Below are 72,089 nucleotides of genomic sequence, written 5' to 3'. Positions count from 1 at the left end.
ACAATCTTGATCAAAGACCTCAAAAATAGTTGGTTTCCCAATTCAGAGAAGCACTATGTAATTGCTGTTTAATGCTCAAGTTAATAAGATGAAAAGTGATTATTTTTCAGATGAAAATTGATGATTTTAGAGGTTTGACTTTGAGTTGACCTTTGACCTTAAAATAGCTGGTTTCCAAATTCAGTAAGGCAATATGCAAATGCTGTTAAATTTTCAAGTCAATCGGATGAAAATTAATGATTTTTCAGATGAAAATTGAAGATTTGGGAAGTTTGACCTTGAGTTAACCTTTGACCCTTTGACCTTAAAATAGTTGGTTTTCCAATTCAGTGATGCACGATGTAATCGCTGTTTAATCCTCGTTATTCTTCCAAAAGTCTTGCAATTCTTCCAAAGTAAATTGCTCTCTCTCATGCACAGATTTATCCCATCTCGTCTTCAGTTGTCATACCCTTCCTCCCGTCCATGGTACACGGAATCTTGTGGTGAGGCTGTTGCCCAGAAACAACTTGCCTTCGTCTCCTGGAAAGCAAATCCAATGGAAGGAAATCTCATTTCCTTTCACAAAGCCCGAAACAAGTGTGTGTCCACCCTCAGGAGAGCCAGGAAACAATATCTCTCCATTCTCAAGACCGAACTCTCTTATCTGTCCCCCTCTTCCAAATCCTGGTGGCGTCTGGTCAAATCTGTTTCTGGTGTTTGTTCCCCCTCCATCCCCTCCCTTACCTCAAACGGCTACACAGCTGACTCCGCACGTGAAAAAGCTGAATGCCTCAACTCTGTGTTTGCCTCTAAATCTTGTGTCCCAAACCCATCCCTCTCTGTACCCACCATACCCAGCTGCTCCTGGACTCCGTGTCCTTTCCTCCTGACAAGGTGGAAAAATTTCTGTCAACCCTCGACTTTGATTCTGCAACTGGACCCGACGGCATCAACCCACGGGTCCTAAAATCATGTTCTTCCGCTCTTTCACTCCCTCTCTCTGTTCTCTTCACCCTCTCTTTTGCTCAAGGTCAACTGCCATCTGCTTGGAAATCAGCCAACATCACCGCTTTGCACAAAAAAGGTGCAAAAACAGATCCTAGCAACTACAGACCAATCAGCCTTCTCCCAATTATCAGCAAAGTCATGGAATCCATCATTGCTTCGGATATGAAATCTTTCCTCTTCTCCAATGGCTTGATCTCTGATCATCAATTTGGTTTCAGACCAGGTCACTCTACTCTGGACATGCTGCTTCTGCTGTCAACAATGGATGGAGGTCCTCAATGCCAAACAGGAAATTAGAGCTGTCTCCCTCGACATATCACGTGCCTTCGATACGGTCTGGCACCCCGCTCTGCTCACCAAACTCTCCTCCTTTGGTATCCATGGAAATCTCCACCCATGGCTGGCGGACTTCCTCTCTAGTCGTCGTCAACGTGTGGCCCTGAATGGGTTTCTCTCATCTCCTCTTCCTGTTCAGGCTGGAGTTCCCCAAGGCAGTGTTCTGGGCCCTGTGCTTTTTCTGGTCTTCATCAATGATCTCTCTGACTCTCTTGAAAATCCTCTCTATCTCTTTGCTGATGACTCCACTCTCTGCCGCTCCATTCCTCATCCCTCAGATCGGCAGTCTGCAGCCTCCTCACTCTCTGCAGACCTGGACAAAATCACAGACTGGGCAAACAAGTGGAACATGTCTTTCAATCCTGACAAATCTCACACTCTTACGATGTCTCTCCGAAAAGACCGACTGGACAACCCTCCCATCTACTTTCTGAATAATCCTCTCCAAGAAGTTCTGTCACTCAAGCTTTTGGGTCTCACTATCTGCCATGATCTTTCCTGGGAAAACCACATTTCCAAGCTGGCCTCCAAAGCCAGTCGCCGACTGGGCATCCTCCGTCGTGCGAAGTCCTTCCTTGGCACACCTGAGCTCCTCACCACATACAAGACTTTCATCCGCAGCTCAATGGAGTACTGCTCTCCCCTCTGGGCTGGTGCTCCTGCCTCACACCTAGCTCGTCTTCACGCTGTTGAAACCAAAGCGTTCAGAATCATTGGAATCTCCCGCGATGACGCCATCTCCGAGGGCCTTTCACTTAATCACCGCAGGCAGGTTGATGGTCTTTCCGTCTTCTACCGACTCCTCTCTGGCCTTGCTCCCCCAGCTCTCTCTGGGCTCTGTCACCCAAATATTCCTGCAGGTCGCACAAGATCTGCCTGCAACCCTCTTATGGTTAAACAGCCAAAATCAAGACTCTCTGCTCACCTTCACTCCTTCATTCCTCTTTTCTCCTGCCTCTGGAACAAACTCCCTCACTCTCTTCAATCCCACTCCTCCCTCCAGGTCTTTAAAACGGCTGTTCACCACCATCTCTTATCTTCCCCAATCCAAAACCTTGATCTTTTCTACCCCCGCTAATTTCACCCCAAATCCACTTTTTTGAGGTGACTTTTGACTTCTTTCCTGGAAGTCCTTGGTGTCCTTGCGTTTTATACCTATCCTGCCTCCCCCCAGGCCCTCTCCCTCCAAAAACATCTCCCGATGTCCCTGCTCTCAAATGTTGTGTTTGTGTGCTTCCTCCCCTTCTCTCCCCATCTTGTCGACCGCTCCCCTTTTTATATACTTTGTTTGCTTGTTTGATTTGTTTGTTTGATAAATGTTAGCTCTTTCACGAGCCTCGACTCTGTATACAAAAAAAAAAAAAGTTAAGACGAAAAGTGATGATTTTTCAGATGAAAATTGATGATTTTGGAAGTTTGACCTCGAGTTAACATTTGACCTCAATAGTTGGTTTCCCTATTTAATGACTCAATATGCAAATACTGTTCAATTTTCAAGTCAATTGGATGAAAAATGGCGATTTTAGAAATTTTAACCTCCAGATGACCTTTGACCTCAAAATCAATAGGCTTCTCAATTTTGACGACCTCTACAACTTGGTGAAGTTTCACGACGATCAGACAAACAGAATAACAGTGACAAACAGACAGAATAACAAACTCAACTCGCCAATATACTTGAAAAATCTTCGATTTTGCAAGTATTAAGTTCCAAATAATAAGTTGTTCCGAATGAGAAATAAGTAAGAAAAATAAGTTCCGAATGTTAAACTGCATTAAAAAAAAAAGTTTAACAAAGTCTAATCAGGGAATGTGGAACAAGGTGTGAATTATGTGGAAGAATCGTTCATGCACATCATCGCTTTTGAGCCTCAACACAATAAAGGTTAATAAAGCGATTGGTGCAGTTTGCTGAAGTTGTGTCCTCGTGACGATGCAATGCTGGGTGTGGGGGCAAGAGGGTTAGAAACTTGTTTAATGCAGATGCTGTAGGTGTGTTGCTTTGTTTAAATATTGTTCTCCAACCCTCATCTCAGCTAGTTATCAATAAAATAGAATTCCAGTGTGCTAAAAAATTCAAAGTGCCATCAAATACTATTTTTAAAACTCATCAAAATAGTTTTTGGTAGGAGACCTTTTTGTTGTTGTTGTTGTTGTTGTTGTTGTATACAAGATCGAAGCTCGTGAAAGAGCTAACATTAATCACACAAAAAGTCAAACCGACACATCAAACACAAAAAATAAGGGGAGCGGTAGACAAGATGGGGAGAGAGGGGGAAGGACACAAACACAACATTTGAGAGCAGGGACATCGGGAGAAATGTGGGAGGGAGAGGGCTTGGAGGGAGGTGGGAGAGGTATAAAACATATGAACACTGCAAGGACTTCCAGGAAAGAAGTTGGAATTTCAAAAAAAAAAGTACATCTGGGGTGAATTAGCGGGGGTAGAAAAGATCAAGGTTTTGGATGGGGGAAGATAAGAGGTGGTGGTGAACAGCTGTTTTAAAGACCTGGAGGGAGGAGTGGGATTGAAAGGAGTGGGGGAGTTTGTTCGAGAGGCGGGAGAAAAGAGGAATGAAAGAGTGAAGGTGAGCAGAGAGCCTAGACTTTGGCAGTTTTACCATAAGAGGGTTGCAGGCAGATCTTGTGCGACCTGAAGGAATATTGGGGGGCAGAGCACAGAGAGAGCTGGGGGAGCAAGGCCGGAGAGGAGTCGGTAAAAGACAGAAAGACCACCAACCTGCCTGCGGTGAGTGAGTGAAAGGCCCTCGGAGTTAGCTTCATCGCAGGAGATTCCAATTATTCTGAAAGCTTTGGTTTCAACAGCGTGAAGCGTCTGAAGTGTCTGGAGTGTCTGGTTGATTTGTTTGTGAAGTTAATGTCAGCTCTTTCACGAGCCTCGATTCAGTATACAAAAAAAAAAAAAAAAAATTTCTGAGAAGAGATCCAAACATAACTAGCCTCGACATGTTGAATCACTGCACATGCCTCTCTGGTTTGTCAGGACTCAAATTCTGAAGTTGGCAAGATATCCATGAAATTTACAATCCCTTCTTTCTGTTGTGGCTTCATGGGCTTGCTCCCGAATTGAAGCATCTGATGCTGTGTTTAATCTTCCAACAATTGACAAATCCCCTCAAATCTCATCGTGTTGCAATGCCAGCATTATGGAGCACAATGAACTTTGAAGAGGGCACGACTCAAAATGTCTTACCTGAAATTGTGTAAAAGTTAAGTTCACCAATGGTATATTTAGTTAGAAGGCCTTCGTGTCCCTATAGGCCAAGCATAGAATAAACGTGGATGCCATAAACAGAGCTTTCAGCTTCCATGTCTAAAGTTTATTCCACATTACATCCTTGGATATGGTTGTGCTATATGAAATTTACTGGCCCTGCCAGATTTACAGGCTCATAGCAAGATTCGCTATTACATATTTTTTGAAGCACTTCTGGAGGCATGGGAGACAATACAAGATGATAATGGGCCATTGTCTCAAAGAACTGGAGGGACAGGTCCACAGTTAGAATTGAGGGATACAAATTAGGTACGCAGACATCTTGCACCTGAGGAGGATAAGAGAGAGTGGGTAAATGAATGCACAAGTGCACCAATTACACTACCGGTCAAAAGTTTTAGAACACCTCAATTTATCCAGTTTTTATTGAAATTTACGCAGTTTAATGTCTCAATGTACTCTGAATGAAGCAGAGAACAAATAAACAATGGGAGATAAAAAATAAATCATAGAATCATTTTGTTTAACAAAATTTAATTTAAATTTTTGACTAAGCAAAGTAGCCACCTTTTGCAGATATAACCGACGAACACACTCATGGCATTCTTTATACAATGGAAATCAAATATTGTTCGGGAAGTTCTTCCCAACACTGTTGCAGAAGTTCCCACAAACGTGTTGCACTTGTAGGTTGCTTTGCTTTCACCCTTCTGTCCAGTTCATCCCAAACCAGCTCGATGGGGTTTAAGTCTGGAGACTGTGCTGGCCATTCCATGATTTGAAGCCTACCGTCTTGTTCTTTTCCTCGAAGGTAGTTTTGACATAGCCTGGAGGTGTGTTTAGGGTCATTATCTTGCTGTAGGATGAACCCCTGACCAACTAGGCGTATACCAGAGGGTATTGCATGGCGTGGCAAAATGCTCTGGTAGCCCTTTTGGTTCAGGGTGCCAGTCACTCTGTGCAAGTCGCCGACTCTGGATCCAGCAAAAGAGCCCCAGACCATCACGCTTCCTCCTCCATGTTTGACAGTTGGTGTCACACACTGAGGAACCATCCTTTTGCCTACTCGACGGCATACAAAAACCCTGTGTGATGAAGCAAAGATTTCAAATTTTGATTCATCGGTCCATAAGACCTTCTTCCAGTCTTCAGTAGTCCACTGGCAGTGCTTCATGGCCCAGGCAAGCCTCTTTTTCTTATTTTGCCTTCTTAGTAATGGCTTTCTTACTGCCACTCGACCTGTCAAACCTGCAGCTCGAAGTCTTCTCTTCACAGTTGAAACTGAGACTTGCTTACTTCGACCAGTGTTAACCTGTACTTGAAGCTGTTGTCCTGTGAGCCACCTATCACGCAAGCTGTTAACTCTCAGAAACTTGTCTTCTGATTCTGTTGTGGCTGTGGGTCTGCCAGACCTCTTCCTGTCAGAGTTTCCTCCAGTTTCCAATATACTACTTCCTGCAGTGCAATATTGCCCAAATAATGCTTCGGAGGTTGTAATAAGTCTGTTCCAATACTGCTTTTATACAGACAGGGGGTTTGTAATCAAGTAATCAGCAGAGGTTGGAACACCTGTAGGAATTGTTTGCATCAACTTTCAAGGCTTAATTTACTTACATTGTTGCAAAACAGCTGTAAGTTGTTAACCCATTACTTGTTCCCTGAAGAAGGCCTTTTTTACAATATAACTGTGCAATTTACATTATTTTCTCGTTTTTTCTAACCTAAACTTTTTTTAAAACCTCGAGCAGTTTACTGCTTATCTTTGTACCATTTCAGGTTATTCACTGGACATTAAACTGCGTAAATTTTGATAAAAACTGGAAAAACTGAGGTGTTGTAAAACTTTTGACCGGTGGTGTATATAGGGTTTGGTTGGATGGGCGAGGAGTGGCGACAGGAGGGGAAAGACCAGAAGAAATTGACAGAAGACAGCTCGGCACTGCTTGTCGATAGCAATGGAAGAAAATGCCCTAACCTCCGGCCTAAAGGCAACGATGAGGCCGAGGACCTTGGATCCTACCTGCCCAATGATATAAAGTGAGCCACTGTTGATCAGCAGGTACATATTCCAACATAAACAATAAGGAGCAATCAGAGATTGCAGACCCTCGCCAGGACGTGTTTGTGTGGTGTATTTTGTGGGGTGTTTTTGTACATTCTTTCATTATTTTGTACAACCCCACTTTCATCAGACACACGTGACACATGACATCCTCTTTGTAAAACTGAATTCAGTGTTGAATTTTAAATATATATTTTTAATGAGGCTGTCCTCAGGGACTTTGAGTCCCCAGGGTTTTTTGCATCCTCGGAGTCTTTTTGGTTATCATGGTCCTATGGCTCTTTTGGGTCCTCGGAGTTTTTTGGGTCTTTTGAGTCACTTTGGTGTTTGAGTCCTTGGGGTCTTTTGGGTATTTTTGGGTCCTTCATTGTATTTAAGGATCTTCAGGGTATGTTGGGGTCTCGGTGACGTTAAGGGTCTTGAGGGGTCTTAAAGGTTCTTCAAAAGGTTCAATGGGTCTCAACAGTCCAAAGTGTCGAAAGGTACATTCCGATAGTAAATAATTAATAGACAGGATCCCGCTGACTTCAAATAGTACATAATTAATAGATAAATTGAAAACACACATGGCTGGAGAAGATGATATAGTAGAGTTTCTTCTTCTTCTTCAAACAATAACAACTTCTAGCTGCCAGACCGTAAGACCAATCATGTTGAATTTTTAAAAATGTGTTCCTCTTTATGACTACTCCATTCCTTTTAAGGTTCACATTGATCAATTAAGTGGTTCAAGAGATATAATTTTTCAAAGATTTTCGTTCAATCCAATATGGCCACCAAACCATGTGACGAATGAATTATTCAAGGACAGCATGGTATACCCAAGGTATGGGAAACGTGTGTGAAGTTTCCGTTCGATCTGTTCAGCCGTTCTGGAGGAGTGGCTTTTTAAAGTTTTATTCTTCAAAAAATCATAGCAGCCAAACCATGTGACCTATGATGTCATGGTCGCAGAACTTTTTGTTCATCATGGGTATGCGATCACGCATGTAATGTTTTGCCTCAATCTGTTTAGCCGTTTCGGAGAAAAAGGGTTTTTAGTGGTTTTAAAGACTTTTGTGTTAAAACAAAGTTGGAAAAAAAGAGGAATAGGTATCTGTACCACGTGACCTATGACGTCATAATTATCATCAAGAAAAAATGTACAGGAGGAGGAGCACCTATGGTGAAAATTTCCTGTCAATTGGACCAACGGTTGCAGAGAAAAGCATACTGACTCTGTGCAGACAAACAGACAGACAAAGACAGATAAACGGACTCAAATGCAATACCCTCTCCTCTGGCGAGGGTAAAGATCAAATAAATAAGCGTGATCATTGAAATAAAAGCCAACAATTGTTATTAAAAGCCACGTAGAAAAGTAAGTAGTGCTAGTCATTCACCAAGTGTTTATCAGGCCACCAGGTTAATGACCGATCACAAATTTATATACTGGTACAGCCACTGCCCCCTCAAATTACATGGTTCAAATTCCATGGGTCATGTCAAAACAACCGCGACAGCCAGTTAAGTCCACAGTCCTGAGCAGGTTTCCGGACCTGTGTGTCACATTACAATACTCGTTGGGACCATCCAATTAACCGGGTGATGCGATGATGGGCGAGTAACCATTGCCTTTCTAATCTGGCCAAGCAACCGGAATGAGGCCATCACAATGAGCAGAATCCAACCCCAAGACTAGGTATATTTATTTAAAAGTAAACGAAATGGGAGAAAGATTACATGAAGCAATCACATGAACCAGTATGTAATCAATAAACAAATTGAATCAGTAATATGAATCGGTAATAAAACCCGTTAACCCTCACCTTATCATTCCGCCCTCAAACAAACCAAGTGACGCAGATTTATTAATGATTCTTATCTTCAGGCCCGATCATTCATTCAACAAGAATACAGTACAGGGGAAAAAAACAATGCCGAGAGGTTGCTTCCAAACCTGGAGACAAGCCATGAGTCCTGGAGCAGAGTTTGGCGTGTCAACAGCTTTCTGAAGCATTCCGGCATAAAAGCTCCTCAAAGCTACTTTTCTGCCGATCTTCTCAAAGCCCTCTTTTCTCTCGGGATTAAACGCTCACACCTGCGGCGCACTCAGCTCTGCACACTCAAAGAGACTGAGATTTTGTGGTTTTTCTTCTGCTGATCTGCTGATCAATTCTGCTGACCTCAGGCATTCTCTTACTATTGTGCATGGCAGCTATTCTTCCAAAGATCTCCCTCTCATCTGGCGTAACTACCGCTCTCTGGTGTTAATGTCTCTCTGCGTGGGCAGTTGTTAACTGTAAATCCTAATGAGCAGCTGGTAAACCCTGTGCCATGCTGTGTGGGCTTCTGTGTTGAAGCTAAATGCTGTATTTCGCATTGCAGATTCATCACATTCTCCCGTGTCTATGAGGCCTCACACAGAGAAGCCAATTGCTGGCTTTCGCATTCCGTCCCTGCTGACAATCAGCTCCTGTGGTAAGGCAAATTGCCGACTTTCTCAATACACATTTCCCACACATTCTCCCATGGCTTTAGCTGCAAGTATCATGTGTGTGTGTGTGTGTGTGTGTGTGTGTGTGTGTGTGTGTGTGTGTGTGTGTGTGTGTGTGTGTTTTGGAAGGAGAACATTTAGACAGAGGAAAGAAACAGCCAGAGGTTCAACGTGGGGGATAAAACAGTAGGGTAGGGAAAACAAACATCTCACTCCACCCTATGGCGACGCATATCTAACCTCACAATTAATTACGTTATGCTTATACCTAAACAAATATCAAGGAGATAATGGAACTATACCAAACAGTTTTATTAACCCCTAAGTATCATACCTACAACAATACTATTGAACACAATCTTCTGAGCTATATACAGTATAAATCAACTGTACATCAATGACAAGTGAATCAATTTTGTCCAAAATACCCTAAACCTCGAAAGTAATTTTGTGGGCTGTCAGTTAATAGTAAACCCTGGACTCGCATGTTTAATATAAGAAATAAAAGCAAAGTCATCAGGGAGTTACCAACTCCTAAACAGGTTAAGCACGTATTAATAAATTCATTTTCAATCTCAACGACACTTGCACGAGCAAAAACAAAAGAAAAACAACAAAGAGCTGAGACTCTAGGTCCCCCGTCTTTTGGGTGCTATGAGGAATACATCTATATGATTATGAAAGCTAAATCTTAAACGGTTTTTCAAATATCACGTGCACACGCCAAGTTGTGTGTTTTGAGGTGCTCTCCCATTAAGCCAAGATGGTTGCCAGAGCAACATAGTTCAGCCTATCACAGCCATGATCTAATCAGGTTAAAATGATGTCATGAGGAATAGATACAGTGTCTTCAGAAAGGATTCACACCCCTTGACTTTTTTGCACATTTTGTTGTGTTACAGCATGAATTTATAATGGCATTATATTGAGATTTTTTTGTCACTGATTTACACATAATACCCCATAATTTCAAAGTGGATTTAAAATATATATAATTTTTTACAAAACAATTAAAAATGAAATAAAGAAATATATAATTACATAAGTACTCAACTACCTGAGTCAATACTTTGTCGAAGCGCCTTTGGCAGCGATTACGGCTTCAACTCCTCTTGGATATGTCTGCATCAGCTTTGCACATCTGGATTTGGGGAGTTTCTCCCATTCTTCCTTGCAGATTTGCTCAAGCTCGTTCAAGTTGGATGGGGCATGTCAGTGAACAGCAATCTTCAAGTCTTTCCACAGATTATAAATGGGATTCAAGTCTGGGCTACTTCAGGACTTTCACGTTCTTCGCCTGACGTGATATGCTTGGGGTAATTTCCTGTTGGAATGTAAATCTTCGCCAGTCTTAAGGTCTTTTGCACTCTGAAGCAGGTTCTCCTCAAGGATTTCCCTTTTTTTGGCTCCGTTCATTGTTCCCTCTATCTTTACAAGTCTCTCAGTCCCTGCTGCTGAAAAGCATCCCCATAGCATGATGCTGCTACCACCATGCTTCATGGTAGGGATTGTGTTAGAGGGTGATGAGCTGTGCTGAGTTTCTGCCAGATGTAGCGCTTTGCATTCAGGCCAAAGAGCTCAATTTTCGTCTCATCAGACCACATAATCTTTTGTCTCATGCTCTCAGTCTTTCATGTGCATTTTTCTAAGGAGTGGCTTCCGCCTGGCCTAGATTTGTGAAGTACTTGTGAAGTGATTTGTGAAGTACTTGTGATTTGTGAAGTATTTGTGAAGTACACTCCAATAAAGCCTAGATTTGTGAAGTGCTGCAAAGACTGTTGTCCTTCCGGCAAGTTCTCCCATCTCAGCCAAGGCACTCTAGTTCTGTCAGAGTGGTCATTGGGTAATTGGTCACCTCCCTGACCAATGTCCAAGGTCCCAGTTGCTAAGTTTAGGTGGACGGCCAGCTCTAGGAAGAGTCTGGGCAATTCCATATTCTTTCCAATTCCTAATGATGGAGCTCACTGTGCTCTTGGGAACTTTCAACACTCTAGAAATTGTTTTATACCCCTCCCCAGATCTATGCCTCCTCACAATTATATCTTGGAGTTCTACGGACAGTTCCTCGGACTTTATGGTGGAGTTTCTGGTCTGTCAACTGTGTGATTTTATATAGAAAGGTGTGTTTCTTTCTAAATCATGTCCAATCAATTGAATTGGCCACAGGTGGACTCCAGCCAAGTTGTCGAGACCTCTCAAGGATGATCAAGGAAAATTGGATGCACCTGACCTCAATTTGGAGTGTCATAGCAAAGGGGTTGAATACTTATTGACTCAAGACATTTCAGCTTTTCATTTATAATTATTTGGTAAAAATTTCTAAAAAATAAAAATTAATTGACATTATAGGGTGTTATGTGTAGATCAGTGACCAAAAAATCTCAATTCCATCAATTTTAAGTTCAGGCTGTAACACAACAAAATGTGAAAAAATTAAGGGGTGTGACTACTTTCTGAAGGAACTGTATCTGCAATATTAAAGCTAAACGGTTTTTAAAACGATCGGTACATGAATACGTACATAAAACAGATGATCGGTCATGGATGGACGATCGGTCAGTCGGATGGAGGTCATTTCAATATCCCTCATCTCCGACCTTGTTGGAAGGGCGGGGGACAAAAATACTTATAACTAGAATGGCACTCAGTTGAGTGCATACCTCCGCCATGCTGAACAATTTACATTTACAATCTCACTGATCGGCCGGATCTGCATACGGATCTTAACCAAAATCCAATCAGCTCGTTCTTGTCACTTACCCAACTCATCTACCAAGTTTTGTCCTAAACCACACACAATTTTTGAGATATCATGCTGTACATCGTTTTTAGCCCCATCTCTCAATGGTGAAGAATCACTGAAAAATTATAGTATCTGGATCGGGATGCGGATGTGGATCTTCACCAAAATTTAATCATTTCATCCTTGTCAAACACCCGGCATGTCCACCAAATTTCAGCTGAATATGTCCATAACCTTTTAAGATATCCTGCTCACAAACAGACAAACACACAGACAGGTGTGAAAACATAACCTCCATTCACCTTCAGTGACAGAGCTCCATAATATTATTCTGCAAAACATAAACACAGTATTTATGCAAGTTGTTTGGTATTAATATTCATTTGCACAGAGATGGGAAACACATGTCCTGACTACCATGCATGATGGGCCCACCATTATTTTGCACGTCCAACTCATCATTAATGTTTCCATCCCATATAACAACACCTAACTCATATTTATCTCTTTCCCTTATCAGTAGATGAACATGTAGACCATGATGGTCCCTTTGCAATCTGCACGTGTGGGATGTGGTCATGCATACACCGTCGTTTCACATGTATGATCAAATGTGTGATCAGAGATGTATTTTTTTTTATTAAAGATGCTCCAACAAAACTCAACTTGGTGTTACAAAATACTGTAAAAAAGTTGTTTAGGTTCTTAATTTGATATTAAAATGCATGATTCATCACACATGCTCATGCAGGCTTCAAGACGCAAGTTCCAGCTGGTCCAATGTTACAAATCATAGTGATAGTTTGACTATGGAGATGGCAAAGATGTTATCCGACGGGCAAAACACATTTACTGATAGTTGTATACATCTCTTGTATACATCTCCCATCTATCTTCCCCCATCCAAAATATTGACCTTTTCTACCCCCGCTAATTTCACCCCAGATCCACTTTTTTTTTTGGAAATACCAACTTCTTTCCTGGAAGTCCTTGCAGTGTCCTTGTGTTTTATACTTCTCCCACGCCTCCTCCCCCCAAGCCCTCTCCCTCCCACAGATCCCCCGATGTCCCTGCTTTCAAATGTTGTGATTGTGCTTCCCCTTCTCTCCCCATCTTGTCTCCCACTCCCCTTATTATATGTTTTGTGTGTCTGTTTGATTTTTTTGTGTGATAAATGTTAGCTCTTTCACGAGCCTCGATCCTGTATGTTTATTTAAAATAAAATAAAAATCCCCTTTAATAAATTGTATGTTGGTCGTCATACTTGCTGAAGGGAGCAATTGAGGTGATGGACGAGAATTATGCATCATCATCATCTACATCATCACCACCACCACCACTGCCACTACTAAATTCAGTGGTGTAGTAGGTAGAGCGATCGCTCTGAGTCTGCGAGGTCGGCAGTTCAAAGCCGACCCTGGCCAACTCATCCCAAGGCCTAAAAATGGTACGCGCTCTCTCCTTGCTTAAAGCTCAGCATTTTAAAAGGATAGAGCATGGAGAAACAACCATTACGCTCGGTTGGGGAGTATCATGGCCTCCTCCTGCATTGAAGTTCATTGTAGGGGAATTCAATTATTATCATTTTACAAACCACATCACGGGGACCCACATCACGGGGCTTGTTGTGAACACTACGATTGGGAATTTTCTCCAGACCAGTTTGTGGGACATTTTTTGCTAATAGACTTTATCACTCGACCATTTACTACCGCAATGAGTGAACCAAGTGTCAGAAAATATACCTTGGTGATACAAAATTGAATTATTAAAGAACCAAAAATACAAAGTAAGGCATGCACCCAAACTCAGGATCCATTATACACTACTGGTCAAAAGTTTTAGAACACCTCAATTTTTCCAGTTTTTGTTGAAATTTACGCAGTTTAAAGTCCAGTGAATAACCTGAAATGGTACAAAGGTAAGCAGTAAACTGCTCGAGGTTAAAAAAAAAAGTTTAGGTTAGCAAAAACGGGGAAATAATATAAATTGCACAGTTACATGGTAAAAAAAAGGACTTCTTCAGGGAACAAATAATGGGTTAACAACTTACAGCTATTCTGCAGCAATGCACAGTGCATTGATAAAGTATTCAGACCCCTTCACTTTTTTCACATTTTGTTATGTTGCAGCCGTATGCTGAAATCGTTTAAATTCATTTTTTCTCTCATCAATCTGCACTCAATACCAAATAATGACAAAGAGAAAACAGGATTTTGGAAAGTTTTGCAAATTTATTACAAAGAAAAAACTGAAATATCACATTGTTTTTTTTTTGTTTTTTTTTGTTTTTGTATACTGAATCGAGGCTCGTGAAAGAGCTGACATTTATTTCACAAACAAATCAACCAGACAAACAAAATATATAAAAAGAGGGAACGGAAGACAAGATGGGGAGAGAAGGGGAAGCACACAGACACAACATTTGAGAGCAGGGAGATGTGTGGGAGGAAGAGGGCTTGGGCGGTGGAGGCGTGGGAGGGGGGGGGGGGGGGGGAGGGTGGGAGAAGTATAAAACACAAGGACACCAAGGACTTCCAGGACAGAAGTTGGTATTTCAAAAAAGTGGATTTGGGGTGAAATTAGCGGGGGTAGAAAAGATCAAGGTTTTGGATGGGGGAAGATAAGAGATGGTGGTGAACAGCTGTTTTAAAGACCTGGAGGGTGGAGTGGGATTGAAGGGAGTGAGGGAGTTTGTTCCAGAGGCGGGAGAAAAGAGGAATGAAGGAGTGAAGGTGAGCAGAGAGTCTTGATTTTGGCAGTTTGACCATGAGAGGGTTGCAGGCAGATCTTGTGCGACCTGTAGGAATATTTGGGAGACAGAGCCCAGAGAGAGCTGGGGGGGCAAGGCCAGAGAGGAGTCGGTAGAAGACGGAAAGACCACCAACCTGCCTGCGGTGAGTGAGTGAAAGGCCCTTGGAGTTAGCTTCATCGCGGGAGATTCCAATGATTCTGAACGCTTTGGTTTCAACAGCATGAAGACGAGATAGATGTGAGGCAGGAGCACCAGCCCAGAGGGGAGAGCCGTATTCCATTGAGCTGCGGATGAAAGCCTTGTATGTGGTGAGGAGCTCAGGTGTGCTGAGGAAGGACTTCGCACGACGGAGAATGCCCAGTCGGCGACTGGCTTTGGAGGCCAGATTTGAAATGTGGTTTTCCCAGGAAAGATCATGGCAGATAGTGAGACCTAAAAGCTTGAGTGACAGAACTTCTTGGAGAAGATTATTCAGAAAGTGGATGGGAGGGTTGTCCAGTCGGTCTTTTCGGAGAGACATCGTAAGAGTGTGAGATTTGTCAGGATTGAAAGACATGTTCCACTTGTTTGCCCAGTCTGTGATTTTGCCCAGGTCTGCGGAGAGTGAGGAGGCTGCAGACTGCCGATCTGAGGGATGAAGAATGGAGCGACAGAGAGTAGAGTCATCAGCAAAGAGATAGAGAGGATTTTCAAGAGAGTCAGAGAGATCATTGATGAAGACCAGAAAAAGCATAGGGCCCAGAACACTGCCTTGGGGAACTCCAGCCTGAACAGGAAGAGGAGATGAGAGAAACCCATTCAGGGCCACATGTTGATTACGACTAGAGAGGAAGTCCGCCAGCCATGCGTGGAGATTTCCATGGATACCAAAGGAGGAGAGTTTGGTGAGCAGAGCGGGGTGACAGACCGTATCGAAGGCACGTGATATGTCAAGGGAGACAGCTCTAATTTCCTGTTTGGCATTGAGGACCTCCATCCATTGGACTTAAGTATTCATACCATATTCAGCTCAGAGACAGGATTGTGTCGAGGCACAGATCTGGGGAAGCCTACAAAAAAAAATTCTGCTGCATTGAAGGTTCCCAAGAGCACAGTGGCCTCCATAATTCTTAAATGGAAGAAGTTTGGATCAACCAGGACTCTTCCTAGAGCTGGCCGCCCGGCCAAACTGAGCAATCGGGGGAGAAGGGCCTTGGTAAGAGAGGTGACCACTGACCAAGAACCCGATGGTCACTCTGGCTGAGCTCCAGAGCTCCTGTGTGGAAATGGGAGCAACTTCCAGAAGGACAACCATCACTGCAACACTCCACCGATCTGGGCTTTATGGCAGAGTGACCAGACGGAAGCCTCTCCTCAGTGAAAGACACATGAAAGCCCACTTGGAGTTTGCAAAAAAGCACCTGGTGGACTCTCAGACTGTGAGAAACAAGATTCTGTGGTCTGATGAAACCAAGATTGAACTGTTGGGCTTCCGTCTGGCCACTCTTTTGCTGGATCCAGAGTCGGCGACTTGCACAGAGTGACTGGCACCCTGAACCAAAAGGGCTACCACAGCATTTTGCAGCGCCATGCAATACCCTCTGGTATATGCCTAGTTGGTCAGGGGTTCATCCTACAGCAAGATAATGACCCTAAACACACCTCCAGGCTATGTCAAAACTACCTTCGAGGAAAAGAACAAGACGGTAGGCTTCAAATCATGGAAATTTCATGGCCAGCACAGTCTCCAGACTTAAACCCCATCGAGATGGTTTGGGATGAACTGGACAGAAGGGTGAAAGCAAAGCAACCTACAAGTGCAACATATTTGTGGGAACTTCTGCAATAGTGTTGGGAAGAACTTCCCGAACAATATTTGATTTCCATTGTAGAAAGAATCCCACGAGTGTGTTCGACGGTTATATCTGCAAAAGGTGGCTACTTTGCTGAGTCAAAAATTTAATTTTAATTTTGTTAAACAAAATGGTTCTATGATTTCTTTTTTATCTCCAATTGTTTATTTGTTCTATGCTTCATTTCAGAAATCTTGGGATATTGGGATCAAATATTGTTCGGGAAGTTCGGGAAATATTGTTCGGGAAACAATATTTGATTTCGGGAAATATTGTTCAATTGGGAATAACTTCCCGAACAATATTTGATTTCCATTGTCGAAAGAATCCCACGAGTGTGTTCGACGGTTATATCTGCAAAAGGTGGCTACTTTGCTGAGTCAAAAATTTAATTTTAATTTTGTTAAACAAAATGGTTCTATGATTTCTTTTTTATCTCCAATTGTTTATTTGTTCTATGCTTCATTTCAGAGTACATCGAGACATTAAACTGCGTACATTTCAATAAAAACTGGAAAAATTGAGGTGTTCGAAAACTTTTGACCGGTAGTGTAATGACCACAGAATATCCGGATGGGAGACATTTTTTCATGAACATAAAAGTCAAACCTCGTTATGTATCAAACCCCGCTTATAACAAGCTCTCGGATATAATGAAACAATTACTAAGACCAAGCTTCACGCAATAGTAGTTTCCTTCTGAGAAATTTGGATACAACGAACTCTTGGTTATAACAAACCAAATTTCAGGCCCCAAAGACATTTCACCTCATTGAATTACTGACCCATGAATATAATATTTCAAGAGCTTTTTTTCTGTTGTGGAAAGCTTCATTCTTTATGTCCGCATTCTATAGGGATGAGATGTGATGTGCACAGATCTCATAGAAGGTTCTCTCGATGATGCGGATTTGATCTACTGAATGGTTATGGATCCCAACACGTGATTGTTTCTCATGTTCCTCATCAAACAACCTCTCCCCACCGATGATAGTTACCACTTGCGATATCAAATGCGTTCTGTTCAGGATGCAGGATTCTTATTTTTCTCCCGGACCACATTGATTTGTGACGTTGGACCTCCATACGATTGGTTTCAATGTGATCAGAGCACTCCGCTGATATTTGGATGGCTTCTGGTCACTTCTCCCGCAATCTCTGATCCATGCCTCATAGACACTCTTCTTCGAATCATTAATTTTTGGATCGAATGAGGGAAAACTGAAAAGTATAAGAAAAACTGTCATCAGACATAGAGACTGTGAGATTAGACAACAGTCATTGATTCCTGATTAATGATTAATGAAATTAAGTCACAGATCCATTCGCTCATCTCCTGGGCCCATTCAGCAGACATGTAATTTTGCCCCCAAAGGTAATGAAACCTACAAATCAACTACATATCATCGATGAAAAAATACTAAATAATGTACAACTACTCACCTGAAGAAGGACAGACCCTGTTTTCTTCCAGGGACGGTAGAGTTATTGCAATTTATCGTAAAACATTGGCTACCACAGTTCTTCCTACGCTTGTCAGTCGCCATATTCGGCGAGACGAGCACTGTGTGACGTCAGGACGAGCTTACTTCCACGTTGACCACCAATAACCTCACTTAAATCACTTAAGAGAATAACTTTAGAAAATTATAGTATCCGGATCCTCACCAAAATCGAATCAATTTGGCCTCGTCACACACACAACCTGTCCACATAGTTTCGTCTGAATTCGTCCACAAAGTTTTGAGGTATCCTGCTCACAAACAGACAGACAGACAATGAAAGAAACAAGTACATTCAAAGTACACCACCCCCATGCCAAATAAATAAATAAATAACATCCTCCAGCGCGCAGCATTTCCGGGGTGCCTTTGGCGCCCGGCGATGCCGCTGTGCAGAACATAGAGACGGTATTGGGAGGGAGAGGTGTACAATAATTGATTAATTATACAATTAAAATCAATAAATGGTAATCATAAAATAATTTCTTAATCAATTGGCTAATAGCATACCTCAACCACCAGTGTTTCATCCGAAGCTGAAACTTTTTGAAAATCAAGTCATTAATCGGAAAAAAGAATCAATTGATTAATTGACTAATCAATAAATATAATAAATAGATTAATTGATTAATCGATAAATCAAAAATATCCTTTATAGCCAAATCAATTGGCCATTGCTGCATGTCCGAATATCAGCTTCCTCGCTCAAAAGGTGCCTGAGATATTGCCCAGATGAGAAAGAAAAAAAAAAAGTGATTAATACCAAAAATAAATAAATAATAATCGTAAAATAGTTAAATTATTAATCAACTGGCTAATAGAATACCTAAACCACCACCGTTTCATCTGAATCTGTAACTTGAAAAAAAATTAATTAACCATCCCATTAATAAAATAATGAAATAATTAATCGATTAATTGATTCATCATTAAATCAAAAATATCCTTTACAGCCAAATCACTTGGTCATTGTCATGTCCAAACAACAGCTTCCTAGTTGATAATAATTAATAAACCGATAATAATTAATTAAGTAATCAATTAATTGACTATTTAAAAATAAAAAAATACCGTTTTTGGCAAAGGACGTGCTCAATATTGTGCCGAAATTTCAGCTTCCTAGCTGAAAGGATGGCTGAGATATATCCCGGACAAACAAAAAAACAAGTACAGATACATTCAAAGTACACCGCCCCAAGCAAAATAAATAAATATCCTCCAGCACGATATTGCCGGGGTGCCTTCGCTGCCCGGCGATACCGCTGTGCAGCACATATAGACGGTTTTGGGAGGGAGAGGTGTACAATTAATTAATCGATTCATTGCATAATTAAAAAAAAAAAAAATCATAAAATAATTTCTTAATCAATTATACCTAATTATACCGAAATTATACCCAACAGCCCTAATAGCACACGTCCACCACCAGTATTTCATCCGAAGCAGTGACTATATTATTTCTCTGAAGGGTATTTTCATATTATATTGAAAATTAATTAAATAATTCATTAATTGAAAAAAAAAAAAAATTGATCAATCAATAAATAAACAAACAAACAAACGGAGTGAAAACTGAGTACTCCCTTTCAGCATGCATCATCGCAAGGCCCCATTCGGTGCCCGGCAATGATGTCATGCAGTGCCTGGAGATGGAATAGGAAAGGGGCGGTGTACAATAAATGAATGAATGATCGTTTTAAGGCCATTTTCCCCGCTAGAGCGGGGGTTAGCCTTGCGGGCCCCATGACAATCATGGTTCCCTGTTTGAGGCAATGTTTTTATGTACAACAACGGTGTACAACAAGACAAAATACCTTTACATCTGATTGCAATCAGGCATAGAGGGATAAAATCAGACCTGATTAGATCTTGCCCTCTGGACTGGAAATGCTCAAGGCATGTCACGTGGGACGTCATTTAAGCAAACTGTTTGGTTTATTTCCCAGTCTATAAAATGACTTGATGAACATGATAAAGAAAATGAATTCATCCAAATATTCGTGTTTCAAGTAAGTACAGTTGTACTAGTTAATGAAACAAAAGGATTAGGTTTGTACTGTGCCCTGAAAGAAAATGCCATCTGAACAAACGCTTGATCGGTGGAATGTCACGTTTCAGGTGCAAGACAAGATTTTCGACATCAGCAAATAATTACTCACCGGCAGCCTTCCCGTCAATGGAGTGACAGTGTACAGTATGCATACAGTATAATATTCTGCACACTGACACAAGTGGTAGTTCATGGGGCCAGAAAGAAGGTTGATGTCATAGATCAACAAATAAATAAATAAAATCAGCAGTGGCCTGAGAAAGTGGATCTGTGGACTTCAATTTTTAAGTGAAATATGATGCCAGAGACCGACAAGCTGACAAATATGTTGCTTTCCACGAATACATCACTTAGCAAATTAATGCAGTGGATAAAATGGTACACTCCCTCTTCTGACAATAAAACATCCTGATATGCACTCAAAAAACACGATTTGCATTCAAAACGTAGAAACGACAACCAAAGGGTAAAATGAGACCCATATTTTGAAGGAATCATCTACATATTACAGACGCAGCAAAAGGGGGGAAGGTCTATGACTCTATGTGATAATAACAGAGGCCCTGAAAAGCTGCATCAGCAAAAAAAAAAAAAAAAAAAAAAAAAAAAAGGATTTGGCCAAAATATATTTTTGCTATAGTGGCTTTATTTTGAACATTTGCAGTTGCAATAATTTTATGTAGAAGTATTTTTGTAAACAGGATGAGAAACACCAGCCTGAGAAAAAGCCCCACAGCAACAGCCCTGGTTCATTGCGGGCCTGTGCCAAATCCTTTATCAATCCTGTTTATATGTATGTATTTTAGTTTGATGGATTCAACTTTTAGAAATCACCTCCACGATCTTTTCACGTGGTATTTCAACCTAGAGAGAGAAGGAGAGACAAAGAAAAGGGAGGGAGAGAGAGATAGAGGAGAGGGAGGGGAAGAGAGAGATAGAGAGAACAATTACGACAAGACATATATCACAGATAAAATCAAGTTGGGAATAAACTGAACAAACTTTGGTGAATCATCGGTGATGAAGGTTGTGGTCAAGCTTCATCAAAATTGTGTGTGTAGTTTCTGAGAAGAAATAAACATGGAGCCCTGGTGTTGGGCTAGCGGCTAGGGTGCCAGCTTAGGATCCTAGGATCCTGGTTCGAATCCCGGTCGATCGCTGAATTAACGCCAGGGGGGTTGACTCAGCCTGTCATCCTTCCGAGGTCGGCTAATGGAGTACCAGTTCACTGGTAATTCCCTGCTTGTCGTAAAAGGCGACAAAAAGGGTTGTCGGCAGGAAGGGCATCCGGCCGTAAAACATTGCTTCAAAAAGGGGACCAACAAAAACAACAACAACTACGGTGCCCGAAAAAGGCCAACCCCCGCTTTGCGGGGGAAAATGGCCTCTAAAGGTGGTTTTTTTCTGAGAAGAGAGCAAATACCTATTTTGGGGGGGGGGGGGGGGTGGGGAGGGGGGAGGGATATGGGGGGTCGAAGCTGGACCACTTTGATCGCTCCCCATCATAGACTTCCTTAGATCCTGATTTTCTTAATGTCATGAACACACTTTGGTGCATCATGGGTGATGAAGGTTGTGGTTACGTTTCATCAAAATTGTATGTGTAGTTTCTGAGAAGAAGGCAAATATCTATTTTCTTCTATTTTGGTTCTATTTTGGGGGTGGGAGAGGGGGGTGTTGGTCAAACCTGAAACGACTTGGACCCCCGGTAGACCCCCATAGACCCCAATTCGTTTTAATACAATGAACGAACTTGAGTTCCAACATACCAAATATCATTTCAGCCAAGTTTGGTCACAATCCCATCAGCAGTTTCAGATAAAAAGTTGCAAGTGTTGACGGACGGACGGACGGACGGAGTGACTGACTGACTGACTGACGGAAGGACGGACGACGGGCCATCCCACAAGCTCCCCGGAACTACGTTCCAAATGAGCTGAAAATGGGGTGTCGTGCAACAGGAAGTGTGTGCACGTGTGCGTGTGTGAGTTACGTGCCACCAATTGTCATGGACTTGAATCGGAAAACAATCGCTGCAAACCCTTCTAGTGTGGTGTTACCTCCTGGCGAGTTGCCACGGTGCGAAGTCGGACTGTGCCAGCTGCCAGCTCCTCAGTGCCAAGGAGAGCCACCAGTGGGATGCCAGACTGCTCAGCTTGCTGCAACTGGCTCAGTAGCTTGGGCGAAATACGATAGCTGGTCTCTGCCTGAAGAAATGCATGCCGATATTTCAGTGTTGCACCCTAAAGGTATGCAAGTGCTATGCTGAACACAGAAGAACTGTTCTTTACAATCCGGATGTTCTCAATTCCTCATCCACTGCTCCACAACTGCCCCCTCCCTATCTCCACCAACCTGCCACCCCTTCCAAAAAGCTACTCCATAATAAATTAATCATCTTCTCAAACGTTTTGCAAAATTTTACATTTGCATCAGGTTTAGATAAACTTCATATTGACAAAAAATATTGTAAACTATACTATGACATTATAGCAACTATAGTTAGTCCAAGACGAATTAGGCTACTGCTTGAATATCAATGCCGATCATTTCATTTTACAGCAATTAAACACTATTTAGGCATCATTCCCTCTCCCACCGAAGGTGGACAAACAAGGTTATGTTTTCACTACTGTTTGTCTGACTGTCGTCTGTCTGTGAGCAGCATATCTCAAAAAGTTAGACGGTTTCAGACGAAACCTGACGGACAGGTTTGGTGTAATACTAAGAAGAATTCATTCGATTTTGGTGAAGTTCCGGATTGGGATCCGGCCTATCAGTGGGATACAAAACGTAAACTGTTCACTTGTTCAACCTGGAAGAGGTATGCGCTCTACTGAGTTCCGTTCTACTTTGTCTTGTGACTCTCACTGGAGGATAGCGTATTGCATGTGGGTATTTCACAGGCAAGGTGATTCATCAATATATTTGCCATCCCTCTGATGGACATTAAACTGGGCGTCCCATCTGCTGGGATAAGTTGGTGGACGTTAAGGATAACACGGTGTCCTTTGTGAAGAGTAGGCAAACTATCACCGATACCATGAATAAATTACAAATTCCTGGCCCAACCAAAAGACCAGTGGTTCCGAAACTTTTTGGTCCACGATCCAAAATTTGAAATCAGATTCCCCTCGCGACCCAAATGGTACCGGTACCTACTCGGTAAATCCCTGTTTTTGACCGGTACCGGTCTATGCACTTCCAGTCTACGCACTTCTAAACATTTCATGCAAGGCCTTGCCGAAAATCCAAGTTGCAAGTGTATTGTCATTATCAATGTGTGACACACCTGGAATAAAGGATGAGACTATCGGGGATCGAAAAGAAACTTGCATCCCAACGGAAGGTAGTTGTTTACGAAATAGGAATCCTTACTGCCAGGAATCCTACCTCGCACCGAAGTTTCTCCAATGCACCTTGAGTAATAACAATGCGGCCCGGCTTACCTTTATTCCGGCGGCCCACAGCTCTTTGAGGAGCCTGAGGCGCTCATCAAAAAGGCCTTTCTGAGCTGATGCCACCAACACCTGGGTCTCTGTTGTTCGAACTGACTGACCCTAGAAGAAGTGGGAAAGAAACGTGGAAAAATCAAGGGTACGATATACAACGATTTGAAGAAAAATACGACGAGCCCATAAAAAGGTTTTTACTACGATGGTGACAGAAATTCTTCCTATTACCACATTTCAAGCAAATGTGATAAAACAGATGATGAATTTCAAGTGGAATGAAGGTGATAGAAAGAAAAGAAAATGTCCGTATATAGAATTCCAAATTCCACTCTTGCAAGCATTACCAGCATTTTAAAGAACATCATTAATATTATTACCAATTAATATTACCAAGTGCTTCCTTTTAAAATCAAAAGCAATATATGTGACTCAGGTGAAATGTCAAAAGTTCTACGTGGCCACACCTCACTGCGCTGTTCCAAAATGGAGAAAATCCTTTCAATGCCAATGCTTACGCCCACACAGGGCACGCGGCGCCCTTTGGCGTCAAACATCCCAACCAAGCCATCGTACCGGCCGCCCCCTGCAACACTCCCTACACCACTAGGTGCTGATCCATCATCCTGGCGTACAGCGTTCTCTGGAGCGAGGAGTGTGGCTTCAAATATTGCACCCGTGTAGTAGTCTAAGCCCCGGGCCAAACTCAGATCAAACTGCACCTGAAAGTACAACAAGAAAATTTGCAATATTTATACCCAAACAAAGCATGCAATTTCTGTCATTGACATTAAATTATTATCGAGATAATAATACGCCTCTTCCATCTCTCCCTTCTCTCACCACTTTCCTTCCCACTCCCACTCCTTACAAGCTCCCACCCCACCCTCCCCCCCCCCCCTCCTCTCAAGTCCACCCTTTCCCTCCCTCTATCCACCCTCTTCCTCCCTCCTCCACCCTTTTCCCTCCTCTTCCCACGCCATCCGCCCTCCCTCCGGACTCCCATGCACCTTCCACCCCCCTCCTGCAACCTCCACCCAGTCCCTCCATTCAGAGTCCCACCACACACATTCCCCCACCTTGCGTTGCTGGGCAACGCCGGATCCCTCATCTCATCCATTCTCCTCCTTCCTCCACCCTTCCCCTCCCTCCTTCCACCCAACCCCTCCCTCCTTCCACCCAACCCCTCCCTCCTTCCACCCAACCCCTCCCTCCTCCACCCTTTTCCCTCCTCTTCCCACCCCTTCCCCACCCTCTCACCATCCCACTCACCCCATCCCTTCACCTCCCTCCTGCCACCTCCACCCAGTCTCTCCCTTCGGAGTCCCACCCCACTCATTCCCCAACCTTGCGTTGCTAGGCAACGCCAGGTCGCTCATCTCACCCCTTCCTCTCCCTCCTCCACCCTTTCCCTCCAAAGCCACCCAGCGTTGTCTGGGATGTAATGTACATCCATTGGACTACCACAATTAAGAACATGCTTAGAGACAAACATTTTATTTATCAAGCTCCTACATATTGAACAGAAATATCAACAAAAATGAACATAATGTTGTAATGTTTTTGGGGAAAAAATAATGAATGTTTTTCCATCATGGGCCAGAATATATAAATTGTTTGGTGTTCCAATCTAGAGCAGCCCACATACAGTCGTGACCCAAAATATTGGCCCTCCTCTTTTTTGTTCTTTTTTTTTTTTGTATACAACATCAACGCTCATGTAAAAGCAAGCACATTAAACGTAAAAAACATAAACAGACACATTTAATATCTAATAAAGGGAGTGGGAGACAAGATGGGGAGAGAGAAGGAGGCACACAAGCACAACAGTCGAGAACAGGGACATCGGGAGATCTGTGGAAGGCAGAGGGCTGGGGGGAAGGGCGAGGGGGAAGGTGTACAAGGTATAAAATAAATTGAGACTACCAGGAATTTCAGGAATGAAGTCGGCGATTTAAGGAGGTGAATTTGAGGTGTATTAACGGGGGTAGAAAATAAAGGTTTTGGAAGGGGGAAGATAAGAGATGGTAGTAAACAGCTGTTTTAAATACCTGGAGGGAGGAGTGGAATTTAAGAGAGTGTGGGGGTTTGTTCCAGAGGTGGGAGAAAAGAGGAATGAAATAGAAGGTGAGCAGAGAGCCTAGATTTTGGCAGTTTCAGCAGAAGACGGTTGCAGGCAGATCTTGTGCGACCTGTAGGAATATTGGGGGGACAGAGCACAGACAGAGATGGGGGAGCTAGGCCGGAGAGGAGTCGGTAGAAGACAGAAAGACCACTAACCTGCCTGCGGTGAGAGGATATAAGGCCCTTGCACGTTTTTAAAATAATGCAACATTTCTTCCAGAAAATTTTTGAAATAAAAAAAATCTTTTGGTATCCATATATGCATTTCTTTGGTTTGCGGAGGAAAAAACAAACAAAAAAAGGTGAAAAAATTCCTAAATCTTCGCATATTCCACAAAGAAATCCTAAAATGGCCCAGACAATATTATTTACACCTTTTATAAGTTGTTCGAAATCATTCGATTTCAAGCAGGTGATTCTCGTTTACTTTGGAATTGAACTCACCTATGGTGAGTTGCAGGTGCCCGCAATATAAAAATAACTCATTCAACCAGTTTGAATAGAGAAAAGGAGTCATTCTGCTGTTTTGTGTCACTGTGTGTACCGCAATGAGCATGGAGAAGAGAAAGAAAACCAGAGAATTGTCTGAGGAGGTCAGACACGAGATTGTAGCCAAGCATGGACAATCTAAAGGCCACAAGTCCATCTCCAGAGACATTGATGTTCCTGTGTCCACCGTACGTAATGTTATCAGGAAGTTTAAGACCCATGGCACTGCAGGCAACCTCCCTGGACGTGGCCGCAAGAGAAAAATTGATCGAAGATTGCAGCGAAGGATTGTTCGAATGGTGGATAAATCACCTTGATCAACTGCCAAACAGATTCAAGCTGACCTTAAGACACATGGTACAACAGTTTGAACTCGCACCATCTGTCGCTCACACAATGAAAGGGGATTCTATGGTAGGAGACCCAGGAGGACCCCACTGCTAAGAAAGCCTGACTGGAGTTTTCCAAAACACACATGAACAAGCCAAAATCCTTCTGGGAGAATGTCCTGTGGACAGATGAGACCAAATTAGAGCTTTGGTAAAGCACATCATCTCTATGTTTACAGAAAACAAAATGAAGCCTTCAAATAAAAGAGCACCTTCCCTACAGTCAAACATGGAGGAGGTTCAGTGATGTTTTGGGGTTGCTGTGCTGCCTCTGGCACTGGGTACCTTGAATGTGTGCATGGCGTCATTAAATCAGGAGATTACCAAGGTATTTTGGAGCGCAATGTTCAACCCAGTGTCAGAAAGCTGGGGCTCCATCGAAGGTCATGGGTCTTGCAGCAGCACAATGACCCCAAACACACTTCATAAAGCACCTGGGAATGGTTCAAGACAAAACGCTGGACTGTTCTGAAGTGGTCAGCAAAGAGTCCCCAGATCTAAATCCCATTGAACACCTGTGGGGAGATCTGAAAACAGAAGTTGGGAGAAGGACCCTTGAAATCTGGGAGAACTTGAGCAGTTTGCACAAGAAGAGTGGGCCAAACTGCCAGTAGATAGGTGTAGGAAGCTCATTCATGGCTAGAGGAAGTGCTTGACTGCAGTTATTTTGTCCAAAAGCCGTGCTACCAAATATTAAGTCGAGGGTGTCAATAATTTTTTCAATGCCATTCTTTTTTATTCTCTGATTTAAAAGGATATATTAAGTTCTGAATAAAAAACAAAGGTTCTGTAATATTAACAATGAAATAAAGAATTGTGGAGACCAAATACTTTTGTTAATTTCAACTTAGTTTTAGAGAAACTTGTGAGTCATTTGAAAAAAGTGCAAGGGTGCCAATATTTTTGGCCACGACTGGAGAGTTGAACAAGTGAAAAAGATGTATTCGAAATATGTTTTGTTGTCAATCGGAACAACTATATACGTACTGCATATGGATCTAAATCGCTTGTTTGAAATTTTTTCTGAGGGGGGATATTTCGACAAGTTAGCTTAGATGGTAACATTATTTTCTACAAACTCATCTTTCACGATCGAAATTGATGTCGTTAGATGAGCAGTAAAATTCCCTTTAAAGCGATGTGTAGGTTGTGTTTGTAACATTTAACCACCCTTCTCACCCCTTCTAATCATTACTTCCACCATCAAAGGTGGATGCCAGATGGATGTTATGTTTTCACCCTGTTGTCTGCCTGTTTGTTTGTCTGTGAGCAGAATATCTTAAAAGGTTGAGGACGGATCCGGACGAAATTTGGTGGTGACAAGGTTGAATCAATTTGACTTTGGTGAAGATCCAGATCCGGATCCAAATAGTAGAATTTTAAAGCGAAATCTTCACCATTGAAAGATAGGGCCAAAAACGACATATAAGCACGATATCTCAAAAAGTTGTGGACGGATATGACAACACTTGGTGGATGAGTTGGTTCGGTGACAACACAAGCTGGTAAGATTTGGGTTAAGGTTCGGATGCAGATCTGGCATATCGGTGGGACACAAAACGTAAATTGTTCAACCTGGCGGAGGTATGAGCTTTAGCGAGTGCCGTTGTACTTCAAATACTGGGATGTTCTCTACTTTGTTCTTATGGCACTTGCTAATTCAATAGCCATCTTGGTGCATCCAGCAGCATTTCTGGATGACAGTTGTTTTCCAGTGAGGTGGCTTCATTTTGCAAGAAGTTATGTGGTTACTTAACACCCAAAGCGATAAAGAACAAGAAGCTGACACCCTAGGTCCCCTGCCTTTTGTATGGTATGAGGAACAGATCTGTGTAATATGACAGCTAAACCTTGAACGTTTTTTTAAAATATCATGTACACAAGCCAAGTTACTGAGATGGTTGCCATGGCAACATAATTCAGCCAATCACTGCCGTGCTCTAATCAGGTTGAGATAATGTCATGAGCAATAGTTCTCTGCAATATCAAAGCTAAATGTTCAACGGTTTTTGAAATATCGTGTACACAAAAGTACATGGACAGATGATCAGTCGGTCGGATGGAGCTCATTTGAATGTCCCCGGCTCTGCCTCCACCCTTCTCGGAGGAGCTGGGGACAAGAATGCAGCTTCCAGAGGAACCCTCACATTGCATTTTATATCCTTGCATCAGACAATATTCTCTTTCTGACTCACCTGTGTAGAGATATCCATGATCTCAAGATATTTGAAGAGCAAATCCAGGTCTGCAAGTCCAGCGCGTGCACTCTTCTGCTCGTCTTGCATTTCACCTGAATTTCCAACTAGTCGCTCATCAGCTTGCAAACGTGCAATCACATCTCGACCACCTACATAAAGCATTTAGTCGTAAGATAAATCTCTTCAAGTGGTAGTATTGGTCTTTATGTCATTTCAAACATATCAAGTGTGTCAAAGATGCAGGTTATATGTAAGTTATATGTAAGTTATATGCAAGTTATATGCAAGTTATATGCAAGTTATATGCAAGTTATATGCGTTACATGCAAGTTATATGTAGGTTATATGTAAGTTATATGTAAGTTATATGTAAGTTACAGTCACGTGAAAAAGTAAGTACACCCCATGTAAAGTTTTGACTTTTTCAACATATTTCAACATACAGCTATTTAATCTTCATTTCAACAATATTGGTAGATAAAGGTGATTTAATATAACAAATATCATGAAACATTTACATTTTGTAGTCCATTGTATAATTTAAATAAACATAAATGCAAATTTCGCATGTGGAAAAAGTAAGTACACCCTTGGCTCTAATAGGTGGTATTGCCCCCTTTGGCAGAAACAACCTCAAGTAGGCATTTCTTATAACTGTCTACCAGTCTCTGACATCGACTGGGAGAAATTTTTGCCCAATCCTCCATGCAGAATTATTTCAGCTGTGCGATGTTTGAGGAGTTTCTTGCATGCACAGCTCGTTTCAAATCCCCCCACAACATCACGATGGGATTTAGATCCGGGCTTTGACTTGGCCATTCCAGAACCCTCCATTTCTTTCTCTTCAGCCATTCCTTGGTGGATTTACTGGTATGTTTAGGGTCATTGTCATGTTGCAAGGTCCACCTTCGGTTGAGCTTCAACTTTCTGACAGATGGCCTCACATTATCCTCAAGCACCCTCTGGTACAATGAAGAATTCATAGTGGATTCGATGATGGTGAGCTGCCCAGGCCCTGATGCAGCAAAGCTGCCACAAACCATAATATTTCCACCACCATGCTTTACAGTTGGTATCAGGTTCTTGTGGTCAAATGCTGTCTTTGGTTTTCGCCAAACATGTCTTCTGGTACTGTGGCCAAATAGCTCTACCTTTGACATCTGTCCAGAGCACATTGTTCCAGAAGTGCTGGTGTTTGCCTAGTTATTCATTGGCAAACTTTAGTCTTGCCCTGATGTTCTTTCTGGATAGCAAAGGTTCCCTCCTGGCACACCTCCCATGTAGATCAAATTTGTGCAGCCTCTTTCTAATGGTAGACTCATGCACTTTGACATCAACAGTGGCAAGAGCTACCTGTAGGTCCCGTGATGACATTCTGGGGTTCTTAGAGACTTCTTTCAGCATCTTGCGGTCTGCTCTCGGGCTGAACTTGCTGGGGCGGCATGGCCTGAACAAGTTGGCAGTTGTTTGGAATCTTCTCCACTTGTAGATGATCTTCCGGACAGTCGAATGATCGATTTCAAATTGTTTGGAGATCTTTTAAAATCCCTTCCCAGACTCATAGGCATCTATAACCTTCTTTTTGAAGGCCTCAGAGAGCTATTTTGATCTAGGCATGGTGACGATGCACACTTCAACAACAAAGAGCAAACCAAACTAAATGTCTGAGGTTTAAATAAGACAGGTTCCTCCAAGATACTCTCTAAGGATGTTCTAATCATTTGCATCTGAGCTGGTGCACCTGATTCTAATTTTAGGTATTTGATGTAGTGATAAATGTAGGGGTGTACTTACTTTTTCCACACGCGAAATTTACATTTATGTTTATTTAAATTATACAATGGACTACAAAATGTAAATGTTTCATGATATTTGTTATATTATATCACCTTTATCTATCAATATTGTTGAAATGAAGATCAAATAGCTGTATGTTTAAATATGTTGAAAAAGTCAAAACTTTACATGGGGTGTACTTACTTTTTCACGTGACTGTATATGTAAGTCATATGTAAGTTATATGTAAGTTATATGTAAGTTATATGTAAGTTATATGCAAGTGATGTAAGTTATACGCTAGCAAGTTCCACAAGAGGACACTGACATACCATGCAGACAAACATACTCAGCAATGGAATTTGCCATCTCTTGAGTCAATCCCTTTTCTCCCACAAGTTCTTCATGCACAGCCTCCCAAGGAAGCTGGGAAGGGAGGAGATCATTACATACATGGCTTTGTACAGAACAGTATGCACGTGGTTTGAAATCAATTTTCATTATTATTTACTAGCTAAAGTAACCGGTGTTTCCCAGGGAAATTCAATGAAATACTCCAGTAACTAAATTTGTGTTGTTGACAACAAATCACTGCAACCTCAACATACGATCTAAACAATACATATTACTCGATCGCTCCCAGGAAAAACCGAGGCAGTGTATAAGCACAAGACCCGACTGAGGCCTGAAGGCCAATTATCTGGTTTTATATGGGGTCAATTTTTTATCCAAACACAGCCCTTGACCTTCCACTGGATGAAAGAGGATGCCATGCAAAGTTTGGTCGCACTGATTTCAGCAGGGTCCGAATGCATAAATTAACAAACAAACAAACGTTCTTCTTTATATATTAGACCTTTATATATCAGATAGTGGAGTACCCACCCTCTGGGTGGGTAGAGTTTGCACATTATTTGCTGAAAATATGTATAGTCTGTGTTTTGCAAGAAGACCATAGATTTTTGTGTGATGTGAGCTTAAAAGGTTTTATATGGTCCAAAGGGTACATTCCAATAGTATTTGTGTCAAAGTGGTCAAAAAGGTCTAATCTCTCAAGCATGTAAAAAGGTCCAAGTGGTCTAAATCTCTAAATGGTCAGGGGTCCTAGCTGTCTAATCTGTCTGGAGGGTGAAAGGGGGTCTAAATGGTGTTGAGGTCTAAGGGGTTGAAAGGGACTTAAGGGGTGTAAAGCTCTTAAGGTTCTAGGGTGTCTAAAAGGTATCAAAGATCTAAATAGTGAAGGAATCTAAAAGTGTCTGAAGTGTTGAAAGGGTCTTAAAGGTAAAAGGGGTCTGAAGGGTCTTCGTGATCTTAAAGAAAGTCAATCAGTGATGAAAATCTATCAAATTTGTACATTTAATGGTTTTTAGGGTCTTCTAGGCCTTAAGGGGTCTAATCTCTCAAGCATGCAAAAGTCTTCTCTCAAGCATTTAATCTCATCTCTCAAACATGTAAAAAGCATGTTAGGAAGGATATTAGGGGTTAAGAAAGGTCTTAGGGGGTATTCGGGCTCTTCAAAAGCTGAGGTGGTGGATGAAATACCCTTCGGACAATCCCCGGATCGGACTTTTCTGTGTGCCAAATTTGGTGGCTGTCAGCTGAGCGGTCTTTGCGAAAAATGCGAACACACAGACAAACAGACAGACATCCGACAAATTATATTTATTATATACAGTATGTCGATGATTCATGAGCTTTTAAGATCATTATGAGAAAGTTACCAGAAGTGATGCAAAAGGTATTGCCATTCCAACAATTAACATACAACCACTCCTGCCCCTCCCCCCCCCCCCCCCCTTCTCCAACCCACCAATGCACTCATAACTGCCAATGACTCCCAGAAGATAACAAATCCTGCCATCTAGGATATATTTCCCATTTTGGACTCTAGTCAGTGATGAAAATCTATCAAGCTTGTATATTTTATGGTTTTTAGTTATTTTGGATATTTTATTTCCAATCTTGATTTCATACAAGTCAAGAATTCACCTTGTCCAACTTATCCACGGCAGAGCAAGTGGCGCGGAATTTATCCGAAGGGACTCCGCAGGCAGCAAACACTCCATCTAAAAGACGACGATCGTTAACCTAAACAAAATAATAAATGGGTGAGTACAGAGATTTTCATAAAACATAGCAAGAACCCCATGGTAAACTATACAACGCAGTGAGTAAAGAAGGAAATGAACAAGACATAAAATGTAAACTAAACATCACTACAAAATCCTGGAGAGACGAGCAGAAATGTGTGGCATAAATAATGCTCCAGGACAAGATATTCTGATTTTGATGGACTCTAGTCAGTCAGGCTAGACTAGTCTGATAAACCTAGAGTCTAGTTCTGTTACAGAGCATCAGTGCAGCCGAAGCAGTTTCTGGGCAATGATTGTACTGGGTGGTTTGCCATTGCCTTCCCAGCTGTAGTCGGGGGAAGAATTAAGAACTTGGCCATGGTGCCAGCGATAGCTCCAATTATCACTGGTACAATTTCAGCGCTCTTCAGATTCCAGGATCTTTTCACTTCATTCTTGTGCTCTTGATATTTGGTAATTTTCTTGATTTCTGTATTATTTAGGCCAAAATCACTGGGTACCGCAACCTAAATTATCAATGCCTTCTCTTTCTTTTCGTTCCTGAGTACTATGTTCAGTCGCAGTGCTTCATTTTCGACGTTAACGCTTGATGGGATCATCAGGTCGCACTTGAGCAATATGTCCTTGTTTTCAATGATGGCTTTTGGTTCATATTTCCATGAGTTTTGTGAAACTGAGATATTTTAATTTCTGTAGATGTGCCATTGGATTACTCTACATACCTTGTTGTGGCTTTGCGTGTACAGCTGTTCTGACATGAGTTGTTTTTTTTTTACATCCCGATAGGGGGTGACTCATGGTTTCCGTTTCTCCCTTGCAGAACCTACACTTGTCTGATTGACTCAGTCCCTTCAATCTTCTTAAAGCCATTTGTGTAATGTCATTGGTCTTGGGCATTTATTATGATTCGTTCTCAGTCCCAGTTGAGCTGACCCCTTCTTGGCCATTCCAGTGATCCTTCTTTGTCTTCATTATTTGTCCACCCCGGTTCAAATCCTATGTACCATGTCCACAGTGAAGATAATACTGTATTCCTGTCCTGCATGAGCCGAGGAATAAAATGACGACTTGGATGGCAAACTTTACTTCCTAAGCATCAGTCATTTTTTGCTGTGAATATCACATTTACTGTCCTTGAATGCCATTCATAATAAATAAATTATTAGAGGATGCTGCATGCAGTTATTATACTCAGACTAAATGTGAAATGAGCCTCAACGAATCCTGAAAGGAAAAGTTCATCCTTATGTTTGCAAATTACGATCTCAATGGTTGCCAGATAGACTGTGCTTGAAGCGCCCTCTGCTGGACAAAACAATAGCGACAGTACAAAAATACAAATGAAATAAAAACTGCTTGATTAGCTGTTTGTAAAGAAAACTTCCTCGTATGCTCGACCATTTATCATACTGGTGCCTCTGTTGTCAAACATTCTTGCTCAACCTCAACCAACCACCCAACAGTCTTGATACGAGGTCTTATACGAGTTCACCTGTGTTAATATTTTCAATTCTTGCACAACATTTTATTGCATCAGAAACACTTTAGGATAGGGCATTAAGTGTGTGGTGGGAAAAGAAAATATAGTTTAAATACCTACAAAATCAAGACAAGAAGGTGCTATGAATATCGTCACAGCGGATAGGCTCGCTCTCACGAGTAAATCTGTGGAAATGTTTTACCTTGATAAGGAAGTCACCAAGCTGAAGCCCAGTCAGGATCTCATGCACTATTTTCAGGCATTCGGCATCCGGAATCATGGCATCATAAACACCGGCTATGTCAAAGTCCTGTTCAAATGGTCACGACACATTTTGAGGATGTGAAAATTGCAACCATTAACGGACAGCACGTATACGAGGTATCTGTCCATCATGTGTCGATGTCAATCATTACACCCTCTCACTCCCCATCATTATTCAACTTCCATTCCCTCACACAGTCTTCTCACTGCCCGCCCCCCCCCCCTTCCTCCTTCCAAATCTACGATAACACTATGATCAATGGAAGATGGATAACTCACACATTGGTAGAACTCTCGATATCGTCCACGTGTCATGGCTGGGTTGTCCCTCCGATACACCTTGGCAATATGGTACCGTTTGCAGTTGCTGATTTTATTCATAGCAAGATAGCGGGCAAAGGGGACCTTGCATGGAGGTAATTAAGGAGACAGGTCGACATGCTCGAATGATTATACAACCTGTGAAAATTCCTTTCTGGGAGGAGGGAGGGGAATGGTGGAGGTGGGAGAAGGGGAAGGGGTGATGTGGGAGTCTGGAAGGGGTGGGGTTGGAAGAGGGAGAGGAAAGGGTGAGAGGAGGGATGGAGAAGGCAGAGTTGGGAGGAGGGAGAGGTGGGATGGGAGGAGGGTGAGATGGGAGGGAGGGAGAGGGTGGGATGGGAAGAGGAAGGAAAGGAGTTGGGGTAAGATGAGGTGAGAGGAAGGTGAAGGGTGGTGTGGGAGTCTGGAGTGAGGGGTGCTGAGGTGGGAGGAGGCAGTGGTGGAGGTGAGGGAGAGGAGGTGAAGGGGTGGAGGTCCAGAGGAAGAGATTGGGGTAGGAGGTACCTTTGCTGGTGGTAAATAAATAAATAAAACATGGAAGCCGTTAAAATAAATGGGGCTTCTCATGTTTGACGCACTAATAAGGGCTATTTATAATCTATTTATAATCAATAAGGGCTATTTATAATCACTGTGACTTTGCCCTTTGACATTTTGATTTAATTTTGGAATAGTCTCCATATTTTTATAATAAAGGTTTGTTGAAAATTTGATGACAAAAGCTCAAAGGTAAAAAATGTTATGGCCTGGTCGAAACACACACACAATCCCAATCTCCTGCTGCAGAGGGAGGAAGGGTCCAAAAATTAAAAAAATAATAAACAAGTAAGTAAGGTGATAAGTTAACTACAATTTTAAAGAACAGCTTGAGAGACAGACATTACCATCAGTGCCTTCAACCATGCCGTGTGAGCAACGCAATTGAACCACAGTTTAGAGGTCACAGAAGCCAGAAAACAAAGCGTTGTTCAGAAGGTCAACTTAAAAGGCCATCAATCTGACACATTATCGCAATGACATTCATCGTTACCCAGGTGGGGAACGCTTAATTATACCTCACCTTTTGGTAAGTACTTCCCTGACGTAAAATATCTTACTCGTTTTCATTATTTATTTATTCATTTTCTTTCAGTGATGTACGTCTGCAGGACAAGGACACAAGTAGACATCAGTGCATGTTCACAGGAATTGCAAGGACATCAGTAGACAATGGACAAACACATTTGGTAGGTGGAGATTTGTACCTGAATATTGAGCCAGAGGTCCAAATGGGAACATAAACAGGTCAACCCAATATATCTCATTATGCTCAAACTGTGGCGAGAGTTTAATGGACAGTTTATTGAAAAGCCTGTGAGCTTATTGAATTATTGTTAATTATTCATTATTATTAATTATTAATTAATTATTGAATTATTTGTGAGTTTATTGAAAAGCCTTTAAATCAGCCAACATCACCGCTTTACACCAAAAAGGTGCAAAAACAGATCCTTGCAACTACAGACCAATCAGCCTGCTCCCAATTATCAGCAAAGTCATGGAATCCATCATTGCTTCAGATATCAAATCCTTCCTCTTCTCCAATGGCTTGATCTCCGATCATCAATTTGGATTCAGACCAGGTCATTCTACTCTGGACATGCTTCTGCTGTCTCAACAATGGATGGAGGTCCTCATTGCCAAACAGGAAATCAGAGCTGTCTCCCTTGACATATCACGTGCCTTCGATACTGTCTGGCACCCAGGTCTGCTCACCAAACTCTCCTCCTATGGTATCCATGGAAATCTCCACGCATGGCTTGCGGACTTCCCCTCTGGTTGTCGTCAACGTGTGGCCCTGAATGGATTTCTCTCATCTCCCCTTCCTCTTCTGGCTGGAGTTCCCCAAGGCAGTGTTCTGGGCCCTGTGCTATTTCTGGTCTTCATCAATGATCTCTCCGACTCTGGAAAATCCCCTCTATCTCTTTGATGATGACTCCACTCTCTGCCACTCCATTCCTCATCCCTCAGATCGGCAGTCTGCAGCCTCCTCACTCTCTGCAGACCTGGACAAAATCACAGATTGGTCAAACAAGTGGAACATGTCTTTCAATCCTGACAAATCTCACACTCTTACTATGTCTCTCCGAAAAGACCGACTGGAAAACCCTCCCATCTACTTTCTCAACAATTCCCTCCAAGAAGTTCTGCCGTTCAAGCTTTTGGGTCTCACTATCTGCCATGATCTTTCCTGGGAAAACCACATTTCCAAGCTGGCCTCCAAAGCCAGTCTAGGCATCCTCCGTCGTGCGAAGTCCTTCCTTGGCACACCTGAGCTCCTCACCATATACAAGGCTTTCATCCGCAGCTCAATGGAATACTGTTCCCCTCTCTGGGCCGGTGCTCCTGCCTCACGCCTACCTCGTCTTCACGCTGTTGAAACCAAAGCTTTCAGAATCATTGGAATCTCCCGCGATGAAGCTATCTCTGAGGGCCTTTCACTCACTCACCACAGGCAGGTTGGTGGTCTTTCTGTCTTCTACCGACTCCCCTCCGGCCTTCCTCCCCCAGCTCTCTCTGTGCTCTGTCCCCCAAATATTCCTACAGGTCGCACAAGATCTGCCAGCAACCCTCTTATGGTTAAACTGCCAAAATCTAGGCTCTCTGCTCACCTTCACTCTTTCATTCCCCTTTTCTCCCGCCTCTGGAACAAACTCCCCCGCTCCCTTCAATCGCACTCCTACCTCCAGGTCTTTAAAACAGCTGTTCACCACCATCTTTTATCTTCCCCCATCCAAAACCTTGATCTTTTCTACCCCTGCTAATTCACCCCAGATACACTTTTTTGGGGGGGTTCCAGCTTCTTTCCTGGAAGTCCTTGCAGTGTTCATATGTTTTATACCTCTCCCACCTCCCCCCATGCCCTCTCCCTCCCACATTTCTCTCGATATCCCTGCTCTCAAATGTTGTGTTGTGTCCTTCCCCCTCTCTCCCCATGTTGTCTACCGCTCCCCTTATTTTGTGTTTTATGTGTCGGTTTGACTTTTTGTGCGATTAATGTTAGCTCTTTCACGAGCCTCGATCTTGTATACAAAAAAAAGAAAGAAAATAAAGAGCTGTTTTTGTGAAAAGCATGAAAAACATACAAAAATCCAAGTTAAGAGAACTTTTGCATTCGTGCATCTGCAGGTGATTTCCATACAACTCGAGCTTTGGAATTACAGCCGTCTGCACAGCCATCGTTGGCGTTCTTTACAATAGTTTGAATAGTCATCGGTGGCAAATCAAGATAGCGAGCCATATCGGCTGGTCGTTCACCATTCTTATTTTGTTTCGCCATCTAATTTGACATCCAGAGTCACACTACTGCACTTACGCTTGCGTACAGGTTCACCCTTTCCATTACCCCTTAGTTTACCACTCATTGTTCAACGATTACAGTGGTACACAAAGATAACAAGTGGGAGGATTTCTTTGCAATACATGTCCCCCACCGGTGTGACATTTTCAAGGCCAAAACTGGTATAACTGAAAAATTGATGAAACGCCCTGAAACTCGAACTTGTTCTGCAGCTTACGACAATAAAGCCATGTACCAAGTTTCAGTGGAATATGTTAAACGGTGTGGGCAGAAATTCTGGAAAACCACAGGTGGGATGGATGGATGGACAGAGACCAAGAGCAAACCTTTCGTCCCCTCTGGTGAAACCAGTAGACTAAAAATCAATGGCAGCATCAAGTCCAACAATGCTCAGTGTGAGATGGAGTCTGAGAGAGAGAGAGGACGTAGATTCTCTGAGAGGAAGATTGTGGGGTGGAACACTGGGAAGCTGGTCCACAAAGCATTGTGGGATGGAACACTGGGAATCTGGTCCACAAAGCATCGTGGGGTGGAACACTGGGAATCTGGTCCACAAAGCATTGTGGGGTGGAACACTGGGAAGCTGGTCCACAAAGCATCGTGGGGTGGAACACTAGGAAGCTGGTCCACAAAGCATTGTGGGATGGAACACTGGGAAGCTGGTCCACAAAGCATTGTGGGGTGGAACACTGGGAAGCTGGTCCACAAAGCATTGTGGGGTGGAACACTGGGAAGCTGGTCCACAAAGCATTGTGGGGTGGAACACTGGGAATCTGGTCCACAAAGCATTGTGGGGTGGAACACTAGGAAGCTGGTCCACAAAGCATTGTGGGGTGGAACACTGGGAAGCTGGTCCACAAAGCATTGTGGGGTGGAACAATGGGAATCTGGTCCACAAAGCATTGTGGGGTGGAACACTAGGAAGCTGGTCCACAAAGCATTGTGGGGTGGAACACTGGGAATCTGGTCCACAAGGCATTGTGGGGTGGAACACTAGGAAGCTGGTCCACAAAGCATTGTGGGGTGGAACACTGGGAAGCTGGTCCACAAAGCATTGTGGGGTGGAACACTAGGAAGCTGGTCCACAAAGCATTGTGGGGTGGAACACTGGGAAGCTGGTCCACAAAGCATTGTGGGGTGGAACACTGGGAATCTGGTCCACAAAGCATTGTGGGGTGGAACACTAGGAAGCTGGTCCACAAAGCATTGTGGGGTGGAACACTGGGAATCTGGTCCACAAGGCATTGTGGGGTGGAACACTAGGAAGCTGGTCCACAAAGCATTGTGGGGTGGAACACTGGGAAGCTGGTCCACAAAGCATTGTGGGGTGGAACACTGGGAAGCTGGTCCACAAAGCATTGTGGGGTGGAACACTAGGAAGCTGGTCCACAAAGCATTGTGGGGTGGAACACTAGGAAGCTGGTCCACAAAGCATTGTGGGGTGGAACACTAGGAAGCTGGTCCACAAAGCATTGTGGGGTGGAACACTGGGAAGCTGGTCCACAAAGCATTGTGGGGTGGAACACTGGGAAGCTGGTCCACAAAGCATTGTGGGGTGGAACACTAGGAAGCTGGTCCACAAAGCATTGTGGGGTGGAACACTGGGAAGCTGGTCCACAAAGCATTGTGGGGTGGAACACTAGGAAGCTGGTCCACAAAGCATTGTGGGGTGGAACACTGGGAAGCTGGTCCACAAAGCATTGTGGGGTGGAACACTAGGAAGCTGGTCCACAAGGCATTGTGAGGTGGAACACTAGGAAGCTGGTCCACAAAGCATTGTGGGGGTGGAACACTGAGAATCTGGTCCACAAGGCATTGTGTGGTGGGACGCATGGTAACTGCTCTTCCGTCCAATGAACGTTAATGCAGGAAATTGTGGTCGTTTTGGATGTATAATGAAAATGTTCCGAAGTAACTTGTGGACGTATATGCAAAACAATGTATAGTGGGTATTTACATGGCACGCAGACTACTGCTGAGCGACGGTATAAGAAGGCTCCATCTCTCAATGGACTAATGTTGAGCCAAGAGCCCAAATAAGTCGATCAGACAAGCAGCGGTGAGGGAGAGTGGAATAAGTCATCGTACAATTCAGGCATTTTTGAAGTTTGACTTTGAATGGAAATGATCCAAACCTCAATATGTTCATCAGTCATTTCCAGAGGATTGTAACAAGAGAATGGAGTTTTGTGAACACTTCCTTCAGTGTATTGATGACTGTCCAGGTGGCATCTCGTCTGACGAGGCTGTTTTCCATGTCGGTCATTTTGTCAAAATCCTCCCTCACCACCCCCGCTAACACCAGAGATAAGTAATCCAGTTTTGTCCCTTGCCACGTCTATGATTGCGTCCGGTGTGTGGCGCCATGCGTTCGTAGTTCTTTTGCATACAGTAATTGTTGAATGAAATCATCCCCGTTTTTGTTGTTGTCCGGGAATAAACCCGTTTGGTTTTAAAAGAGATAAGGAATCTCGTGATTCTCCTCAGTCAGCACGCGAGCGCAAAGTCGCCATAATTGACAGTCTGAGGGAGTTAAAGTCTTTTCAACCCATCCGTTCAGAGATGGTGTTAATTTCTCTGAACACGACAATATGTTGGTCTTTTATTCCCATTAACAACGTGGTATTTGCTATCTTCCCCTTTTCTTGCCGCCACCATCTATGAACTACAAACTACAGATGGCTAAACCCCGTACTGTGCAGCAATTCACGCTTTTTGGACAACAGTTAATCTCTCAGCCATAATGGATCAATCTGAAACCAAAGAAAAACAATATCAAAGGAAATAAACAAGCTTTCAAACAAAAAAAGCTTAATGGTCTCTCTACGACAACAGTATTCTATATTTTAAATAGGGACTTAATTATGGATCAGCTGCTAGTTAAGTTGCTGTTCCTGAGAGTGATGTGAGGAGGATACAGTGAGATCGTAGCGCAAAGCCAGCAGCTCTCCTCCTTGATCCTCCAGGTCATAGATCAGCTTTGAATCCTCTCCATACTTCCCAGTCAGCGTTTCCTAAAACGTGAGTGGAAAAACCCAAAGAATGGCAGCCCATACAGACCACAATTGAGCACTTAAAAAGTCAAACATCATTCCAAATCTGAAAAAAAACATGGAAGATCTCTTGGGAAGGTCGGAGGTCAATGGACCAACAGAGGCGTGGCAAATCGGTGGACCAAAATGCAGATGCATTACATTATGTGCAGGGGAGTGTCAATGAGGGAAAGGGAGGGATGGAGAGGGTTCAGCGAGTATGGAAGACACGAGGTCACGATGGGGAACAGTCTTGAAGTATTTATCAATTTCCTTACTCCCAGTATACGATGCAAAGGTGAATTCATACGAAGAAGTATGTATGCCAGAGGATCAAATTATTCGCTCAGTTTGAAACTTTGCTTCACTTTCAACGTAACCTACTCTTTTTACGGCGTAGCCCATCAGGCAAAGGCGTCTAGAACAGCGTTTGTCCGTATGTATGTATGTATGTATGTATGTATGTATGTATGTATATATGTGTGTATGTGTTATGTGTTCCTCCCCAAACCCCGGTCACGGTGTACCTCCGAGCCCCGAGAGGAGTCACGGCAGAAAGATGTGTTATTCCGTATGTCAAAGATCAATGGTAAAACCACACCAATTGTTACCAACAACCAAGTATTGTATTAAGATCACACAAAAATAACAGTACAACAACAATAGTAATCAATTGTACAACCAATATATATTTCCTATGATGGTACCATCAGGTTCGTACAATATAACTCACTGTGCTCCAAGTGAGCGAAAAGAAGAACATTCCCAATGTCTCTTTCCCGGCTTCAAGCCAAAGTTGATTCCGGCTTCAAGCCAAAGTCGATCCACTCCAGTGATCGTCCGTACGATGTCGTATCGAGACCAGAATCCCGTTCGGATGACAGTCACAGTCCCGCTGCCAAAGCTGTGCAAAGGCGCCCTCAAGGCGACTGGGAAATCACACCCTCGGGTATGGACGTTCCACGGCTCCCGATCGGCGAACCGCAGATTTCCCACTCAAAAGCCACGTTACACACACACACACCAGATTCACATCTGAATGCGGTGAAAATGGTTGAAGCGAGAGGAAAAACCTTGAGCGAAGCGCAAATCCTGCGCGAGTCAAAATGGCCGACGGCCCGTTCTCGTGGCGTAACGGCACTCCGATGATTCTCGTCGGAATCAACCGCAAAACCTGTCACGCAGGTTTATCTGTCACAGCGATAACAACTCTGTCGCAGGAATCCCTTTCCTGGGAAACCCAAAGTTCACTCGTGACTCTCGTTCGCCAACGTTCGCTCCAGACCTCGAAGCAGCTAGGCTTCTTGTCCGACTCACTCGCTCCGCCTTCTCTTCCTCTTCTTCCTCTTCGTCCGGTTCCGGTTTCATTTAAAACATTAACTTTTTTACCTTTTGAAAATAGTAATCTCTGTTTTCCCCAAACGACAACAATAATAGTACATGGACTCAAAAATGTTTACAGTGGATGAAAACCACAACAACGGAAGTGACGAATCCGTAACACTTCCCCCCCTCAAGAAAGAAAGTTTGAACATAGTGAAAACTTTCTTTGCAGGCAAAAACTCTTTTAACAAACAAAAGTAAAACTCACACCCAAATGGTCAATTCACGTGAACAACCATAATTAATATTCCCTAAAATAAAGCAACAAAACTTCCAAACAACCTACAGAAATTTCCACAAAGTTAGTTCACTCTGGACAAAGCATCAGCAACGACATTGTTCCTGCCCTTTACATGCTCAATTTCCAAGTTGAACTCCTGCAAAGCCAAACTCCATCTCATCAACCTCTGGTTTTATTTTTCATTTTTTGAATGAAGATTAAGGAGTTGTGATCAAAAATCCAAAGCAAAGCAAATCTATAGCACTTTTTGAAGGAGGCCGAGCTGAGAGCGAGGTTTCATGGTGGTTGGGTGGTGAGGCCTGGAAGTATTCACTGCATGAACGCATTTAGGAACATGGAGTTCATGAGTTAATCCGTGTAGGAATATTGGCTCGGCTGCTCCTGAGCACTCAGTGCTTCCAACTCCTCTCTTGATCATAAAAATCATAATCACGGTTGTAGAGTCGGGTGCTGTAGTCACGTGAGTAGCGGTCCCCATCTCGGCTACCACCGTAATAGTCATCCCGTCGAGAGTTGCCAAAACTGCGCTGCTGCTGCTGGGAGCCTCCGTAGTAATCACGACTGCGGCCGCCACCAAAACTACTACTCCCACCCCGGGAGCCAAAGCCACCCCTGAAACTACCTCCACGTTTTCCTCCTCTGTAGCCCCCTCGACGCCCATGGCCTGCCTTCTCTACCATTATGGTCCGACCATCCAAATCCTTGCCATTCAAATCCCTTTCTGCATCTTTGGCGTCCTTTGTGTTTTCAAACGTGACAAAGCCAAACCCTCTCGACTTTTGCGTTTCCCTGTCTTTTATCAGCAGCACTTCCAAGAGTGGTCCATATTTGCCAAAGATAGAGTCCAGAACATCTTCACTTGTGTCAAAGTTCAGTCCACCTACAAAGAGCTTGCCAACATTGCCTCCATCCATGACTTGTGTGTGCTGACACTTATGTTTCAGGGTACTCGACAAGAAGTGACTGTGCAAAGCGTGACATCAGTACCTTCTCCTTCTCTTCAGAGTGCTTCCTACCCATAGCACGAGTCGCGGCACAGGATGGAAAGATACCCGGCATCTCCCGCTCCAACCGTGCGGTGTTATTTTCCATACTGGGCTTTTCAACAAACATCGGATTACCAGAAACTCGACCACCGGCCAAATCATTCCCGATAACAAAAGATATTCCCTTTACAGGAAGAGTGGCTTGTAAACCTACGGTGACCGGTCCTGACACCAAATCAGACTTCAAATGGATGACATGAAGTGGAGCTTTAACATAGCCACCAACCCCCTGTAAAAGAACACTAACACCTGTTGCCGTCTTCTCTGACAATGGCAAAATGCCCTCAAGCATCAAAGATTGATGTGCTCCTGTGTCCCTCAATACCCTAACAGGTCTCTGGTTCGTTAAGTCTCCGTCCAGTGACACAAACCCCTCTGAAATAAAAGGTTTGTAACCCTCTTGAACAAGGTCGTTCTGTGATGCCGTAACTTTGGCAGGGGAACCTTTCCAAGGCACTGTCCTCCAAGGACGATTTCTCGCATTTGCCAATGCATTCAGAGTTGTACTAGTCTGACTCCGCTCCTGATTTTTCCTTTTCAGGGCATAACATTGGGACATCAAATGCCCAGGTTTTTTGCAAAAAGCGCAAGTAGGCCCGGAGGAAAAACCCGAGGTCTGCCTCGGGCCCCCCGGAAGATAAGTCTGTCTTGGAACTGTAGTCTTCTGATCCCTAAAAGTCGCGGTATCAGATTTGTCCCCATAGTCATCTCTAGGCCGCCTCCATGAATATTTGTTCTCTGCCCCTGATTTACCATAACTCCCCAGGCTAACTCTAGGCGGGAAGTTAAGTTTGTGGAACCCCATCCTGTGTGTCAAGGCATAGTCATCTGCCACGGTTGCTGCCTCATACAACTCTGGTACTTTCTTTTCATCCAGATGTACTTTAATGTCCGCGTGGACACACTGTTTGAATTCCTCCACCAAGATCAATTGTCGCAACAGGTTGAAGTCCTTCCCAATCCCCTTCGAGTCACACCACCGATCAAACATGGTTTCCTTCATTCTGGCAAACTCCACACGGGTCTCACTCTCCCTCTTCCTGGCATTCCTGAATTTTTGCCGGTAAGCTTCAGGGACCAATTCATAGGCTTTGAGAATGGTTTTCTTCACTATCTCATAATCTGCACATTGGTCAATCGGTAAAGCCGAATAGATATCTTGAGCTTTACCCACCAAAACACTTTGCACTAACATAGTCCAGGACCCCACAGGCCATTTTAGCATTTGAGCCACTTTCTCAAAGTGTAAAAAAAAACTTGGCTACCTCCTTTTCATTTAAGGGTGGAACCAGCCTCACATGCCTACCAACATCCCAAGTGTTCTGACTAGTTGTCGAACTAGCCGGCATGGATACTACTTCTCTCCGTTCTCCCATTAATTCCAGTTCCTTGAGTTTAAGTTCCTTCTGATACTCCATGTCACGTTCCTTAAACTCCCTTTCGGCTCTCCTTTCCTCTGCTCTTCTTTCTTCTTCAGCTCTCCTTTCCTCTGCTCTTCTCTCCTCGAGTTCTTTTTCAGCTCTCCTTTCCTCTGCTTTTAACCTTTCCTGGCTCTGCAGTTGCATCTCCATTTTCCAGAGCTCCACATTTTCTTTTTCCTCGGGTAACCAATCCAAGGCTACCTCTTTCCATGTTCCTTGTCCCACCAGAGATTCTACCACCAATGTCTGCATCTCTGCTTTCTTCATATTAACTCGGACCTCCAAGTTAAAATATTTGGCCAATATCAAGAGTTCCGATCTTTTTAACGCTTGGAACTGTGCCTCATTAGGGGACACCGCAAACTTTTATGCGTCAAACACCATGGTGACTATCAGTTAACACCTGTTAACCTTCACACAAAAAATTTCAAATTTTTGAATTTTGAAAAATTTGGGAATGTTAGAAAAATTCCAAATTTGGGAATTTTGGGAATGTTAGGGAATTCTATCCCAGACGAGGATGTTAGGGAATTCTATCCCGGACGAGATTTGGGAATTTTGTCAGCAAAGACGAGCCCCCAATTTCTGTTACGTGCTCCTCCCCAAACCCCGGTCACGGTGTACCTCCGAGCCCCGAGACCCCTTCACTTTTTTCACATTTTGTTATGTTGCAGCCGAATGCTGAAATCGTTTAAATTCATTTTTTCCCTCATCAATCTACACTCAATACCCCATAATGACAAAGAGAAAACAGGATTTTAGAAAGTTTTGCAAATTTATTACAAAGAAAAAACTGAAATATCACATTTACATAAGTATTCATACCCTTTGCTATGACACTTGAAATTTAGCTCATGTGCCTCCCATTTCTCTTGATCATCTTTGAGATGTTTGTACACCTTGATTGGAGTCCACCTTTGGTAAATTCAATTGATTGGACATGATTTGGAAAGGCACACACCTGTCTATATAAGGTCTCACAGCTGACAATGCATATCAGAGCAAAATCCAAGCCATGAGGTCGAAGGAACTGCCTGCATAGCTCAGAGACAGGATTGTGTCGAGGCACAGATCTGGGGAAGCCTAAAAAAAAATCGCTGCTGCATTGAAGATTCCCAAGAGCACAATGGCCTCCATAATTCTTAAATGGAAGAGGTTTGGAACAACCAGGACTCATCCTAGAGCTGGCCCCCGGCCAAACTGAGCAATCGGGGGAGAAGGGCCTTGGTAAGAAAGGTGACCAAGAACCCGATGGTCACTCTGGCTGAGCTCCAGAGATCATGTGTGGAGATGGGAGAAACTTCCAGAAGGACAACCATCACGGCAACACTCCACCGATCTGGGCTTTATGACAGAGTGGCCAGACGGAAGCCTCTCCTCAGTGAAAGACACATGAAAGCCCGCTTGGAGTTTGCAAAAAAGCACCTGAAGGACTCTCAGACTGTGAGAAACAAGATTCTGTGGTATGATGAAACCAAGATTGAACTGTTTGGCTTGATATAAGCGGTGTATGGTTCATGAATCGATGATGTAAGCGGTGAATGGTTCATGAATCAATGATATAAGCATTGTATGGTTCATGAATCAATGATATAAGCGGTGAATGGTTCATGAATCAATGATATAAGCGGTGTATGGTTCATGAATCAATGATATAAGCAGTGTATGATTCATGAATCAATGATATAAGCGGTGTATGGTTCATGAATCAATGATATAAGCGGTGTATGGTTCATGAATCAATGATATAAGCGGTGTATGGTTCATGAATCAATGATATAAGCGGTGAATGGTTCATGAATCAATGATATAAGCGGTGAATGGTTCATGAATCAATGATATAAGCATTGTATGGTTCATGAATCAATGATATAAGCGGTGAATGGTTCATGAATCAATGATATAAGCGGTGTATGGTTCATGAATCAATGATATAAGCGGTGTATGGTTCATGAATCAATGATATAAGCGGTGTATGGTTCATGAATCAATGATATAAGCGGTGAATGGTTCATGAATCAATGATATAAGCATTGTATGGTTCATGAATCAATGATATAAGCGGTGAATGGTTCATGAATCAATGATATAAGCGGTGTATGGTTCATGAATCAATGATATAAGCGGTGTATGGTTCATGAATCAATGATATAAGCGGTGTATGGTTCATGAATCAATGATATAAGCGGTGTATGGTTCATGAATCGATGATATAAGCGGTGTATGGTTCATGAATCAATGATATAAGCGGTGTATGGTTCATGAATCGATGATATAAGCGGTGTATGGTTCATGAATCAATGATATAAGCGGTGTATGGTTCATGAATCGATGATATAAGCGGTGTATGGTTCATGAATCAATGATATAAGCATTGTATGGTTCATGAATCAATGATATAAGCGGTGAATGGTTCATGAATCAATGATATAAGCGGTGTATGGTTCATGAATCAATGATATAAGCGGTGTATGGTTCATGAATCAATGATATAAGCGGTGTATGGTTCATGAATCAATGATATAAGCGGTGTATGGTTCATGAATCGATGATATAAGCGGTGAATGGTTCATGAATCAATGATATAAGCGGTGTATGGTTCATGAATCGATGATATAAGCGGTGTATGGTTCATGAATCAATGATATAAGCGGTGTATGGTTCATGAATCGATGATATAAGCGGTGTATGGTTCATGAATCAATGATGAGCATTGTTCGGCGCCAATATTAAAAATCGCAGAAGTAAGGAATTAGCCTCGGTTTTTAAATGGTAATATCATTTTCGAAATATAACGTTGATATTATAGTAAATCTAATCGTAACACAATCCCTTCGTCGTGACTGCAAACGTACTGGAAGTTAAAATATATCATATTCTACATATTAAAGTAGGGGCAGTTTTGTGTCCATTACGTCATTACGTCTCTGATGTCATTACGACGGCTGACTCCACCGACCGACATTTGAATCTACTAGTAGGCCTACACCCGGTCACTACGGGAGTGGCAGGAAGGGTCATTCCTCTTTGGGGTATATATATTACAGTCGATCTATGGTCGGTTCTCAAGAACATTGGGTGTGTGTTCATTTACCAAGTTTATTGTGGAGAGATCGCCAAGTGGTTTAACCATTCGAGCAAGCGCTTCATTCAAAACCGTTAAGGAACGGCTGGCTTGGCAAGCGCTAGCTAGCAGCTTGGTAAATGAGCACACCCTCAAACCTTGTGGGGTATATAGATTACAGTATATCTTCGCTCAGTTCTGTAAGTAAAACTTACCTCACGGATGTCGGGATTCCTCCAAATTTCTTTGTTTCACTTTATAAACAGCATTAGCGACTGTTTAAAAAGCTAATAAAATGTGTTTGTGGTTTATAATGTTTTACAAGCCTGGCTAGGCCGCTGTTAGACTTTTGGTCTTGTTTTTATTCACATACCTTCAACTCAAAGACCGGCGTGTCAATGGTCTCTGCCCCATGTCGTTTGAAAGCTTCAACGATGATGCCGAAAACACGTTCACGTATGGCCATTTGCTTTGGGCCATAATCTCGTGTGCCCTAAAAGAAGATTATACAATAAAAAGTAAAATGGATTACAAACAAACCACAAGAAGGTAGTCGACCAAAACTTCATGACGTAATCATGTCACGTCACTTTAGGTCGGAATATTCCTCAATGGAACAGAAAGCAAAGCTATTTAGAATCATCGCGGATTGTCCACCCATTCCCATTCCGCTAACCGACCTCTCCTGCATGCTCGCATACATGACTACGTCACTCCCTCCAATGATAGTCATACATACAAAATGACCCACTTTAAAGCCAGACAGGTATTCTTTGTACCTTTGGGGTTTTCAACACGAACTTTTGTTTGCCATCATCCAATCCCAGCTTCTCCTTCAGACTTAGTAGCTTGCTAACTTCTGCATCAACCTGTTAATAAAGAAGAAAAGAGATAAATGCATTTAAAGGACAAAACACACACACACACACACACACACACACACACACACACACACACACACACACACACACACACACACACACACACACGTAATTGAGTTTGACAACATACAAAGTCACACTTCTATTCGATGTGCAGCATATTTAAGTCTCGACATTTCATAAAAGTTTATCTGAAAGCGACCAGTGCTATGAACAGATATAACATTGTGCATGCAAGACTTTCCAAACCCCATAGTTTCATCCTCATCGTTAATATAACATGCATATTTACAAGTTTGTGTGATTTATAGTCACTTGAGAAAATCCTCATTCTCTGAGAATGTCCTGTAGTCCTGCATCAGAAAAGCGTTTCCCAATACAGGCCATAAATGTCATGTTTGTATGGAACTCGCCCATACGAAGTATAAGCCTTTGCATGAAGACTGGATTTTGCCACCGGATCTCCTGAGCTTTAGCATAAATTGCCTGGTCCATGATTACTACAATCTTCTCCAAGCAAATTTTGTTTGCGATGTTAATGCTTCGTTGCAGAATTGTATAGACAGTGTTAAGATCAGAAGGACTTGCATCGACTCCTGGGAAATATCCAATTGTTGACTTCGGTGGAATGTTATCTCCATTCAACAACGTATTAAAACCTGTCCATCCAGGGAGGGCATCCATGCTGGTCTCTAGGAACTTACTGAGGGAGTAGGCATCATCAAGTCTTCGTGCATCTTCTTGGAAGTGTAAGGGATTTGCCTATTTGATAGATACTCCTACACCATACGGCTCCGGACCTTTCCTAGAGTACCAGTCAATGTTTGGAGCAGGCGGCTGAAGAGATCGTCTTCTTGATCTGGCCAGAGATGACTGTTGTACATCTTGCTCTTCTGCAACACTCGGACAACAAAGGAGATGTTCTTGTTTGGCTAACAAGGTTCCTTGCACAGACCTGTGCTCTTGTGTAGGATGTGAAAATGTTTCACTTTCACCAGATCAACCTGAACGCAATGAAATTAACACTTCCGACTCTGAGGATGAATTGTAGCTTGTTCTTGTCTTTCGTGTATTTCACAAAAGCAATGACTACTGGATTTTTTTTGTTAAATTATATATATATATATTGTTGTGGTTTTGGAATAAAGGATAATTCCCCGTCGTAGGTAGACGCACCACAACATGAAGCCTCGCGATAGTTCAGTTATTTCTTAGTGAATGTAAGCGTAGTCCTGTCCTGTGTTAGTTTTGCGTTGAGCATGCCCGTGAGTAGGGCGGTTCTTTTGGCGATAGCATGCCACGTGGCAGGCCTGAACAAGTCTGGCGACGCCGAAGGGAGGCGCTGCAGGAGGGAGTGGTCGGTAAGCACGAGCCGCCAATCAGGGCTCGAGGGGAGTGGCTAACCACGACGATGAGAGGTGGGGTTTTGGAACATTCGAGTAGGGCCGGGGCGAAGCCATATAACCCTGCTCCGAGCCCCCCCACCTCAGGTCAGGTCAGTCAGAATCGTGTGCACGTCATTCAGAGCCGGAGAGTATCGTGAGTTCAAGTGCTGAGTTACAGTTCCCTGTGAGACGAGTTCAAGTTCCCTGTGAGAGTGAGTGGAGTTGAGTTGAGCTTGAGAATGCACGAGAACGCGCCGCAGAACGAGTGCATTGAATTGCGGTGATCGAGATTGTACACGAACTTTCCACGTGCCCCGTGCCCTGCGCTCTGCGCTGTATTAATCGCGCGCTCGAGAGGACGACCCGTGCCGGGCCACAGACGCGCGATTTCCTCCTGCCTGCCCTCTCCAGCATACGTGCCGTGACCGCCAGAGAGCCACGCCAGGCGAGCTGCCCCAGAGCGACCGACGGCAAAGCGCGTTTGACGAGCGAACTTATTCTCTTCTTCTCCCCGTGTGCGTGAGTGGGCCCTGTGTCTGGGTAATAAGTTAAGATCGATTAACCTTCTGCTCTGTGTCCCCTTTCCTTCATCCTGATCATTGTAAATAATAATAAATGGTGTTATTCCTTTGATTTGACCGTTCTCGTCCCTTCCATCCATTGGCTTCGCATGGTACGAATAGAACCACTCAAATCGGGTTCCATAAAAGTAACGGCACGAGTCACGTGATACGCATACCGCTCGGCGTACTCAATTAAGCGTGGCTTGTGCGAGGTTCGGGCCCCGCTTTCGTGGCAGCGTGGGTTAAAGGTACGTGCGACGTTGACCCGATACCCTTTTTCACGTTTGCTCCGGAAGTGGCGATTCGGCTTCGTGGACCCGAAGACCCAGGGGAGAAAAGGGGTTTAACCCCCCCTTTGTAACGGGAACGGGCTTCGGGAGATCCGCAACAATATATATATATATATATATATATATATATATATATATATGATATATATATATATATATAGTATATATATATATAATATATATATAATATCTATATTATAATAGCCGTAGATGATTCTGTCTGTCTGTCTGTCTATCTGTTGGGTGTCTGTCCGGGGTGTGGCTTACTCGGTTTGCAGAGTAGCTCCACCCATAGCTCCACCCATTCTGGGAGTGGCTATAAACAAATATCCACCATTTTATTAACTCGCATAGCTTTGAGTCCTGTTTTGTAGGCCCGTGGTGTCTTGCTCTCCCCCAGTTTTATTTCAAATCAAATTCGATAAATCATTTCATTTTTCACAGTCGCTAACATAGTTTTAGACTCGGTTGAAAAAAAACGGGAAGAAAATCCGATGAAAGTTGCCGTTTATAGAACGAAATGAATTCTCAAAGGCCTGTAACTTCAAGGCCATTGAGTCTCTCTCACGCCTTTATCTCCAATCTAACTCACCATATGATTTCATTTTTATCGATGGTTTTACTTTTAGACTCGGTGTCAGCAATAATTGAGAACAATCCACACACGCGGGAAAATGCAGAGATATATTTTTTAAAATCGCGTCATGGTGTATCATACACCGCCCAACATGACACCGCCGGCAATGTGTCGATATATATTAAAAATTCGCTTTTGCTTTTCCGTTATGATATATTACTATTTCGTTTGATGATAGTCGTCACAAAAACGTCAACAATGATGCCGACATATATTTCTTCGTTTTTATTTCATTCAACATATTAGCCGGAAGTAAAATATGTTTCAGGAAATTACCGAGAGATATTTCTTCGTTTTTTTTATTAGTTATGTGCGCATACACTTTAAATAGGTTTATTTGAAATCTTTAATTTTCCACAAACATTCCACACACGCGGGAAAATGCAGAGATATATTTTTTTAAATCGCGTCATGGTGTATCATACACCGCCCAACATGACACCGACGGCAATGTGTCGATATCTATTTTAAATTCGATATATCATTTCATTTTTCACAGTCGCTAACATAGTTTTAGACTCGGTTGAAAAAAAACGAGAAGAAAATCCGATGAAAGTTGCCGTTTATAGAACGAAATGAATTCTCAAATGCCTGTAACTTCAAGGCCATTGAGTCTCTCTCACGCCTTTATCTCCAATCTAACTCACCATATGATTTCATTTTTATCGATGGTTTTAGAGTCGGTGTCAGCAATAATTGAGAACATTCCACACACGCGGGAAAATGCAGATATATTTTTTAAAATCGCGTCATGGTGTATCATACACCGCCTAACATGACACCGACGGCAACGTGTCGATACATATTAAAAATTCGATATATCATTTCATTTTTCACAGTCGCTAACATAGTTTTCGACTCGGTTGAAAAAAAACGGGAAGGAAATCCAATGAAAGTTGCCGTTTATAGAACGAAATGAATTCTCAAATGCCTGTAACTTCAACTTCAAGGCCATTGAGTCTCTCTCACGCCTTTATCTCCAATCTAACTCACCATATGATTTCATTTTTATCGATGGTTTTGGACTCGGTGTCAGCAATAATTGAGAACATTCCACACACGCGGGAAAATGCAGAGATATATTTTTAAAAATCGCGTCATGGTGTATCATACACCGCCCAACATGACACCGACGGCAACGTGTCGATATATATTAAAAATTCGCTTTTGCTTTTCCGTTAAGATATATTACTTTTTCGTTTGATGACAGTCGTCACAAAAACGTCAACAATGATGCCGACATATATTTCTTCGTTTTTATTTAATTCAACATTATTAGCCGGAAGTAAAATATGTTTCAGGAAATTACCGAGAGATATTTCTTCGTTTTTTAAAATTAGTTATGTGCGAATACACTTTAAATAGGTTTATTTGAAATCTTTAATTTTCCACAATATAATTTACTTGCCATTTATCATTTGATGATTACGAGACAAATTCCTCTTGAGGATCGTGACAATTCATGCGCTGCGTGGAAACTTCTATTTCCAAAATGAATGAGACGATCGATGAAGAACGCAGACTTGAACAGGATGCAGCAAGAAAACGAATGAGACGGGCGAACGAGTCCATCGACGAACGTCAATGCAAACTTGCGGGGTCACCCGTGGGAATCCCACGGGCATGGATGTGTGTGACATTTCGACATATTGAGTTAGATGCTGCACATTCATTTTTACAAAATGGTTACTGGCAAGTCATCAGATCCAGAAATGGTGTAAAAACCACCGTTTAGAGGCCATTTTTCCCCGCAAAGCGGGGGTTGGCCTTTTCGGGGACCGTGGTAGTTGTTGTTTTTTTGTCCCCTTTTTGAAGCAATGTTTTACGGCCGGATGCCCTTCCTGACGCCAACCCTTTTTGCCGCCTTCAACGACAAACAGGGAATTACCAGTGAACTGGTACTCAATTAGCCGACCTCGGAAGGATGACAGGCTGAGTCAACCCCCCTGGCATTAATTCGGCGATCGACCGAGATTCGAACCCAGGATCCTAAGCCGGCACCCTAGCCGCTAGCCCAACACCAGAAATGGTGTCATGAACACAATTTATTTACGCACAAGCACAAAAGCAAGACGGGCCGATTTCCGATTCCGACGGGCCGACGGGCGAGACGGGCCGATTTCCGATTCCGACGGGCCGATTTGGAGCAAGAAAAAGAACGAGACGGGAGAAAAAGGAGAGAAACGAGACGGGGAAAGCCGATTGGAGAGGCGAGTGAGGCGCGATTGGAGAGGAGTGTGAGGCGCGATTGGAGAGGAGTGTGAGGCACGATTGGAGAGGAGTGTGAGGCGTGATTGGAGAGGAGTGTGAGGCACGATTGGAGAGGAGTGATTGGAGGGGAGTGTGAGGCACGATTGGAGAGGAGTGTGAGGCACGATTGGAGAGGAGTGTGAGGCGCGATTGGAGAGGAGTGTGAGGCGCGATTGGAGAGGAGTGTGAGGCGCGATTGGAGAGGCGTGTGAAGGATTGGAGAGGAGAGGAGTGTGAGGGATTGGAGAGGTGAGGGATTGGAAAGGAGAGGGATGTGAGGGTTTGGAGAGGAGAGGAGTGCTAGGTGGAGAGAGGAGAGTGTCAGGTGGAGACAGGAGAGTGTCAGGTGGAGACAGGAGAGTGTCAGGTGGAGAGGAGTGAGGGGTCACATATTATGTGAAATAACTAAATTCACACCATTTCTGGATCTGATGACTTGCCAGTAACCATTTTGTAAAAATGAATGTGCAGCATATAACTCAATATGTCGAAATGTCACACACATCCATGCCCGTGGGATTCCCACGGGTGACCCCGCTAGTATATATATATATATATAATATATATATATATATATATATATATAATATATATATAATATATATATATATATATAATATATATATAATATATATATATATATATATAATATATATATATATATATATATATAATATATATATTATATATATATATATATATATAATATATATATATATATATATATATATATATATATATATATATATATATATATATATATATATATATATATATATATATATATGTATAATTAATGCTTTGAGACATTAGGAGTATATGAAAATCTCTCTCCAGCCCAGTTTTGATATTCCGGTGCCACAAAACCTGTTAATCTTACTTACATGCCATGGTTGCTAGGGTAAAATGGCATTAGCAACCAATTCTATGTATTTCTTTGAGTTTGTATGAATTTCTCAATTTGCCCAATTTTCAGACTTGGGAACAATTGATTTTGTGTTCAGGTACATCTTTTGAACATATGAAGGAAGGTTTCATGTAGTCCCCATGTGGAGACTACGAAAAAGTGTTATTTTGAGGCATGGCCCACGGTCTACTAGTCACATACTGTATTTCACTTGGAGAGCAAAATGGATGCTGATAATCCAAATCCTTTGAAATGTGTCCATCAAAATAACATGTGCAAGCACACAGTGGTGAAATTGGCTCCTGCCAGCTCGTACTTTCGTCTTCATGGCATTGCATCCCATAAGAATCGTGTGTTCATATATTTTAAACTACGTTGGGTAAGAATTGTTATTCTACTCTAAGTGCAAAAACGCTGAATGGAAATAGATTCAGGGTTATGCTGAACAGAATTTGTTTTTGAATGTTCGCAACATAGTTATGAAGCCACGTTTCACAACATATTGTGTTATTTCGGAAAGGTAGATATTAAATCACTATTACAAAAAACTCTCAATGACCTCAATTTGACTACAGGGGAGAAAAGGCAGGAGAAAAGCACAATTTTTTCCTCCAAAAATAACGTACGTAAGCTGTGAAATCTGGAGTGAAAGGCTCAATTGTATAAAAAAGTGGCTACATAACTATCTTTTCAAGTCTTCATTATCTTATCATGGTAGTGAAGGAACTGCGCTCCAACGCGAGTCGAAAGAATTGACGCGACCAAAGACGGAATTCGTCCGAGTTGCTTTATTGAAACAAAACAGCTCAGGTATTCTCACAAGCCCGTTTATCGGGCAGCAATATATATACACATTTATGTCGGGAAGTTTGCCCGGCATAAGCTATACCGGGCATGCCCGGGTGTCAAGGGCGAGCCTTGGAAAGGCGAGTCTGGACCTGCCCGGGCGTGTTTGGCTGCGGCCTGGCAAGTCGAGGCTGGGCGTGCCCGGGCGCTCTGGACGAGCCCTGGAAAGGCGATAGCGGGCATGCCCGGACGCTCTGGGCGAGCCCTGGAAAGGCGATAGCGGGCATGCCCGGACGCTCTGGGCGAGCCCTGAAAAGGCGATAGCGGGCATGCCCGGACGCTCTGGGCGAGCCCTGGAAAGGCGAGAGCGGGCATGCCCGGGAAAGACGAGACCGGGCGTGCCCGGGAGGTTCGGGCGTGCCCGGGAACAGTGAGTCCGGGCATGCCCGGGAGAGGCGCGTCTGGCCGTGTTCTGGCCGGTGCAAGGCGATTGTGTGCATCCAGCGGTAACCGCTACACACGCCCCTCCAGAATCGACCTGCACCGGCAGGGTCAATTTAAGGGGGGTCCGGATGACCCGGCCGAAGCGACCCCTGGAGGGTCGTGGGGAGGGGTCCGACGTGGTGGTGGGTGGTCGAGCGGGGGGAACTGTGGACGGGGGGCGGCCTCGCCGCGGAGGAAGGGCCAACCGTGGTGGTCGGTCGACGTCCATGTGCGCCGGTTTGAGGCGGTCCACAGAAATCCAGTCCGGCCGACCGCCGAAGTCGACGATGAAAGACTTGTCGCCCCGTCGCAGGACTCGGAAGGGCCCGTCGTACGGCGGCCGGAGTGGCCCCCGGTGCGCGTCATGACGCACAAAGACATACTCCGCTGTGCGAAGCGCCAGGGGGACATAGGACTGGGGGCCACCGTGGCGGGACGTCGGCACGGGGGCAAATCGTCGGGCGGCCTCCTGGAGGTCCGAGCGCTGGCGAGCGGCGGACCAGGGACTGGTAGCGTCGGGCACGAATTCGCCCGGTACGCGGAGCGGCTGGCCGTAGACGAGCTCGGCGGCGGACGCCTGGAGGTCTTCCTTGGGGGCCGTGCGAAGGCCCAAAAGGACCCACGGTAGGCTGGGCCAAATCAGGGGTGATTTTCAATTTTTCATACTACAAGGTTGTAATTTACCTAAAAGTTGTGGCTGGGTAACAGAAACAAAACCATGAAATTTTTTTTCAAAAATATTGACGTCTTACGGTAAAACAGCCCGTTACCATAGCAACCGTTACAGACGACTCAAAAAATTCTTAAAATCGATTATTTCTCAGGCTGTGTGTGACCCCCAGAGTTGATTCTGGTACCAAAAGATTCAGAATTGAAAGCCAAGGATGATTGGATAGCTTAACAATGTCTGTGACACAATTCAATACAACTTTTATCCCAAAAACTCATTTTTATCTCAAATTTAAGGCATTTGTTTGAAAAAAAAATGAAAATTTTGCTTTTTAATCATAGGATAATCATTAATCAGAGCTATAGTCAAATTAAATGTACTTTAAATTAACTTTTGTCATTGATTAAGCTTTTTTGTCTCAAATTTAAGGTCTGACATTGAACATTGATAACAAAATAAAAAACCTAGTCCCAATTGTAATCAATGGAGGCCAATGACTTCTTAGTCACAACCTCAGTGGATGTTGCCAGTCCATGCAGCTTCTCCCTGACGCCCTTCACAACCCTGTATAGAGCCTGGAGCTGCGCCTCAGATTTGGGGGCCTTGTTAGTGTTCAAATCTGTGGCGAGTCCAAGTGTCCGCTCTGCTGCGTCATTGACAACTGGGAGTTCACAACTTCCACAACTTCACAACTTCCTTGCCATGACGATAGCTGTCTGAGGTGGGCCACTGTGCAACGGGGAGCTTGACAAAACTGGAGTCAATACCCAAGAGTTCAAACATGCTCCAAGAGTCGTAACCAACAAAGTCTTTGAGGGCTTTACTCCCCAATTGCTGTGAGGCTGGCATCTCCTGTATCATGTTATGTGCAGTCCCATGGTACCTGAGCATAGCCCTTCTCATAGTCTGCTTGTCAGATGACGTTCTGTCCGAGAAGAGTGCCAAAGAGACCAATCTCTCTGAGAGGTACCACAAATGGTTTTGTAGCTTCTCTCGGGCCACAGTCACAAAGGACAGAAATTTGGCAGGCCACTTTGTTGGATTCTTTGCGATACTGGCCTCAGCCTTGAGGAGGTTCTTCATCAGGTACATGTCGTTAGATGGTGCATCTGCAGCACTGGTACATGTCAACCACGCTTTAGTGTAGAAGACTGACATGAATGCAGCGAGACTGGTTATGTCTTCCAGCTCTTCGGGTGTGTAGATATCTCCCAGCTGCCAACGGAAGAGTGCCACCTTTATAGTGTATAAAGTCTTGCTCATCCAACGGGCGTGGTGGAATGCCCCAGGAGCTTTGATAGTGATGGTCCTCATACCATCAGGGACAGTCCCTCCAAGAAACAGCAGTGTGAGGTGTGCCAGCTCCAGGTAGTCATGTCGAAGAGTCTCCTTTGTGCTATTGTCCATCCACGTCTGAAGGAAGGTGATGGTGGCATGTACATGGCCAGCCAGCTCTCTCTGTCGAGCAGACACCTCGACCAATGTGTAGTTGCCCTGGTCCAATTCACTCCAAGTGTTGAGCAGTCGCTTGAACAGCTGTTCATTAGGTCCTGTGGTGGGGCCATACACTATTGAGCAAGACGCCCCTCCAACCAATTCGTGGATGTGGTGCCGACACGCCAGTTGCAGAAGACTCCTGCCAAACTCAGTCTCCAGTCTTACTACGACTCCACTCTTGACCCCAGAGTTCACTGCCGTTGTATCGAAGACAAGAGCGCCTATCCTTGATGTGTGCAAGAGCGCCTTGAACGCCCTGATGAATGGTTACAGTAACAACCGAAAGCAGGCATTAAAATTAATGATTGTAAGCTGCTTTTGTTAACTTTTTTTTATTGAAATGAAGATGGCCAAATTTAAACAACGTTATAACAGTTATAAAAACTGGACAATACAAGGTTGTAAAAGACAATTTAAAGTAAATTTAATCTGATTAATGGTTATCCTATGATTAAAAAGCAAAATTTTCAATTTTTTTCCATAAATATGCTTGAAATTTCAGCCAAAAATCCGTTTTTTGGATAAAAGTGGTATTGAATTGTGTCACAGACATTGTTAAGCTATCCAATCATCCTTGGCTTTCAATTCTGCATCTTTTGGTACCAGAATCAACTCTGGGGGTCAAACACAGCTTGAGAAATCGTCAATTTAGGCATTTTTTGAGTCGTCTGTAACTGTTGCTATGGTAACGGGCTGTCTGACCGTAAAACGTCAATATTTTTGAATTTTGTTTTCATGATTTTGTTCCTGATACTCACTCACAACTTTTAGGTAAATTACATTGAATTAGGAAAATCACCTCCGATTTGGCCCAGCCTAACCCACGGCAGCCGGTCGGCCCAACCGTCGTCCTGAAGGCCGGCCATGAGTGCGGCCTTCATGTAGCGGTGAAACCGCTCGCACAACCCGTTGGCTTGGGGGTGGTAGGCCGTGGTGCGGTGCAGCGTGACCCCCAACGAACGGGCGACCGCGCCCCAAAGCTCAGACGTGAACTGTGGGCCGCGGTCGGACGAGATGTCCGCTGGTGCGCCGAAGCGCGCGACCCAGGTGGCGATGAACGCCTGCGCCACGTCGGCGGTGGTGGTGGAGGCGAGGGGCACGGCCTCCGGCCACCTGGTGGTCCTGTCCACCATGGTGAGCAGGTGGGTGAACCCCCGCAAGGGGGGCAGGGGACCCACCAGGTCCACGTGGATGTGGTCGAAATGCCGTTCAGGCACGGCGAAAGGTGCCAGCGGGGCCTGGGTGTGGCGGTGGACCTTGACCCGCTGGCAGGCCGTGCAGGCGTTGACCCAGTCGCGGATGTTTCGTCGAAGGCCGTGCCAGACGAAACGCGCCGACACCAGCTTCTGAGAAGCTTTCCGGCCCGGGTGAGAAAGGCCGTGGATGGAGGCGAAGATGCGGCGCTGCCAGGAAACGGGCACGATGGGGCGAGGCTGGCCCTGGGAGACGTCGCAGAGCAGGACGGTGCCCGCGAAGGGAATGTCGGCCAGGCGGAGGCCCGTGTCCGCCGCACGGAGTGCCTGCACCGAGGCGTCGGTGGTCTGGTCGGCCGCCATGAGCGCGAAGTCCACGCCGAGGTGGACCGCGTTCGCGCTGGCCCGAGAAAGACAGTCGGCCACGGCGTTGTCTTTGCCGGCGACGTGCCGGATGTCCGTGGTGAACTCCGACACGGCGGAGAGGTGGCGCTGCTGGCGGGCCGACGACGGCTCCGTGACCTTAGCCATTGCGTAGACCAACGGCTTGTGGTCGACGAAAGCCGTGAACGGGTGGCCCTCCAGGAGGTGTCGGAAATGGCGAACGGCCAGGAATAGCCCGAGCAGCTCGCGGTCGAACGTGCTGTAGTTTAACTCGTTCGGCCGGAGTTGCCGGCTGAAAAAAGCGAGTGGCTGCCAAACCCCGTCCACCCATTGCTCATGGACGGCGCCCACCGCGTAGTTGGAGGCGTCCGTAGTGAGGGCGATGGGCGCGTTGAGCACCGGGTGAGCCAGCAGCGTTGCGTCGGCGAGGGCCCGTTTGGCGCTGGCGAAGGCCGCGTCCATGGCCGCGGACCAAACAATGTCATGCTTGGCCGGCTTGCCCCGGAGGGCCTCGTAAAGGGGCCGCATGAGCTGAGCAGCGCGGGGCACGAATCGGTGATATAAATTCACCATGCCGAGGAACCCTTGGAGGGCCTTGATGGAACGGGGACGCGGGAACGTGGTGATGGCCTCGACCTTGGTCGGCAGCGGCACGGCCCCGGTCTTGGTGATGCGGTGGCCCAAAAAGTCAACGGTCGCCGTGCCGAAGTGGCATTTGACCGGGTTGACAATTAAGCCGTGCTCGCTGAGGCGACCGAACAGTGTTCGGAGGTGGAGGAGGTGCTCGGCGCGGGACGTGCTGGAGACGAGGATATCGTCCAGATAGACGAAAAGAAACGGCAGGTCGCGCAGCACGCCGTCCATCAAGCGCTGGAACGCCTGGGCCACGTTCTTGAGGCCAAACGGCATCCGCAAAAATTCGAACAAGCCGAACGGCGTGATGACGGCCGTCTTCGGGACATCGGCCGCCCGGACAGGTACCTGGTGGTAGCCCCGTATCAGGTCAATTTTCGAAAAGATGACCCGTCCCGCCAAACGGGCGGAAAAGTCCTGAATATGCGGGATCGGGTACCTGTCGGGGGTGGTAGCGTCGTTGAGACGGCGGTAGTCGCCACACGGGCGCCATCCACCCCCCGGCTTTGGCACGATGTGCAGTGGCGAGACCCACGCGCTATCGGAGCGCCGCACGATGCCGAGGTGCTCCAACGCGTCGAACTCGGCCTTCGCCACGGCGAGCTTGGCCGGGTCGAGGCGGCGGGCCCTGGCGTAGACCGGCGGGCCCGTAGTGGGTATGTGGTGCTCGATCCCGTGCCGCACCGCGATGGCCGAAAACGTCGGCCGCGTGAGGGCCGGGAATTCCGCGAGCAGGCAAGCGAACTCGTTCGCTGCCGGGAGGGCGCACGCCAGTTCGGTCGGCGCGGAGCTGCTCATCGTGCATGCCAGGGTAGCTGAACGTCTCGGCGTTGACAAGGCGATGACGTTTGACGTCGACCAGCAGCCCGTGCGCGCAGAGGAAGTCGGCGCCCAGCAAAGCCATGGGGACGCAGGCGGTCACAAAAGTCCATTGAAAACGCTGGCTGCCGAAGCAGAGGGTGACGACGCGTGGGCCGAAAGTGCGTATGGCCGAGCCATTAGCAGCGACCAAAGAGGGGCCGCAAACGGCGTCCCGCCTGTCCTGCTCGGAGGCGGGTATGACGCTCAGTTGGGCGCCGGTGTCACACAGGAAACGCCGCCCAGACGCTTTGTCCCGAATAAACAGCAAGTTGCCCGAGTGGCCGCCACTCATGGCTGGGAATGAACGCCGGCCCGGCCGTTTCCCGACCTGCCGAAAGTGCACGGGGGCCGGCACGTCCGAGCCTTGTGTCCGAACCTGGCGTGGTAATAACACCACGCCCGGTCAGGTGGAGGCCCCGGCCGTCGTGTCGGAAGCGGGCGGTGCGGCGTGGCGGCCGCCAGTTGCACCGGCAGTTCGGCCTCCAACCGCGCAGGGCGCTCGGGTGTCATGGGCGTCGCCTCGGACGGCGGCGGGCTCCAGGTAACCGAGCCGATGTGCTGGCCCGCCGAGGAGATCTTATCGGCTTCCCTGGCGAGGGCGCGGGAATCCGTGATCAACGTGCCAGCCAGGGCGAGGCGTACCGGGTGAGGCAGCTGGCGAAGGAACAGCTCGCGGAACAGAAAATCCGGAGAGTGCTCACCGAGCAACGAGAGCATATAGTCCATGCGCTCGGACGGGCGCGTGTCGCCGAGCTCGGGCAGAGCGAGCAGGCGCCGTGCGCGTGCTGCCGGTGAGAGGGCGAAAGCGTCGAGGAGGAGTGTCTTCAGCGCGTCGTATTTGTCAGCAGCCGGCGGGTGCTCGAGGAGGCTCAAGGCACGGGCCGCGGTGGCGGAACCGAGCGCCGCCACAACATGGTGGAAGCGGGTGTCGTCCGCGGTGATGCCTCGCAGGGCGAACTGAGAGTCCGCCTGAGCGAACCAAACAGCCACGTGAGCCTCCCAGAAGGTAGGCAGTTTAAGCGTCACTGCCGTATCCATGTCGGTAGGTCACCAATGAAGGAACTGCGCTCCAACGCGAGTCGAAAGAATTGACGCGACCAAAGACGGAATTCGTCCGAGTTGCTTTATTGAAACAAAACAGCTCAGGTATTCTCACAAGCCCGTTTATCGGGCAGCAATATATATACACATTTATGTCGGGAAGTTTGCCCGGCATAAGCTATACCGGGCATGCCCGGGTGTCAAGGGCGAGCCTTGGAAAGGCGAGTCTGGACCTGCCCGGGCGTGTTTGGCTGCGGCCTGGCAAGTCGAGGCTGGGCGTGCCCGGGCGCTCTGGACGAGCCCTGGAAAGGCGATAGCGGGCATGCCCGGACGCTCTGGCGAGCCCTGGAAAGGCGATAGCGGGCATGCCCGGACGCTCTGGGCGAGCCCTGAAAAGGCGATAGCGGGCATGCCCGGACGCTCTGGGCGAGCCCTGGAAAGGCGAGAGCGGGCATGCCCGGGAAAGACGAGACCGGGCGTGCCCGGGAGGTTCGGGCGTGCCCGGGAACAGTGAGTCCGGGCATGCCCGCCCGGGAGAGGCGCGTCTGGCCGTGTTCTGGCCGGTGCAAGGCGATTGTGTGCATCCAGCGGTAACCGCTACAGTAGGTAAACTTTTATAAATCACTGGTTTGATAGAGAACTAGAACGGCACTCAGTAGAGAGCATACCTCCGCCAGGTGAACAGTTTACATTTTGTATCCCAGAGTAGACCAGAAAATCACAATACAGAATCACACTTAATCAAAATCATCCGTCCATAACCTTTTGAGATATCCTGCTATGTATCGTTTTTGTCCCAATGGTGAAGAATCACTTAAATAATTCTACTAGCAGGAACCACATCAGGATCTTCACCAAAATCGAATCATTTCGTACTGGTCACATACACTACATCTCTGCAAAATTTCGCCCAAATCCGTCCACAACTTTTTGAGATATCTTGTTCACAGAAAAAACAAACAATCAGACAGATAGACCGGGGTGAAAACATAACCATCCACCTTTGGTGGCGGACTTAATAAAGAGTTTTCTATTTTGACATCTGTGTTACAGTTTGTTTGTTTTTGTTGTTTTTTGCATACAGAGTCAAGGCTAACACATTAACATACAATGTGAAAACATGCACAGACACATAAAACATACAATAAATGAAGGGAGTGGGAGACATGAGGAGGAGAAAGAGAGGAAAGCATACAAGCAAAACAGTAAAGAACAGGGACGTCAGTAGATCTGTGGAAGAGAGGGGGCCGGTGGGGGATGGGGTAGGGAGGGGGGAGGGGTACACGGTGTAAAGCAAATTGACACAACTAGGAATTTCAACAAAGAAGTTGGGGATTGAAAGAGGCGGATTTGGGGTGTTTAACGGGGATAGAAAAGATCAAGGTTTTGGATGGGGGAAGATAAGAGATGGTGGTGAACAGCTGTTTTCAAGACATGGAGGGAGGAGAGGGATTGAAGAGAGTGTGGGAGTTTGTTCCAGAGGTGGGAGAAAAGAGGAATGAAAGTGAGCAGAGAGTCTTGATTTTGGTGATTTCACCAGAAGAGGGCTGCTGGCAGATCTTGTGTGTCCTGCAGGATTATTTTGGGGACAGAGCACAGACAGAGCAGGGGTAGCGAGGCCGCAGAGGAGTCGGTAGCACACAGAAAGACAACCTACCTGCCTGCATTGAGAGAGAGAGAGAGAGAGAGAGAGAGAGAGAGAGAGAGAGAGAGTGAAAGGCCCTTAGAATCAGCTTCATCGCGGGAGATTCCAATGATTCTAAAAACTTTTGTTTCAACAGCGTGAATCCGAGCTCGGTGTGAGGCAGGAGCACCAGCCCAGAGGGGAGAGCAGTATTCCTTTGAGTTGTGGATGAAAGCCTTGTATGTGGTGAGGAACTCAGGTGTGCCAAGGAAGGACTTCGCACGACGGAGGATGCCCAGACGGTGACTGGCTTTGGAGGCCAGCTTGGAAATGTGGTTTTCCCAGGAAAGATCATGACAGATTGTGACACCCAAAAGCTTGAGTAACAGAACTTCTTCAAGAGGATTGTTGAGAAAGTAGATGGGAGGGTTGTCCAGATGGCCTTTATGGAGAGACAAAGTGAGAGTGCGAGATTTGTCAGGATTGAAAGACATGTTCCACTTGTTTGCCCAGTCTGTGATTTTGTCCAGGTCTGCAGAGAGTGAGGAGGCTGCAGACTGCCGATCTGCGGGATGAGGAATGGAGCGGCAGAGAGTGGAGTCATCAGCAAAGAGATAGAGAGGATTTTCAAGAGAGTCAGAGAGATCATTGATGAAGACCAGAAAAAGCACAGGGCCCAGAACACTGCCTTGGGGAACTCCAGCCTGAACAGGAAGAGGAGATGAAAGAAACCCATTCAGGGCCACACGTTGACTACGACTAGAGAGGAAGTCTGCCAGCCATGCGTGGAGATTTCCATGGATACCAAAGGAGGAGAGTTTGGTGAGCAGAGCGGGGTGCCAGACCGTATCGAAGGCACGTGATATGTCGAGGGAGACAGCTCTAATTTCCTGTTTGGCATTGAGGACCTCCATCCATTGTTGAGACAGCAGAAGCAGCATGTCCAGAGTAGAGTGACCTGGTCTGAAACCAAATTGATGATCAGAGATCAAGCCATTGGAGAAGAGGAAAGATTTCATATCCGAAGCAATGATGGATTCCATGACTTTGCTGATAATTGGGAGAAGGCCGATTGGTCTGTAGTTGCTAGGATCTGTTTTTGCACCTTTTTTGTGCAAAGCGGTGATGTTGGCTGATTTCCAAGCAGATGGCAGTTGACCTTGAGCAAAAGAGAGGGTGAAGAGAACAGAGAGAGGGAGTGAAAGAGCGGAAGAACAGGATTTTAGGACCCGTGGGCTGATGCCGTCAGGTCCAGTTGCAGAATCAGAGTCGAGGGTTGACAGAAACTTTTCCACCTTGTCAGGAGGAAAGGACACGGAGTCCAGGAGCAGCTGGGTACGACTGGGTATGGTGGGTACAGAGAGGGATGGGTTTGGGACACAAGATTTAGAGGCAAACACAGAGTTGAGGCATTCAGCTTTTTCACGTGCGGAGTCAGCTGTGTAGCCGTTTGAGGTAAGGGAGGGGATGGAGGGGGAACAAACACCAGAAACAGATTGACCAGACGCCACCAGGATTTGGAAGAGGGAGACAGATAAGAGAGTTCGGTCTTGAGAATGGAGAGATATTGTTTCCTGGCTCTCCTGAGGGTGGACACACACTTGTTTCGGGCTTTGTGAAAGGAAATGAGATTTCCTTCCGTTGGATTTGCTTTCCAGGAGACGAAGGCAAGTTGTTTCTGGGCAACAGCCTCACCACAAGATTCCGTGTACCATGGACGGGAGGAAGGGTATGACAACTGAAGATGAGATGGGATAAATCTGTGCATGAGAGAGAGCAATTTACTTTGGAAGAATTCCCAGGATGAGTTGATGTCAGATGTGGTGGAGATGGGAGACCAGTCCAGATGATTGATGGCTGCTTGAAGACCGTGCCAGTTGGCCTGAGTGAAATGCCAGACTCGTCGACGCTGAGCAGGCTCCCTGAGAATGGTCAGAGAGATGTCCACTTTAACAAGCACATGATCAGATGATCCGATTGGAGCAGAAGAGCAGCAGACATTTTCAGGGAAGTTCGTCAAAACCAAGTCCAGAAGAGAAGATGCTCCGTTGACTGAGATCCGGGTCGGGAAATTGACAGATTGTGTCAGTCCCAGTGAGTCGCAGAAGTCCTTTGCTGAGGAGCCATGGCTGGTGAGAGCGGTACCCACACCCAGCCAACTGGCATGGTGACAATTGAAATCACCACATATGAGGAAGAGAGACTTGGGATGAGTAGATAGAAGTTGGTCCATATTATCAGACAGCGAGATGTAGATGGAGTCATCACTGTTTGGTGGACGGTACAACACACATATGAACAAGAGGTGGGAGCAAAGGGGAAGCCGTAGCCAGAGGTATTCCTGGGGGTGAGGTGGAGAGAGTGCAGTGCAGGGCGAGTGAGGAAGAGAGTTTTTGATAAAGATAGCAACCCCACCTCCAGGACGAGGCTCAGGTCTATCATACCGGAGGAGGGAGTAACCCCGGGAGAGATACTAAGGAATCAGAGACATCATGAAGGAGGAAAGTTTCTGTTAAGCAGATCCCGTCTGGTTTGACAGAAGCAACCTGTATGGAGAGATCAGTTAAGTTTGAACGAAGGCCCCGGATGTTTGAGGTCCATACCGTTAATGAAGAGGAAGGGGGAGCATCGGATACAGAACAGGAAGGGGGAGGGGTAGGGTAAGATGTGGAAGAGGTGGAAGAGGTGGAAGAGGTAGGGAGAGCTGTTGAAGGTGTGTCAGAAATTTCAGAATAGCTCGGAGAAAGGGAAGGATGGGGCGGACAAAAGGTTTGATGGTGATTTGGTGAGGCACAATGAGGTGTTATTTGAGGAGGGGGAAGAGCGAGGCAGAAGGTTGGGGGAGATGGAGGTGAGAGTTGGAAGGGGGAAGAAGCGGGGAGGACGCTTTGAGGAGGGGGAGTGAGAGGGGGGAAATTGAGAAGAAATGAGGGTGGGGAGATTTGAAGGGGAGGGGCGAGGGGGGAGTTTAGGAGGAAAGGGACAAGGGGAGGGATTTGAAAGGGATGGGATATGGGGGAGATTTGGAGGGGAGGGGTGAGGGAGGAGTCAAGGAGGGGAGGGGTGAGGGAGGAGTCTAGGAATGATGGATTCCATGATCTTGCTGATGATTGGGAGCAGGCTGATTGGTCTGTAGTTGGAAGGATCTGTTTTTGCACATTTTTTGCTCTCTGAGATTGGCCTGAGAGATGTCTTAGCTGATTTATTACACCTTAGCTGATTTATTACACCTTAGCTGATTCTAACTGTAGTTCTTTGATTTGTATTCACTGGTTGTCGTTCTGGCAATGGAGAAAGTCTGAAACTGCAAGTAATTGATCAATTATATTAATTGCAGCAAATTATAAACAAACTTTAGGGAACAGGTTTATAAAGTACAGTATGTCCTTTGGTAGTACTGTACGAGGCATTATTAAAACAGTTTGCCTTAAAATCCTTGTTATCGCAATCAGATTAACAAAAAAAGGATTACCAGACAAAAAGGAAAGGTTCTATCTTTTGATTGGGGAATCAATTCAGTGACTCAATATGCAAATTCTTAAAATTTAATGTCAATCGCACGAAAATCTATGATTTTAGGTGATGCTGACCTTTGACCTTTCGACCTTTTGATAAAATAATTAATTTGCCCTCTGTGCACAATTTGCCTTAAAACTCTTGTTATCGCTATCAGATTGACAAATAAAGGAATATTAGACAAAAAGGAAAGGGAATATATAAAACAGACACCCACTGTACATCGAGCAGCACAGACACCCACCGCACATACTGTACATCGAGCAGGATAGACCCACCGTGCACACACTGTACTCCGGGCAGCACGGACAGCCACTGCACACCGGGCAGCACAGACACACACTGTACACCGGGCAGCACAGACACACACTGCACACCGGGCAGCACAGACACACACTGTACACCGGGCAGCACGGACAGCCACCGCACACACTGTACTCCGGGCAGCACAGACACACACTGCACACCGGGCAGCACGGACACACATCATACACACACTGTACACCTGGCAGCAGAGACCCACCGCACACACTGCACACCGGGCAGCACAGACACACACTGTACACCGGGCAGCAGAGACCCACCGCACACACTGCACACCGGGCAGCACAGACACCCACAGTACACCGAGCAGCACGGACACACATCATACACACACTGTACACCGGGCAGCACAGACACCCACAGTACATCGAGCAGCACGTTACACACATCATACACACACTGTACACCGGGCAGCACAGACAGGCACCGCACACACTGCACACCGGGCAGCACAGACACCCACAGTACATCGAGCAGCACGGACACACATCATACACACACTGTACACCGGGCAGCAGAGACCCATCGCACACACTGCACACCGGGCAGCACAGACACCCACCGCACATTGAGCAGCACAGACACACACAGTACACCGAGCAGCACAGACACACACAGTACACCGAGCAGCACAGACACCCACCGCACATTGAGCAGCACGGACACACACCGTATAACGAGCAGCACGGACACACATCGTGCACACTGTACATCGAGCAGCACAGACACACATCGTCCACACAGTACACCGAGCAGCACGGACACCCACCGCACACACTGTACACCGAGCAGCACAGACACCCACCGCACACCGGGCAGCACAGACACCCACACGCCACAGTACACCGAGCAGCACGGACACCCACCGCACACACTGCACACCGGGCAGCACAGACACCCACAGTACATCGAGCAGCACGGACACACATCATACACACACTGTACACCGGGCAGCAGAGACCCACCGGGCAGCACAGACACCTACAGTACGTACACCGAGCAGCACAGACACACACCGCACATTGAGCAGCACAGACACACACAGTACACCGAGCAGCACAGACACACACAGTACACCGAGCAGCACAGACACCCACAGTACATCGAGCAGCACAGACACACACAGTACACCGAGCAGCACAGACACACACAGTACACCGAGCAGCACAGACACCCACAGTACACCGAGCAGCACAGACACCCACAGTACACCGAGCAGCACAGACACCCACAGTACACCGAGCAGCACAGACACCCACCGCACATTGAGCAGCACAGACACACACAGTACACCGAGCAGCACAGACACCCACAGTACACCGAGCAGCACAGACACCCACCGCACATTGAGCAGCACGGACACACATCGTACACACATCGTACACACACCGTATAACGAGCAGCACGGACACACATCGTGCACACTGTACATCGAGCAGCACAGACACACATCGTCCACACTGTACATCGAGCAGCACAGACACACATCGTCCACACTGTACATCGTCCACACTGTACATCGAGCAGCACAGACACACATCGTCCACACTGTACATCGTCCACACTGTACATCGAGCAGCACAGACACACATCGTCCACACTGTACATAGAGCAGCACAGACACACATTGTGCACACTGTACATCGAGGAGCACAGACAGTCATAGACATAGTACACACTGTACACGAGGAAACAGCCACACTCACAGGTACCTTCTCTTTGCTCGATTTTTCAGCTTTCAATCGCCGAACGAGTTCGCCCTGCGCCTTGAGCGCAGCTTCGAGCTTCGCACGATCTGTGTCCGCCATCCTTCCTCCGCCGTTCAGCTGCACACACTGTACAAACTACTCCGCCTATTGGCACGTCTGCCACGATTCATTCGCCGTGTGTCCCGACTCCCGTTACCAATGAGCTTGTGGAGCGCTCGTCAAGCGGCTTAAGCATTCAAGCAAGCACTCCAACGAAACGGTCCATACGGAACGGCTGGCTTGGCAAGCGATGGCAAGCCGATTGGTAATCGATTGCAAACAACCAGGGTGAAGGAACTGCGCTCCAACGCGAGTCGAAAGAATTGACGCGACCAAAGACGGAATTCGTCCGAGTTGCTTTATTGAAACAAAACAGCTCAGGTATTCTCACAAGCCCGTTTTTCGGGCAGCAATATATATACACATTTATGTCGGGAAGTTTGCCCGGCAAAAGCTATACCGGGCATGCCCAGGTGTCAAGGGCGAGCCTTGGAAAGGCGAGTCTGGACCTGCCCGGGCGTGTTTGGCTGCGGCCTGGCAAGTCGAGGCTGGGCGTGCCCGGGCGCTCTGGACGAGCACTGGAAAAGCGAGAGCGGGCATGCCCGGACGCTCTGGGTGAGCCCTGGAAAGGCGATAGCGGGCATGCCCGGACGCTCTGGGCGAGCCCTGAAAAGGCGATAGCGGGCATGCCCGGACGCTCTGGGCGAGCCCTGAAAAGGCGATAGCGGGCATGCCCGGACGCTCTGGGCGAGCCCTGGAAAGGCGAGAGCGGGCTCTCGCCTTTCCAGGGCTCGCCCGGGAGGTTCGGGCGTGCCCGGGAACAGTGAGTCCGGGCATGCCCGGGAAGAGGCGCGTCTGGCCGTGTTCTGGCCGGTGCAAGGCGATTGTGTGCATCCAGCGGTAACCGCTACACACGCCCCTCCAGAATCGACCTGCACCGGCAGGGTCAATTTAAGGGGGGTCCGGATGACCCGGCCGAAGCGACCCCTGGAGGGTCGTGGGAGGGGTCCGACGTGGTGGTGGGTGGTCGAGCGGGGGGAACTGTGGACGGGGGGCGGCCTCGCCGCGGACGAAGGGCCAACCGTGGTGGTCGGTCGACGTCCATGTGCGCCGGTTTGAGGCGGTCCACAGAAATCCGGTCCGGCCGGCCGCCGAAGTCGACGATGAAAGACTTGTCGCCCCGTCGCAGGACCCGGAAGGGCCCGTCGTACGGCGGCCGGAGTGGCCCCCGGTGCGCGTCATGACGCACAAAGACGTACTCCGCTGTGCGAAGCGCCGGGGGGACGTAGGACTGGGGGCCACCGTGGCGGGACGTCGGCACGGGGGCAAATCGTCGGGCGGCCTCCTGGAGGTCCGAGCGCTGGCGAGCGGCGGACCAGGGACTGGTAGCGTCGGGCACGAATTCGCCCGGGACGTGGAGCGGCTGGCCGTAGACGAGCTCGGCGGCGGACGCCTGGAGGTCTTCCTTGGGGGCCGTGCGAAGGCCCAAAAGGACCCACGGCAGCCGGTCGGCCCAACCGTCGTCCTGAAGGCCGGCCATGAGTGCGGCCTTCATGGAGCGGTGAAACCGCTCGCACAACCCATTGGCTTGGGGGTGGTAGGCCGTGGTGCGGTGCAGCATGACCCCCAACGAACGGGCGACCGCGCCCCAAAGCTCAGACGTGAACTGTGGGCCGCGGTCGGACGAGATGTCCGCTGGTGCGCCGAAGCGCGCGACCCAGGTGGCGATGGACGCCTGCGCCACGTCGGCGGTGGTGGTGGAGGCGAGGGGCATGGCCTCCGGCCACCTGGTGGTCCTGTCCACCATGGTGAGCAGGTGGGTGAACCCCCGCGAAGGGGGCAGGGGACCCACCAGGTCCACGTGGACGTGGTCGAAACGCCGTTCAGGCACGGCGAAAGGTGCCAGCGGGGCCTGGGTGTGGTGGTGGACCTTGACCCGCTGGCAGGCCGTGCAGGCGTTGGCCCAGTCGCGGATGTTTCGTCGAAGGCCGTGCCAGACGAAACGCGCCGACACCAGCTTCTGAGAAGCTTTCCGGCCCGGGTGAGAAAGGCCGTGGATGGAGGCGAAGATGCGGCGCTGCCAGGAAACGGGTACGATGGGGCGAGGCTGGCCCTGGGAGACGTCGCAGAGCAGGACGGTGCCCGCAAAGGGAATGTCGGCCAGGCGGAGGCCCGTGTCCGCCGCACGGAGAGCCTGCACCGAGGCGTCGGTGGTCATGTCGGCCGCCATGAGCGCGAAGTCCACGCCGAGGTGGACCGCGTTCGCGCTGGCCCGAGAAAGACAGTCGGCCACGGCGTTGTCTTTGCCGGCGACGTGCC

At 45.7% G+C, this 72,089-nt stretch overlaps 1 protein-coding gene across 1 annotated transcript; it reads right to left on the bottom strand.

The window, feature by feature from the left end:
* Nucleotides 1-20,251: 20,251 nt before the first annotated feature.
* On the bottom strand, nucleotides 20,252-69,960 carry LOC137414914 (histidine--tRNA ligase-like). Its single transcript, XM_068100469.2, has 13 exons — nucleotides 69,735-69,960; nucleotides 48,877-48,966; nucleotides 48,471-48,590; nucleotides 40,829-40,924; nucleotides 34,529-34,654; nucleotides 34,188-34,295; nucleotides 32,402-32,500; nucleotides 30,745-30,838; nucleotides 28,634-28,785; nucleotides 23,904-24,158; nucleotides 23,434-23,544; nucleotides 22,045-22,191; nucleotides 20,252-20,848 (listed from the first exon to the last, which is right to left on the bottom strand). The coding sequence occupies exons 1-13, from the start codon at nucleotides 69,828-69,830 to the stop codon at nucleotides 20,801-20,803; spliced, it is 1,542 nt and encodes a 513-aa protein (XP_067956570.2). The 5' UTR covers nucleotides 69,831-69,960; the 3' UTR covers nucleotides 20,252-20,800.
* Nucleotides 69,961-72,089: the final 2,129 nt, after the last annotated feature.

Source organism: Myxine glutinosa, chromosome 4, assembly GCF_964187855.1.
Source record: "Myxine glutinosa chromosome 4, kmMyxGlut1.1, whole genome shotgun sequence".
NCBI lineage: Eukaryota > Metazoa > Chordata > Myxini > Myxiniformes > Myxinidae > Myxine > Myxine glutinosa.
The sequence above is the reverse complement of the archived record's forward strand: the minus strand, read 5'-3'. Positions and strand labels throughout refer to the sequence as shown.

Coding starts and splice junctions, on each gene's coding strand:
- LOC137414914 (XM_068100469.2), bottom strand. CDS start 69,830: ATGGCGGACACAGATCGTGCGAAGCTCGAAGCTGCGCTCAAGGCGCAG. Junction 34,296..34,528: donor ATCGAGAGTTCTACCAATGT/GTGAGTTATCCA, acceptor CCATTTGAACAG/GACTTTGACATAGCCGGTGT. Junction 23,545..23,903: donor TTTTGGAACAGCGCAGTGAG/GTGTGGCCACGT, acceptor CACTTCTTCTAG/GGTCAGTCAGTTCGAACAAC.